The sequence below is a fragment of the Megalobrama amblycephala genome, linkage group LG5, assembly GCF_018812025.1.
Source record: "Megalobrama amblycephala isolate DHTTF-2021 linkage group LG5, ASM1881202v1, whole genome shotgun sequence".
In the NCBI taxonomy this organism is placed as follows: Eukaryota; Metazoa; Chordata; class Actinopteri; order Cypriniformes; family Xenocyprididae; genus Megalobrama; species Megalobrama amblycephala.
The window spans coordinates 4,734,420-4,798,242 of NC_063048.1; the positions used below are offsets into that span (position 1 = coordinate 4,734,420).

Here is a 63,823-nt window from a genome sequence, read left to right on the forward strand (position 1 = left end):
AAAGTTTTTGAGGGGCTCCAGGCGATTGCATCCTCCTCGACCCCTCACCGTTCCCCCCTGGGACCTTTCCTTGGTCCTCAGAGCTCTTAAAGGTCCTCCTTTCGAGCCACTGCATCTAGCGGTCGTTCTGAAACCGAGGGTTGGCTACGTTCCCAAGGTGCTCTCAACCCCGTTCAGAGCACAGGTCATTTCACTCTCTGCGCTTCCCCCTTCGTCGGACGAGCAAGAGTTGGAATCATTATGCCCCATCAGGGCTTTACGCGTCTATATCGAGCGATCACAGCCTTTCCGGCAGTCTGATCAGCTTTTTGTCTGTTTTGGTGGCCGCACCAAAGGGTCTCCGGTCTCAAAGCAGCGTCTTTCACGATGGATTGTCGACGCTATAGCTCTCTGTTACTCCTCTGTGGGCGCAATTTGCCCCATCGGAGTTAGAGCCCATTCCACTAGAGGCATGGCTTCGTCGTGTGCCTGGTCCAGTGGAGTCTCTATCAAAGACATCTGTGAGGCGGCCGGCTGGTCTTCGCCGTCCACTTTTGTCAGGTTCTACCAGTCGGACGTTCCGACCTTGCAAGCCCTGGTCCTTTCAGTGTAAATTTGCGGCCTCTACGTGTTCCGCTTTTTGCACAACCAAGGAGTTCTCTCCTTTGTAGTGTAACAGGGTAAAGGCGGCTTCGGCCTTTCACTTGTCCGTTGGTCCCCCTTATGGCGTCCGGTCAAGTCTTGTCGTTTCCCAGCCGTGGCATGGCGCGGTTGAATTCGTTCCCCCATACGCAGTACGAGTGAAGTATCGAAAGGGAACATACTCGGTTACTAACTTAACCTCGGTTCCCTGAGATATGGAACGAGTACTGCGTTACTTGCCATGAGGCTGTGACTCAGTGTTGTCGCTTCAGTCGATATGGCCTGATGGCGAAACGCTCGCTTATATAGCCCATTACCCCGCCCCTTTCGGCGGGAAAGTTCGCGCGCTTGGTCGCCATAGGCCGCGCAGCTATGCCGCACCGTCATTGGTTCAACAACTTGTCTATGAGTGAACCAATGACGATGCAGTTACACTGCGTTATTGCTTCAGTAGCAGGGAAAAAGGGAGACTTTCCCCCCCATACGCAGTACTCGTTCCGTATCTCAGGGAACCGAGGTTACGTTAGTAACCGAGTACGATATGCAATGTTTGATGTTACATTTTTGCTATGTCACTTCTCACATGCAAAATTTTGATTTGATGTTTAATCTTTAACCACCCACAGCATCCTTAAGTGTAAGCGTAAAGTCACCATGAAATCAAAACATTGTGTTACTGCATTAATTGACCTTGTAAAATTATTTTTCACTTATTTTCTTTTCTTCATTGTCTCTTATTGGCTTCTTTCTCTAAAGAGAAACAAGATGTCAGTGAAGTTAGGCTTATATTTCCCACTGATACAGTACAATGAAATACTGCTGTCATTAATGTTTCATGAGGGATGAAGGAGGTTGACACGACCTGAGAAAATAAAACACTTCATTATTCTTATTAAAAACCATGTTTAGAGATGATGCAATGATTTAAAGTCAAAGAGAGGATGTGTACTTTTTACATTTATTCATTTAGCAGACACTGTTATCCAAATGAGGAAGAGAATTATGATCCCAAAGAGACAAAAACACTAGAAAACCACTGAAAAAAAAGTGTCAAACATATAACAGGGAGGGAAAAGCAATGTGAAATCACTGAGAACGATTTTTTTTCTTCACACGTCAGGCTGTTTAAGATTAACTGATCAGAAAAGGATATCAAAAATAAGATGATCATTTGCTGAACTGAAATATTATGTTTCATTAACGTAGTTCAGGAGGAACAAGTCAAATAACCTACCCAATCATTACGTCATCTTAATGATTACGTCATCTCAACCAGCTGTCAACAATCTGTAATCAACGTATCTACCCAATCAGCATGAGTTCAGGCCTGTATATAATCACAGTCAAAACTCACCCAAAGATCCTCGACAGTTTCCAGAATCCCTCCACCACCCCGTCTCCTCACACTCTCTGGGTTACTTCATATAATCTAAAAGGGGGGGGGGGGGGTACTCTGTGTTCGGGCCGATTACCGAGCTCGGAGCCCTCTCCCCGGACAGCACGCCAAATACGTTTACCAATTTATTTACCTGACTTATTTGTAAGTGTGAACTCGTGAAATCTTTTAAATAAGGTGTCAACATTAGAATAGGCCTAGCTATATATTTTTTACAACAGGCTATGCGTATCTTTTTAACCCAATTGTTGCAAAAATATTAAACATAGAGAAGATTAATTATTGAAATAGTAAGTATAAAGGTCGCTAAAGTCAATATTGATTCATCTGCGAGAGGAAGATCCGTGCATCGCCTGGACGCGGAAGAGTCCATTCAGAGTGAAGGAGAGTTGAGCAGAAAAACCCTTCAGATTTTAAACCTGAGCTCATGTTATCATCGCGTCAGTGCACACACCGAGCAGCTGTTTCATGTGCAGATGTGTGAGCTCTTCTCTCACTGAGAGGGTGTTTTATAGGCAGATGTTTGGGCTCGTCGCTCCTGAGCTTCATTGGTTTCACCTGAACGGCTTCATTTTCATTCGCATCTGAGGGTCACACCGCTGCGCGAGACATTCTCATACCTGCTCTATGAATCTTGGACACTTTCTAACATGTCTACGAAGGCAGAGCAATGTAAGTATCATGGAGCTAGCTGTCATGTCATATATAGCTGTAATGGCATATAATGTAATGTTTTGATAAGGGTGTCTGTGCGCTCAATGGGAGCGGCGTTGTCAAGGCAACAGTCTGAATGTGCGCGAGGGGAAACTGACCCACATATGGCTTTACATGCAGTAACATACGGAGGTGTAAAACACCAGAGCTTCAAGATAACGCGTGTCGGAAAGAGGATAGAAGATTATCATATTGAAGATGAAACAGTTGATGTCTATGATGATGATGATGATGATGATGATGGTAAAGATGATGATGAGCAGTTTGTAGGGGGCGCCATTTGCTTTCCTCCGTCTGTTTGTTGACCAATAGTGAGTCTGTCCATTATAAAACACTGCTGGACATTCAAACACAATGAACCTGAACTCTTTCTGTGATTTGATGTGCTCATGATCCTGGATTTCGACTTTATGTTGGATAATATGTGCTCAAACTGACATTGATCTAATTAAGTGTCAAAGATAAGACTATATCTTGTATTATATAAGCATAATATAGTCTATAATCTTAGCAGACATGAAGAGTAAATACAGGACTTTATGTTTGTGCTTCACTGCTGTACGATCTGTCATGAGATAAAACCATCCTGCAGTAACTCATTATGTAAAAACGAAATAAATATAAAACTTGACTGTAATAAGGTAATTGTATTCTCAAAATGTAACAAAATTCCGAGCATATTAGGTAACTTTTTTACATAAAATAATAGGCTAAGCGGAAGTCCTCATAGTTGGGTAAACTTTTATTGCGGTGAATGAAAGACTTCAATGTTTTGTTTCCATTTGCACAAATAGCAAAAGAAAAACTCAACAACAGTGTATTTATGACATTCAAAAATAGGAAAAAAGTAGTGAGCGATTGATAACGGCAGTCAGAAGAGAGAAAGATGTCAATTTTTCCGTCACTTCTCTATTAGAAACTCAAAGCAGCATTAAAGGGCTAGTTCACCCAAAAATGAAAATAATGTAATTTATAACTCACCCTCATGGCGTTCCACACCCATACGACCTTCGTTTATCTTCGGATCTCAAATTAAGATATTTTTGTTGAAATCCGATGGCTCCGTGAGGCCTCCATAGGGAGCAATGACATTTCCTCTCTCAAGATCCATTAATGTACTGAAAACATATTTAAATCAGTTCATGTGAGTACAGTGGTTCAATATTAATATTATAAAGCAACGAGAATATTTTTGGAGTGCCAATTAAACAAAATAACAACTTATTTAGTGATGGCCGATTTCAAAACACTGCTTCAGGAAGCATCGGAGCGTTATGAATCAGTGTGTCGAATCTGCTGTTCAGAGCGCCAAAGTCACATGATTTCAGCCATTGGCAGTTTGACACGCAATCCGAATCATGATTCGATACGCTGATTCATAACGCTCCGATAACACTGATGTAGAAGCACCAATTCATGATTTTAGGCCTAAACTTGACATAATCTGTAAAATTGTCCCTCAAATCTGATTGGTTGATTTGAATGTTGTTCCAGGATCAACAAAAATGTTGACCCAGGAACATGTTGAACTCAGCAATATCAGGTTTTGCATTGCGGCACAAATATGAAAGCACAGAATTCTCTAGAATGTCATTGTACTGTTTGTGTATCATTAAGATCTGTCTTTACAGAAATGACTGTTCTCATATAAGCTCATTTTAATCATCCAGATGTATGGACAGTGAGTGCGATTTCATGTTCAAGTGTCAAAAGGTGAATAAAGAAAATGTACAGATTGTGCAGATTTTCTGACACTTAAATTGAGATTTGTTTGGTCGTCCATGTGAGACTGTTTACAGCCATCAATGCAAAAAATACTCCTTCATTCTCCTTGATTGCAAAGTGATCTTTTCCTGGTAAGACAGAAAATAACATGATGAAAAAACATCTTTCCCCAGCATGAGAATAAGTGTGTTGATCTCTGTTCACTGTGGTCATTTGTCACCTGACACCCCAAACTGTCTGATGGGGAAAAACAAACTTGACATGGCAGCAAGTTAGAAAATGTTTCAGCTGTGAAAATACAGACTTGAATGTGCTGCTGTTTCAGAAGGATGAACATTTACTAATTTACTGTTCAATCAAAACCAGTGGATTGTTGAATACTACTGAATGTTAATTATGTGTCACTTTGCTCTTTATTTGTTTAGTTGGCTCTAAGATTCGATACTTGCAAGAGTATCACAACCGTGTGCTTCACAATATTTACCCAGTGCCATCGGGAACAGACATTGCAAACACTCTGAAATACTTTTCCCAAACGCTGCTCAGGTAAGTGCACTACACTGGAGATAGGGCAAACACAAACACTGCATTCGTTTAAAGGGTTAGTTCACCCAAAAATGACATTTCTGTCATTAATTACTCACCATCATGTTGTTTCACATCCTTAAGACCTTTGTTCATCTTCAGAACACAAATGAAGATATTTTTGATGAAATCCAAGTGTTTTTTTTTTTTTATCCCCCATAGAAAGCAATGCAATTACCACATTCAAGGTCCAGAAAAGCAGTACGTTTTTTGTTTTTGCTCACAAAAAGTATTCTCGTCACTTCATAACATTAAGTTTGAACCACTGTAGTCACATGGACTATTTTAACAATGTTTTTACTACTTTTCTGGACCTTGAACGATGGTAATAATTACGTTGCTTTCTATGGGGGATAAAAAAAAACTCTTGGATTTCATCAAAAATACCTTAATTTGTGTATGGAAGGTGAATGAAGGTCTTACAGGTTTGGAACGACATGACGGTGAGTAATTAATGACAGAAATTTCATTTTTGGGTGAACTAACCCTTTAATATTATAATGATAGGCAGAACTAGTGTCAGTATTTTATCCAGCACCGAGACATTAGAGCTCTGTATTATAATTCAGTATGCAGGAACATCATGTCAAATGTAATGCAAAGGACACATTATAGATAAACTGTTCAAAAAGACAACAACCGATTTGCCAATTCAAACAAGAAAGTCTTGACTCGAGTGTTGTTTTGTTTGTCTTTAATTTGTGCCTTTTAAATGTCAAAGATTTCAACTATGGAATATTGTCTAGAATTGAAATACAGTTCGTCTCATGAGTTTATGTTATTTAGGCTTGTGTGTAGGAGCACTTTTTCATGTTTATTGTTAACATATCAATGGATTAACTCTTTCCCTGCCAACGTTTTTAAAAAAAAGTGGCGGCCAGTGGCGGCATTTTTGATGATTTTCACAAAACTTTAATGGAATGTTTTGTTGTATGCATATCTGAACATGCAGTATATCAAAAGAAAGAACAGAGCCTCTGATTTTTAACAACAACAACAGCAAAAAAATGTTATTCTAGCTTCATGTAGTGTTTTTTTTAATTAAAAAAGTGGGTAAGTTGCATTAAAAAAAGCAACATTTTGAACAAAAAGATGAGAAAATCGTGTTTTTGTCAGACTGCAACGTGCATAAACAATGCTTTTATAGCTTGTTTCTGCTTCTTCTTAACCTGTGTTTTGATCCAGAAGTTCTGTATTCTTTCAGAATAATGCATAATAGCGCCCCCTACCGTATAACAGTGAAAAAATGGATTGGCGGAAATTTCCGCCAATGGCGGGGAAAGAGTTAACGAAGGAGCATTGCTAACACTTAAAGACGTGATTGATAATGCAGAGAATCCAAGTTTAGCATCTGACAACAATATATGCAGTTGTGTGTCCAGTGTTTGTGTTTTGTGTTTTTATCAGTGTTTGTGTGTTAAAGGATCTTTTTGTCGTTAAGAGTTGACAATGATTGTATATGAAATACTGTCTGTGAGAATGCAGGGATTTATTTGAGTAGTTTTCAGTGGGTTTGAAATGTCACGAACTCTGTTCATGTAGCATTCTGCAGTTGAACCACCTCTCATTCCCAGCCAGACAGGGCCTTTAGCTTCGATAAGACACAGTGTGAGAACTACTACACCATCCTGTTTTATGTAACGCACATCCAACTACGCTCTCCTCTCCCTCCAAGACCATCACAGACCAAATTTTTGCTGAGGTAGAAGTTGACAGGGGACAGCAGACACAAACACCCCCCACATCCCTCCACAAACATGAGACATTGCTTTTGAAACCAGTGTATTCCTTTTCCATTACAGTTTTCCCCAGCTGTAGACTAGTTACATTTCTGTTAGAATTGATATCCATATGCCTGTCGAACCATTATTTCTCTTCCCTGAAATGATACTGAGGCAGTATCATAATGTATTTACATACAGACATTCTTTTTGACGGTGCAATAAACATGTGTTGTGACCAGGGAGCTTTTAGTCTAACCTCACATACATGTTTATTACTGGCTGAAGCATGTTTCTGAAGTGTCATCTCTGTATCGTCCTCAAAACTAATTATTTCGAGATTGCTCTCATCTCTGACAGCCCCTCCATTGCTCAGTATTTCCCCTACGGCTCTTTGGCCTCCTGACCGACCCGCGCCGCTCGTCCTCCGGGGATTGGCCGCTCGGAGGACGCGTTGCGTGCGCGTCAAAGGCGAAGTACGGGGCTGCCACTGAAAACATGCCATTTTTTATATTTTTGCTCCTTGTCACCAGATACGCATGAGATGCAGTGGTCGTTGCATGTTTGGCAAGCACCCGTTTCGTGGCTGCTTGAGTTTCGATCTGAACCAAAACCGAATTTCAAGTGCAAAGGTGATTCTGGCACATCCGAAGCACTACCAAAAGTCTGTGGAGACACTGCATCCTATGTGGGGAATATCTGGCTTTGGTTCTTTTCTACTTACGCTGTCTCTGTAGAGCCATTTCAATGTAATGTGCTGTTTCTTTGTGTCTTTGTTGTCTCTTTTTTTCCCCTGTTCCCCTCCCTCCCCCACCCCTCCCTCGGAGCAGCATCCTGTCCCGTACAGGCAGAAAGGAGAGCCAGGAAGCTTCCAATTTGGCCGTGCCCATGACCATGTGTCTTTTTCCTGTGCCATTCCCACTCACCCCATCTCTAAGACCACAAGTCAGTTCCATCAACCCTACAGTTACTCGATCCCTCCTTTACAGCGTTCTGCGGGACGCCCCGGCCGACCGGGCTGGCGCCCCCCAGCAGAGTCGGGAGGTTCAGCTCTCAGATTACCCCTCACTGGACTATCAGGGGCTCTATGCCACCCTCGTCACCTTGCTTGACCTGGTGCCCCTGCTGCAGCACGGTCAGCACGGTGAGTCCGAGCTCTGCTTCCTTTCCTCAGAAGCTTCATCAGTCTCTGAGCGTATCAAAGAAGTAGGAAAATGATTTCCATTATAACATGAGTTCATCGTAATAAGGATTACAACTAAATGGACGTTGCTTTTGAGCCAAACATATTCGCTCAGCGTTCTAAGAATCTAAGGTGCCTGCTGTTAACTCTTTCCCCAACATTGAAACATTGATGGGATTTTCCGTCAAACCATGTTTCACTGTTTTAACCGAATCTTCCGGATCAAAACACAGGCGAGGAAGAAGCAAAAACAAGCGATAGAAGCATTGCTGATGCACATGTATAATAACACAATCAAGAGTCTTTCCCTGGCATTTAAAGAATTTTCAGACTATCCATGTTTTCACAGTTATACGCTAGCGGGCGCTATTACGCATCTTCTGAAAAAGTGCAGAATCTCCAGATCAAAACACAGGTGAGGAAGAAGCAGAAACAAGTGATAGAAGCAGTAAAAATAATGCAAAGAGCATTTAAATCAAAACTGCATAACATTACCGAATGAAATATCGACCCAGGAAGAGGAAATGACTGTGAAGCTTTGGGGTAGCGATGGACTCAATCTACTCCATCTGGTGTTTTGATCATCGTTCTGAATATGATCCGGACAAAGTCTCGATTTTCTCAGCTTTTTGTTGTTTGTTATGCATACAACAAAATGTTCATGAAAGTTTTGTGAAAATTATCAAAAATGCTGGCACTTTTTTAAAAACTTTTTAAAAATACGAGAGTGGGGAAAGAGTTAAAGGCTGTTTTCGCCCAAAAATCATCATTCTGACATTATTTACTCACCATCATGTCGTTCTTTCTTAAATAAGATATTCTGAGAAATGTCTCAGTTAAAGTCATGGTTTGTCATGTTTGCTTACTGACATTCTTATAAATATCTTTTATGTTCCACAGAAGAAAGAATGTCCTACGAGGGCGAGTAAATGATGACAGAATGATCATTCTTGGATTAAATTCCTTCAGCGTGTTTCTCGGAAAATGAATCAAAAATAAAAAAAAAACCCTGAAAATATCACTCCGGCTGATTAATCAGCTAATATTTGACCATTTTGTAGATTAACAGCAGAAATCGGTTGTTCCATCTTGTCAGTGTTGGGAAGGTTACTTTGGAAATGTAACAGAATATAAGTTCCCCCATTTAAAATGTAATAAGTAGTGTAACTATTTCCATTACTGGTCCCACTTTATATTAAGTGGCCTTAACTACTATGTACTTACATTTAAATTAATAATTTGATAAAATGCACTTATTGTGTACATACATGTTTTTACATTGTACTTATATTTTAAAAACACCTGCATGTAATTACATCTGTAATTAATTTCTGTAATTACATTTATAATTACACTGTTGACCCATCCCTTAACCCTTACCCCTACCCTTAAACCTACCCATACCACCAAAGCTTTCCCTAACCTTACCCGTATCCCACCTCAATAGCAGCAAAAGTGTTTTGCAATACAATATGAACCCAATAAGAACATTGTACTTATTTTTTGATGTTAAGGCCACCTAATATAAAGTGGGACCCAATTACTTTATTATAAGTAGTGTAACTGATTACATTTGATTACTTTTTGATTACTTTTTTAAATTTCTAATTTAACATTTGAAATGTTTTCAACTGTTAATTTTTTTTTTCAAACATTTTAACCAGGCAGGGTTATCCTTACAGTAATGCTCAACACTGATTACTTTCAAAATCCTTCATCACTTGATTTAAGAGTATAATAATTAAATTTTAAAGCGTCTCTTTTTACTTTGAGATTGTTCTGAGGTTAAATACAGATTTAAAATCATGATAAGAAATATTAGATATGATACTATTTTTGAAATCAAATCTTTGCATAGCTGTGACAGGAAACACTGGCATCTAACAATGCCTTGAAAAAAATAAAAAATAAAGCATATACATAAACTCAAAAAGGAAATTAATCAGCTATCGAATAAGCATGTGTCCTATTCTGTGTCCCGTGAAAAATTGGTGTCTCATATTTTAGAGCAGTCAATGCAATTTGGGAAAGAAATCCATTAAACAAATTAATATTATTCAAAATATCCTAGCTTTTTACAGATGTAACCCCTTTGTAATCGTTAACATTTTCATAAGTAACTGTAATTTTATTACACATTTTTTTCTGATTAAAGTACATGTAGCTGATTAAAGTTACATTTATTTTGTAATTAAATTACGTAACTCTGATACATGTAACTAGTTACTCCCCAACACTGCGTATATTGACAATGTCAGTAAAAACCAGCCAGCTTGATCTTTAGTTATTGGCATCATATCTAAACTCAAAATCTACCATTGATTGCTTTCATTTTACAGTCAACACTGTGCTCGAGTCTGAACTTGGCGTTCTTCTATCTCAGTCGTCTGTCAGTCACATTTGACTGGATAACAACTCGTACAGTATGAATAACTAAAAGGTGTGTTTGCCACCTGCTAGTATTTCATTATGCAGAATTTAGATGCATTCTGAAGGAAACAAAGTGTTAAAAGTCATCGTGCATGAATCTCTGTTTGCGCTCGCGGGGGACGTGGTGCTCATTCGTTCATCTGCTTGTCTTTCAGATCTGGGGCAGGCCATATTTTACACCACAACTTGCCTTCTGCCTTTCCTTAGTGATGATATTCTCAGCACTTTACCCTACACCATGATCTCCACTTTAGCCACCTTCCCTCCTTTCCTGCACAAAGACATCATAGAGTACCTGAGCACATCCTTCCTGCCCATGGCCATATGTGAGTATATATGACTGTACAGATGCGAGAGATGTTTCTTCAGAGTCAGTATTTGAGCGATCACACAGTGCTGAATGTATTGTATTTGAGAAGCAGCAAGCAATTGAAATCATGCACTTTGAAGTGAGGAAATGCGTTTTGTGTCGCAGTGGGTTCGACTCGAAGAGAGGGTGGCGTTCCAGCGTATGTCAATCTGTCCGCCTCCTCCATGCTGATGATCGCCATGCAGTACACTTCAAATCCAGGTACAGACTATCACAGTGTAACATTTCAGGACAGAGCGATTTCTGGGCTCTAAATGTTGTGAATGTTCCTCTGCTTGTCTTCAGTGTACCACTGTCAGCTTTTGGAGTGTCTCATGAAATACAAGCAGGAAGTATGGAAGGTATGGATTGGTTCTTCATCTCGTTTTTTGAGATCTCTCCAAAAGCACTTCCCACTGACTCATTGATCGCTGTGTTTTTAAAGGATCTTCTGTACGTCATATCGTACGGCCCATCCCAAGTCAAACCTCCGGCGGTTCAGATGCTCTTCCATTATTGGCCCAACCTCAAGCCTCCAGGTGCCATCAGTGAGTACAGAGGCCTGCAGTACACAGGTGAGACGCTCCTTCACTCCCACAGACCTGTTGAGTTCCTTTCAGTGAAGCCATTCAAAACAAGGCTGTCTCTGTGTTAAGGTTTACATGCTCAAGCAAATTCAGGCAAAGTCATACGCAGGAACTTACCTGTATTGTAAATTATTCAGGTGGTTTTTTTTTCCTGTTGTTCAGTTATCTGAATTTAGGGTGTCATCATTTTATTGTCAACAGTGTTTCATTCAGGGAATGTGACTGACTAACGTTGATTAGGTTTTGATTAAGTTTTACTATTTGACAAATAGATTAGGAACATCTGGTAGAGGTCAAAAGTTTGGAAACATTAATGTTTTTTAATGTTTTTGCAAGAAGTCTCTTCTGCTCAACAAGGCTGCATTTATTTGATCACAAATGCAATAAAAACAGCAATATTGTGAAATATTATGACAAATTAAAATATCTGTTTTCTATGTGAATATGTAGTAAAATGCAATTTATTCCTGTGATCAAAGCTGAATTTTCAGCATCATTACTCCAGTCTTCAGTGTCACATGATCCTTCAGAAATCATTCTAATATGATGATTTGATGCTCAAGAAACATTTCTGATTATTATCAATGTTGAAAACATTAAGAAAGATTTTTTTTTCTTCAATTTTGCAGGGTTTTTTTTTTTTTTGTTTGTTTGGAAATCGTAATACACTGCCATTCAAAAGTTTGGGTTAAGTAAGATTTAAAAAAGAAAGAAAGAAATACTTTAATTCAGCAAAGGCTCGTTAAATAAATGCAGAAATAAATGCATTAAATAATTGGCTGAAAAAAAAAATGCTGTTCTTTTGAACTTTCTATTCATCAGTTTCACCAAACAATCTTGAAGCAGCACAACAGTTTTCAACATTGATAATAATCAGAAATGTTTCTTGAGCATCAAATCATCATATTAGAATGATTTCTGAAGGATCATGTGACACTGAAGACTGGAGTAATGATGCTGAAAATTCAGCTTTGATCACAGGAATAAATTACACTTTACTATGTATTCACATAGAAAACAGTTATTTGAAATTGTAATAATATTTCACTGTTTTTACTGTATTTTTGATCAAATAAATGCAGCCTTGTTTAGCAAAAGAGACACCATAATGTTTCCAAAGTTTTGACCAGGTATACTGTACATCTCATACGCTTCGGTGATACATCCAGCGTTATCTGTTCTCTGCATTTCGGACAAGAGACAGAGACAGTTCTCAGTTCAGTGTACTGTTGACCCGAGAACTGTTGAACCTGGAGTCCGAATTTGTGAATCAGAACGGTTTGTTCCAAAGAAGCGTTTGCAGAAGCAGCCATCACTAGCTCTAGATCACAGTTCTCTGCATTATTTCGAGTCAAATTCTCAGGATGTGTTCGAGAGACCGTTCACTGACTAACAGTTTTGAATAGAGATGCAATTGATTCAGTCTGATTTGGTGAACTGGTTCAAAGATTCCCAGAAAAGAACCATTAACATTTACAAACTGGACATCACTGCACCAGACCTTCTCCTGAAATGAACACATTATTTGTATGTTTTTGTGCTTTCCATCACAGCCTGGAACCCCATTCACTGCCAGCACATCGAGTGCCAGAACTCTATTAATAAGCCGGCTGTGAAGGTACTGTAACTCTTCCCCTCTCAGATTGTTGTAGGTGTTGTTTTTGTCGCTTTAATCTAGTCAAAAATGTGGATTTTGTGGGATTGTGGGTTTTATTAGGGAAGGATTGTGTGAATGAGACTCTGATCGGTGTGATTAAGATGCAGCCTGGGAAAACATGAAGGCTTTAAGACACAACATGAACTAGAAACAATACTCTCAAAATAAAAGCAAACAGTACAGAAATACACCCGGGTACTGAGTGATAGATTTTTCCCTGCAAACATCTGCTCTGTACAGTCACACACAGAAGCAGAGCAGGAAGAGACGAGCTGTATTCAATTACTCAATTACCAGAGCTGATGACCCTGTTCCCGCTCCACACTGCTGTAAACATGATCCTTCGCAGAGATACACACTTCACTGCTGCACAATACACTGTTTACTTTAGAAGATGTTACAAACCAACAGTCTGAAGCTGTTAGAGAGGTAAAAGAATTATTATGATTATTACAAACCCACAGTGATAGTTACAATAATACAGTAATACTTATGGTCACTTCACTCAGCAATGTCTCAATTTACATCACAATAAAAGTGCCCCAAAAAAGACAGAAGATGCTCAAAATAAAACAGATGCAAAATACCATAAACTTAACTCTTGTTGTACTGCTACTTTAACAAATTGTCCATTATTAATGAAAAGAGACACACATACAGTCATGGCCAAAAGTATTGGCAGTGACATACATTTTTTTGTTTTGCAAAGTTTGCTGCTTTAGTGTTTGTAGATTATTTTATAACATGTTTCTATGGTATACTGGAAAACAATGATAAATTGGCAAAAGCATTCAATGTATGCAGAGAGTCAATATTTACAGTGTTGACTCTTCTTCTTCATAGCTTCTGTAATTCTCTCTGTCACGCTATCAGCTTCATGGCCAAATCCTGACGGATGGCGATCCATTCTTGCCTCATTAGTGCTTGAACTGATCACAGATTGTGAACTTCTGCTTGTCCACTTGACAACATGTTCTCTAGGATTAAGATCTGGGAAGATCCTGGCCACGGATCCAAAATTTCAATGTAATGATCTCTGAGCCACTTCATTATTGTGACATGGTGATATGGTGCTCCATCGTGCTGGAAACTGCACAGATCATCACCAAATTGCTCATTGATCGTTGGGAGAACTTGCTCTTGCAGGATGTTTTGATGCCATTCTCTACTCTTGGCAGTGTTTTGGGGCAAAATTTGAGAGACTACCCATATGTGGGGCATTTCCTATAGGCATGACACAGGACTCATGCTAGTGTTCACCTGTTCTTCTCTGGACAATGGACTATATGCATGGAGTGTTCTTTAGAACTTCCGCAATAATATAAGCCAGCTGGAAAACTTCCGGTGAGATGTCAGTTGCTGGTGTATTGAGCATCAGTAGTGTAATACTTAGTTTATAATCTGAATATAGTCACTTAAATAGTCAGGCATAGCATTAATTTAGTTATTCAAACGTAAGAGAGCATAAAAAATAAATAAATAAAGGCGTACCTCAGTGTTCCTCCTCAACTAAATTCAGTTTTGTGTTGGAAAAAAAAATCAAAAATTAAATATTTATTGTGCACCTTAGATTAATTGAATAAAATGTGTGTTTTCACAAGTGTGCTGAAATCATTGATCTTGTGCTGCACTGACTGACAGCTGCTGTGGTTATAAAGTGAGAGAGCGGTGCTCGCATTCTGTGTCATTCCATTCACAAGAAAAGTTATTGTTTTTCAGGAGATTTTGTAAGTACTTCATACTTCACATTGACAAAATGTATTTTTAAACCTAGTTATTTTATAATGTTTAATATTTAGTCAAAACTGAAACGATTAGAGGAAATGGCTGATAATATGCACAAATAAATGCTACTCTGCCGCCACCTGCTGGTTATAAATGGTAATTATTATCTTTTTTATTTTTTATTTTATTTTTATATAATAATTGTTTTCTATCCAAATGTTGAATTTCCTACATTTTGAAACTTTCGGTTTTATAAATGGGGACCATTTCAGAAGGAGGAACAAATAATGTTTTTGGTCATAACGTTTTTAAACGGTCCCAATAGCGACGTCTTTATTGCAATCAATAAAACTGGTTTATTGGTAAATCACGTAAATGTGATAACTGCATTCAAATATGAATACAACATTAAAAAGTCAACCATTGATAGGTTGTCGATGTACAGCGAGTACAGAATGAACAGCTAACAGTTCACCGGAAATGCCCGAGCTGGCTTAACCACAGCCAGGAAGTAACCATGCATATAGTCTATTGATTTTCCACGTGTCTCAAAGAGTCGGAAGGGGGCTTCATCAGAGAAAATAACTTTGCTGTCCAGAATTTCAGTCTGTCCTTGATGCGTTTGTTGTAGAGAAGTGGCTTCCTTGCTGTCCTTCCTGACACCAGGCCGCTGTCCAAAAGTCTTGGCCTCACTGTGCTGCAGATGCTTCACACTGTTGAGCAGATCTGTACTGGTGGTGACACGAACGTAATCAGATTACTTTTTTCAAGTAACTACTAAAGTAACGCATTACTTTAAGATCAGAGTTACTTTTTCAAATAAGAAACACAAGTTACTTTGTTTCTCCATGTATTGACTGACAGCTCTCCTGTCCCCATGTTGAGAGAATCGTGAGTAAGTGCAGAGGTGTTGTGTGTGTGAACATGATCAAGTTCTAGACTAAATGTGAACACATACTCATCTCACTTGCACAAAAACAGATTTAGTGTTTCTCAAAATGAATTAAAAACGGTGAAATGCAAACTCAGAATATTGCGCAAACCTGCAATTAAATGTTAAATTACACAAATATACTTAAATTTATTAATCAATGTCTTTGCTGCTGACTTTCGATGGTCCGATTCAACCACACCAACAAGCGAAAATGACTTTAGATCAGTGGTCTCAAACTCAATTCCTGGAGGGCCACAGCTCTGCACAGTTTAGCTTCAACTCACACCTGCTTGGAAGTTTCTAGTAATGCTAGGGTGACCATATGCGCCATTCTCCCAGGACGCGTCCTGTCCAGGATTTCTAAATTGCCTAAAATGGCTTGAGCCCTTGCCTCTTTAATTGTGAAAGTGCCCCCGGAACGCGATTTAGGAATGCGATTTCTACACAGAGGTCTGTGCAAGCCACTGTTCTTATTGACATTCTTCATGCAATGCATTAAAATGTTGTCGTATTTGCAATGCTTTGACCGTTCTCTGTAGATCCAGCCTTCTTGCAAGCCACGATCGGTTGATTATGTATAATGCATGCTATTGGTCAAATTATTTTTCAGTCGTTACCTTCCGCAAATATGAAAACAAAACCAAAACTGGGACATTTTATGCAACTTAGAAATCCTGGACAGGACGCGTCCTGGGAGAATGGCGCATATGGTCACCCTAAGTAATGCTGAAGACCTTGATTAACTGGATCAGGTGTGTTTGATTAGGGTTGGAGCAAACCTGTGCAGAGCTGTGTCTCGCCAGGAATTGACTTTGAGACCACTGCTTTAGATAAACATCACACTTGTGTTTCATTTTTTTCCCCCCATTCTCCTGCGATCCAGAATGGCAGCACAACTGAAAGGTTTGTTTGAGCAGCGCCCTCTACTGTACAGGTGTAAATATGCATTTCCTTCAGCCTGAGGCTTATTCATTTCACTTATGATATGAAAGGGCGTTTACATTTGCCAAAAAAAGAACTTTTTTTGTTATTAAAAAACAAACAAGCAAGACCAACCCATGTGAGAAAACATAACGCAAAAGTAACATAACACATTACTTTCCATAAAAAGTAACTAAATTATGTAAATAGTTACTTTTTTAGGGAGTAACACGATATGGTAATGCATTACTTTTAAATGTAACTTTCCCCAACACTGGTGACATGATTCCGTCGCTGACAGTCCTGGTGCTTGCTGGACACTCCGGGACATCCTGAAGCTTCTTCACTGCAGTTGATCCTCTCTTCCTGAAGTTCTTGATGATCCAGTAAATGGTTCTTTCAGGTGCAATATTATTTGCAACAATTTCCTTGCCATTTTGATGCAAAACGCATCTTTCTTTGGAGGAAACCATTGCTAACACTAGAACACAATGATTGGAAGCACTTCTTCCTTCCTTTTATAGTGATCAATCTGCTCTTATAATCCTATTAGAATGACTGATTAATGAATGATAGCACTCATTTACACTTTCAAATGTGTTGATGATATGATGCTAGCTGGTCATTTTGTGCCAAGGCCAAAAAAACTGTAAGATATGGGCCAATTTTGGCCAATTAAGCTTTTTGCAATAATTTAAAATGCATCTGATCGCTGTGCACAATAATCTTGAAACAATGTGAATACAACACAAATGAAGCAGCAAACATTGCGAAACAAAATTTATGTCACTGCCAAAACCTTTAGCCATGACTGTATATTGTGAATGGAGAGTGTTTTGCTGTATTGTCCGCTGATGGTGTGATTGTGACTTTCAGATGTGTATTGATCCGACGCTCTCCGTCGCACTGGGTGACAAACCGCCGCCGTTATACATCTGTGAGGAGTGCAGCCAGAGGATCGCTGGGTGAGTGCCATCATTTCAACACTACAGCTCGTGAATATCAAGTATCTGTCTCATCTTAAAGGGGTTATGGCATCTTTTTATAAGGTGCTCTTATAATGCTAGGAATGTTTCTGCATGAAAAACACAATTTAGTAATACATGAATATATTCCCTCAGAAGAATGGGGAACTGGGGAACTTAAAAGCATGTGCAATGATTACAAACCAATACAAAAACAAACAAGAAAATGTAGAAAAAGAAAATACTCCTTAAATGAATTGAGCTTAAAACCTAAGCCATGCATCTTCTGCTCAACAAATCTGATTTTCTTTATTACCCACCTGAGTATATACCAGTCACAGAGCATCCTAGCGCCCCTAGTGGTTTGTAGTAGTATTACACTCAGTACAAGAGAACATAGCAACACGCCTGTTACAATTTGCATTATTTAGCAGATTGAGAAAGAGAAGGTCTGTTTTTCAGCTAATATTAGATTATTAGTATAAGACCTTCAGATAGAGAAGGAAGGAAATGTGAGAATGTCTGTATGAACGTTCCTGAATTTCTTGTGATCTTTCACAGCGATCATGCAGAGTGGCTCGTTGATGTGCTTCTGCCGCAAGGTCAGTGACAGAACTATATCTGCACACACTCACGTAGATAACAGTCAAAATAAACTCCACTCATATCCAACCTTTATGACTTTCTTTCCTCTGTGGAACATAAAAGAAGATATTTTGAAGAATGTTGGTAACCAAACATTTTAACTTTCATTGTTTGGGCACCGAGACATTCTTCAAAATATCTTCTTTTTCACACAGGTAAATGATGACAGAATGATCAGTTGTGTCTAAAGTGAGGATATAACATAGAGTTCTAGTATTTTATAAACCTGAAGCCCAAACCTACATAAAAATACATCATTCTGCATGTTTGTTATGTCAATCTTGGGTAACCCTTTCCAATAATAAGGTCCAGTTTGATCACATTAGTTTCATGAACTATCAAAAACACATTTTTACATCATTTATTAATTTAGGTTGTTAATTTATAATTCATGTTCCTTCATAATGATAAATTTATGCTTGAAATGTTTGCATATGTAGAAAATAGCAGTACCTGAGATTAATAAATGCTGTAACAGGAGAGTTGATGACAAAGCAAACACATTGTCTTGTATTTTAACGATGCCCTCGTGATTTCATCCTAACAGCTGAGATTTCTGCTATATGTCAGAAGAAAGGTAAGAGGAATATGGTTGTGTCGTCATGTGTGTGTGTTTGGTCACGTGTGTCCGTGTCGTCATGGGTCATCACTATCAGCTGATCAGGGCACTAGTGCATCTCATCTCAACTCATTTCCCACATTTCTAAGCAATATACGTACAAACGAAGAGCTGTCGCCGATTTCTTTTCTCCTCTGCAGTGCGTACGTCTCCCTGGCTGATTAGATTGAAATGCCTCCCTTTCATTGTCACTGAAGTGCTGAGGTGAATGCTGAGGAACACACACTCTCTCTCTCTCTCTCTCTCTCTCTCTCTCTCTCTCTCTCTCTCTCTCTCTCTGGCACAGAACTGCAGCTCTCACGTCCGGCGCGCTGTCGTCACCTGCTTCTCAGCAGGCTGCTGTGGTCGCCATGGCAACCGGCCCGTGCGCTACTGCAAGCGTTGCCACGTCAATCACCACAGCAGTGAGGTGGGGGCGTCTGCGGAGACTCATCTGTACCAGACGTCACCGCCGCCCATCAACACGCGCGAGTGCGGCGCGGAGGAGCTGGTGTGCACCGTGGAGGCCGTGATCAGGTGCGGCGCCACCTACTGCAGTCTTTATATGCTCCTCTTACAAAGAGCATTTTCAGTCAAATATTTTCTTTCAGATATACAGCAACAACGCTGATAAATATTTCAGTTTGCTTGAATGTGAATAAGACACATTAGTTTAAGACACATTTTCAGTGCATGTCTTGTCGATATAAATAAGCATAAATCACAGTGATTTGATGAATGTTAACAGTCTGCTGAAAGAGGCCGAAATCCATGCGGAGCTGCGGGAGTTTGAGCTGAACCGCCGGCGTCAGATGGGTCTGTCTTCATCCCATCATTCCCTGGACAACCTGGAGTTTGACAACAAAGAGGACGACCAACATGACCAGAGATTGCTCAGTCAGTTCGGCATCTGGTTCCTGGTGAGAAGCACATGTGTGACGGTCAGATGACATGTTACATAAGCACAATGTCACGCATGTTTCTGAAAACTTCAGACATCACAAACATCAACACCCTCTCTACGCTCTTATAACAGCTAGGCTGGACGATAATATGTAATCATATTTAGTGTGATTAGTACTGAAAAAAAGTCTTTAGAGGCATTTCCAGAGTATCAGTCGGCACAAATTTTATGAATTTTTATTTCTGCTGTTCCATAAGCAAAAAAAGTGAATTTGCATTTTCGAATTGAAAATTGAATTTACCTCAGCATAGCTGAATAACAAGAGTTCAGTACATGAAAATGACATACAGTGAGTCTCAAACTCCATTGTTTCCTCCTTCTTATATAAATCGCATTTGTTTAAAAGACCTCCGAAGAACAGGCGAATCTCAACATAACACCGACTGTTACGTAACAGTCGGGATCATTAATATGTACGCCCCCAATATTTGCATATGCCAGCTCATGATCAAGGCATTAGACAAGGGCAGCCAGTATTAACGTCTGGATCTGTGCACAGCTGAATCATCAGACTAGGTAAGCAAGCAAGAACAACAGCGAAAAATGGCAGATGGAGCAATAATAACTGACATGATCCATGATATCATGATATTTTTAGTGATATTTGTAATTTGTAAATTGCCTTTCTAAATGTTTCATTACCATGTTGCTAATGTACTGTTAAATGTGGTTAAAGTTACCATCGTTTCTTACTGTGTTCACGGAGACAAGACTGTCGTTATTTTCATTTTTTAAACACTTGCAGTCTGTATAATTCATAAACACAACTTCATTCTTTATAAATCTCTCCAACAGTGTGTAATGTTAGCTTTAGCCACAGAGCACTATCAAACTCATTCAGAATCAAATGTAAACATCCAAATAAATACTATAATTACGCGATTAGACAAGCTGCATGACGAACACTTTGTAAAGATCCATTTTGAGGGTTATATTAGCTGTGTGAACTTTGTTTATACAATGTATTATAGAGTTGCGAGCTCAGGGGCAGGGAGCGCGAGTATTTAAAGGGGCTGCAGCCTGAATCGGCGCATTTCTAATTATGCCTCAAAATAGGCAGTTAAAAAAAATAATAAAAAAAAATCTATGGGGCATTTTGAGCTGAAACTTCACAGACACATTCAGGGGACACCTTAGACTTGTATTACATCTTGTAAAAAAACGTTTGATGGCACCTTTAAATCATGTTAACATTAGTTAATGCACTGTGAACTAACATGAACAAACAATGAACAACTGAATTTTAATTAACTAACGAAGATTAGTAAATACAGTAACAAACATATTGCTCATAGTTAGTTCATATTAGTTAATACATTAACTAAAGTTTAACTAATGAACCTTATTGTAAAGTGTTACCATAATATCTTTAGAAAGTATAATGCATTAAAACACATGATAAACAACCAATTTCAGATGTAAGAAGGAATCTGCAAAGATTATAATGCATTTATTAATGCATTAAAGCTTCGGCTCATGAGGGAGGATTGTTCATGATTCTGTGTTCACTGCTCATGCTGGATGTTTTTGTTATGCTGTTTTTTTGTCTCATTAAACTCACATTCACAGCACAGATTAAGATAAAAACAGAGCAAATATGATTTAACTGTGAATGTTGAAAAATGTATATCTGTTAACAAAGTTTAACTGCATTGGCGCAGGTGAGTCTGTGCACGCCCAGCGAGAACACGCCCACCGAGAGCCTGGCGCGGCTGGTCAGCATGGTCTTCCAGTGGTTCCACTCCACCGCCTACATGATGGACGATGAGGTGGGCAGCCTGGTGGAGAAGCTCAAACCTCAGTTTGTCACCAAGTGGCTGAAGACGGTGTGCGATGTGCGCTTTGACGTCATGGTCATGTGCCTTTTGCCCAAACCGGTGGAGTTTGCCAGGGTGAGTGAACTGAGCACCGATATCACTAACATACTGCAATGATTGATGTGCTCTGTGATTTCAGCAGCTGTGTGTGTGTGTAGGTGGGAGGATACTGGGATAAGTCGTGCAGCACGGTGACGCAGCTGAAGGAAGGACTGAATCGGATCCTGTGTCTGATTCCCTATAACGTGATCAGTCAGCCGCTGTGGGAGTGCTTCATGCCCGAGTGGTTGGAGGCCATTCGCACTGAAGTTCCTGACCATCAGCTCAAAGAGTTTCGGGAGGTCCTCAGGTACAGACGCACCTGTCCAACAACATTTACTGTTCCACACCAAACACACTCCTGTTTCCGTAATCACCCTCCATCTGAGCTTCATATCAGTGTGTTTATTCACAGTTGTTTCTCACAAAGTTTCACTGATCTTTTCTGAGATCAGTTTTATCATCTGATCACTTGGTTTTGTTTCTCTTTGCAGTAAGATGTTTGATATTGAGTTGTGTCCGCTGCCCTTTTCCATGGAGGAGATGTTTGGATTCATCAGCTGTAGATTCACTGGATATCCAGCGTCGGTGCAAGAGCAAGCGCTGCTATGGCTTCATGTGAGCACACACACACACACACACACACACTCACGCAGGGCTCCATTTGAGAGCAGTGGCACTGGTGCTGTTTTTATTTTTAATTTATAAAGGTATTCATATAATCATATTACTATTGTTTTGCATTAATAAATGCAGTTACTAATAATATTACATGTTTATTCATTGGAAATTTGACAGTAAAGCACTGAGCTTGAATTGAGATGCAGATAAAATTAACTTAAAATTTGAAGTTTTTGTTTTTCATGAGACTTTTCCTACTTTTCCATATATTACGTAATCAATAAATGCTCCTCTGCCGCCATCTAGTGGTAATAAAAAATGTCTTTAAAATTGGATAATATTTAGAGGTTTTTTTTTTTTATTTATTAAACATTTAAAAAATACACAAAACAAGGTGTCATCACATATGTAGAGCTTTTAAGTGCTGGAAAAATTGTGAAGCACTTTGAAAAGCAGAGAATTCTGTGCTGAATTTGAATGCTTCCCAATAGATCTCACAGTGATATTATTAATTTTGCCTCGAACACAAACGCTTTCTCCCTGTATCTCCCAGCGCTGTGTATTAAGCAGTGTTATGTGATCGAGACCAGCGCTGCACAGCTCAAACGAGTAGCACTGTTTTGTTTAATTTTCGTTTCATTTGCCGTTTGATGTTTCTCATATGAAACAGAAATGACAGCTCTTATCAGTTGTGTAATGTGGTGGTCGTACCAGTGCAACAAAATTTTGTCACATTGGCAGAAAAGGTCCAAAATGTGACCATTTAGTCGCGTCTGGAGCCCTGCACACATACACACACACACAAATGCACACACACACACACACATCACACATCTTTTTTAGTTTATTGTTTATGAATCAGTTGACTGTTGCTGATTTGAGGTTTTACTGTCATTTGGACTCCATACACCTACTGTATGACAGATTTAACATAATTTGTGTCTGTGTTATTCTATGATGATGGTCTTGATTTGAATTGAATTGAGTTTGAATGTGACATCAGATGCCTGTTAGTGTCTCTCACTGGTCTGTAGTGGCGTGTGTAAGCGGGTTCTGCTCACTTGTTCTTCAGGTTCTGTCGGAGCTGGATATCGTGGTTCCTCTGCAGCTGCTCATCAGCATGTTCTCTGATGGTGTGAACTCACTGAAGGAACTGGCCAATCAGAGAAGGGCTCGTGCTGCAGACCTGTCAGGACCCCGGAGGGTGAGAGATGCCACTCCTTAAAGGGACAGTTCAAACATCTGTCATCATGCCCTTCCAAACACATAAGACACGGATTGAACCGCTTGATTCATTTGGATTTATTTTATCTGATTAATGTTTGGGATGAATAGACTTTCAATGGCGGAACAAAAATCATTCAGATTTTATTAAAAATATCTTCAATTGCGTTATGACCATTAGGTTTGGAATGACATGAGCATGTAATGAAGAAATTCATCACTAAGTGAAGACGGTTGTTACAGCAGAAAGCTGATGCAATACGTTTTGCTAAATGAATAGAAAGGCAACCGTTCTCAGATGTGTGTTGTATTGGTTTGTCTGATATTGTGTTTCTTCTTAAGAAGTCCACCCATCTGTACAGCTGTAATGTGGTGTGATTGTGCTTCTCCATAGGTCAGTGTGGTTTCAGACCCCGGCAGACGAGGGCAGCACAATAACTTGAGCCCGTTCCCCAGTCCGTTCCGGAGCCCTTTCCGCAGCCCGCTGCGCTGCAGCCCCTTCAAGAACCTCGGTCACGCCGCCGGGAACTGCGCGCTGGACCTGGACTGTGATGACGACGACATGAACCTGGGCTGCTTCATCCTCATGTTCGACCTGGTCCTCAAACAGGTGAAGTCATTCACACAAGCTCAGACATGACAGACACTGAGGCAGAGGAAGATCTCTGACGTGTGTCGATGTGTGTGTAGATGGAGCTGCAGGATGACGCGCTGACGCCGGGGCTGGAGAGCAGTGTGGGTCGGGACGTGGTTGGCATCATCAACAGCGTGCTTCAGGCTCCGTGGGGCGGCTCGCACACCTGTCAGAAGGACGAGAAGGCTCTGGAGTGCAGCCTGTGCCAGTCCAGCATCCTCTGCTACCAGCTGGCCTGCGATCTGCTGGGGAGACTGACGCCGCGTGAGGAGATTCGACTGGTGGTGAGACACGCACATGCTTGAGCTTCTGTTATTGGCTTTAGACATTAAACCCCCTCCACCTGTTGACCTCTGACTGGATGTCATAACGTCTGCTTCTTCCCAGCTAACAAACATATACTGTAAGAATGTTTCATTAAGTTATGCAAACATTATTTCTGAACTTTCAAAACATCCAGTTTTTATTTATTTATTTTTTAATTCTTGGTTATACAAATGTTAAAAGGACATTCCATTTTATCATTCTTTAAATATTATGGGAATGTTACTTTTGAAAGTTCTCTGAACGTTCTATTACAAGTAGTAACATTTAAAGGTGATTTATTATGCCCCTTTTTGCAAGATGTAATATAAGTTTCAGGTGTTCCCAGAATGTGTCTGTGAAATTTCAGCTCAAAATACTCCATGGATTTTTTTATTTGACCATGTTTTAACTTCCTATTTTTGGGTGGGAGAAAAAATGAGCTCATTTGGTGTGTGTACCTTTAAATGCAAATGAGCTTGTGCTCCCCACCTCCAAGCTCGCAATTCCAATACACTGAGGCATAAACAGTACAGGTGAAGCTCCCAAAGCAAATATAACTCTGGATCATGGATCATTGCTGTTTGTGTATTTTGTGGATGTTTGCTAACATTCGATTCTGAATGAGTTTGATAGTGTGATGCACAGCTAACGTGGCTAAAGCTAAATACTGTTGGAGAGACTCAATAAGAATGAAGATGCGTTTATGAATTATACAGACTGTAAGCGTTTTCGGGTTAAAAATGAAAATAACGACATGGCTCTGGTCTCCGTGAATACAGTAAGAAACAATGGTAACTTTAGCCACATTTAACAGTACATTTGCAACGTGTTAATGAAACACATTCAGAAAGACATATACATAAAATATATGTACGAAATATATATGAAACTGGATCATGAGCAGTTGGTATCGATCCATCTTTGAGAAACTTCTGTGTAAATCCTGTTTTACTGACCCTCATGTGCAAAGCAGTCTGGTGTAAAATGACTTGCACATCCTGGCATATGAATTTATCTGGACACATTTCCTTCATAAATAAAATCACACCACTGCGTCTTTTGTGGCTCAGATGCCATGAGTTTATGGAGACTCATATGTTTACTATTATATCCATTAACAGATCAGTGATAATGTTTACATAGCTGAGACATATCAGGAGCTCAGGGATAGTCATTCTGGAGTGATGCTGACCTGCAGAGTTTGACACAACTCACCTTCCTTCACGTAGCTTTAGTAATCCTGAAGACATTCAAGTGTGTTTGATCGGGATTGTCAGCAGGACAGCTGCACTCCAGGACCAGTGTTACTGGTATACCGTTGTTGCTTGTGAAAACTAAATGGCGGCGCCATGGGTGAAAACGTCTCGGGTTACGAGTGTAACCCCTGTTCCCTGAGTAAGGGAACGAGACGCTACGTCGGATGATGTGATGGGAACCCTCTGTATTTTGTGTTCGTGAAGCACCTCTGTATCCAACCAATGAAAAGACGTGACGTCAGAGGCGGGTGACGTCACGGACCAGGAAGCTATAAAGCACACCTGAACACAAAGCACGCCAGCTTCTGCAAAATGTCTGAAGCAAGCGCACCAGGTATGCAGGAGATACGGCCACGTGACGTAGCGTCTCGTTCCCTTACTCAGGGAACAGGGGTTACACTCGTAACCCGAGACGTTCCCTTTCGTGGGAACTATCGACGCTACGTCAGATGACGTGATGGGAACGCAATCCCAACTACGCCGTGTCTCCGAGTGCCTGGCTGCTATCTTGTAGCACCCTGGCTCCCGGAGTGATGTTAAGATTAAGATTATAAAATTTGATGAAAGTGTGCTGGGATGACCATCCAGCCGCACCACAAATGTTGTCCATAGAGACACCAGATAAGAGAGCTCTGGACGCGGCCATACCTCTCGTGGAGTGAGCACGCACCATTAGAGGACACGGACACCCCACCGTCTCATACGCAAGTGAGATTGCCTCGACCACCCACTTGCTCATCCGCTGCTTAGATGCTGGGCCCCCCCTCTTAGGGGACCCGTAACATACAAACAACTGTTCTGTTATCCTCCACAGGGCAGCTCTGTGGACATACGCATCTAATGCTCTTACAGGGCAAAGCAGATTCTTCCTTTCCTGATCCGAACTCGCAAAAGGAGGCGGGCAGAAAGCCTCAAGTACAATGGGACCTGGGACCCTCGTTGGAACCTTTGGAACATAGCCTGGCCTGGTATGCAGAAAGGCTTTCACCATACCAGGCGCAAACTCAAGACAAGATGGCGCGACTGACAGCGCTTGTAAATCACCAATTCTCTTCAGAGAAGAGACAGCCAGAAGAAAAATAGTTTTGAGTGTCAAGAACTTGTCTGACACCTCCTCTATCGGCTCGAAGGGAGCCTCAGCCAGCCCTTGGAGCACAATAGCGAGGTCCCAGGTCGGGGTCTTTGTGCGCACCACAGGTCTCAACCTGAGTGCACCACGGAGGAAGCGTACTACTAGGGGGTCTCGACCCAGCGAGGAGCCCCCTAAAGGGATATGATGAGCCGAAATAGCGGCCGCATATGCTTTCAGCGTGGAAGGGGTTAAACCTTCCGAAAACTTTTCCTGAAGGAACTGAAGCGTGTCCGAGACTGAAGAATGGACCGGGTCCAAATTACGTTGTCCACACCACATAGAGAACAACTTCCATTTATATAAGTACAACTTCCTCGTGGAGGGAGCTCTGGAGTGAAGGATGGTCTCCACAACCTCGGTTGGGAGACCAGTTCCTATGAGCCTTGCCCCCTCAGGGGCCAGGCCCACAGTTTCCACATTTCTGGGCGGGGATGGAGAATCGTGCCGCCCGCTTGAGACAGGAGATCCTGCCTGAGAGGAAGCTCCAAAGGAGAGCTGTGAAGTAATAACATTATGTCTGAGAACCATATTCTGGTCGGCCAGTAAGGGGCCACCAATATTAGGTCGACCTTCTCCTGGCGAACCTTCTCCAGAACTCCCGGGAGCATTGAGACTGGGGGGAAATGCATACAGACGTAGCCTTGGCCACGTCTGTAGCATGGCATCCAGCCCAAGAGGTGCTGGGTGCTGAAGTGAGTACCACAGAGGGCACTGAGCTGACTCCTCTGTGGCAAATAGATCGACTTGAGCTCGACTGAAAATTTTCCATATCAACTCCACCACCTCGGTGTGGAGTTTCCATTCCCCTGGTCTCACGCCCTGCCTCGACAGGGCGTCCGCTCCCACATTCAACCGCCCGGGGATGTAAGCTGCTCTCAGCGAGTGTGTTTTAGTGCAAGAAACACCGCCATCATCTCCAGCCAATTTATGTGCCAGGAGCACTGATGGTCCTCCCAAAGACCCTGAGCCGAGCGACCACTCATGATCACTCCCCAGCCCGTGAGGGAAGCATCTGTCGTAAGCATTACACGACGACCAGAAGTCCCCAGCACGGGTCCCTGGGTTAGGAACCAAGGCTTCTTCCACATGACCAGAGCACGGAGGCATCGCCGCGTGACTTTGATCATGCGAAAAGGATTTCCCCTTGGGGAATACCCCTTGGTCCTGAGCCACCACTGTAAGGGTCTCATGTGCAGGAGGCCAAAAGTAATGACGTTGGACGCAGCTGCCATCAGACCCAACAGTCTCTGAAACTGTTTTACAGTAAGTGACTGGCCTAATTTCACCCCTTTCACGCCCCCGAGAATGGAACTCACACGAGCAGGGGACAACTGCGCCTGCATCCTGGTGGAATCCCAGATTACACCTAGGTAATTTGCAACCTGACTCGGGACCAGCACACTCTTTTTGGCATTGAGCCTCAGCCCAAGCCTCTTCATGTGCAACAGAACAACATCTCGATGTTGAACTGCCAACTGTTCTGTTTGAGCTAGTATCAACCAATCGTCGATATAGTTCAGCATGCGGATGCCCTGGAGTCTCAGCGGAGCCAGTGCTGCATCCACGCACTTCGTGAACGTGCGGGGTGAGAGAGATAGGCCGAAGGGAAGAACCTTGTATTGGTAAGCTTCGCCCCCGAAAGCAAACCTGAGGAACTTCCTGTGAGAAGGATGGATGGATACATGGAAGTATGCGTCTTTCAGATCTATCGCTACAAACCAGTCCTCGGACCTGATCTGAGGGATGATCTGTCTGAGTGTAAGCATTTTGAACTTCAACTTTCTTACAGATCGATTTAGTACACGTAAATCTATGATCGGACGCAACACATTAGGAACAATTCTTTGGAACAATGAAGTAGCGGCTGTAAAAGCCCGACATTTTGCTGGGAGGGGGAACCCTTTCTATAGCCCCTTTTTGCAAAAGCGTCGTAACCTCTTGTTCCATCACCAGAGACTGCTCTGGGGGTACCACTGTGGAAAGCACCCCTTTGAACTTGGGCGGACGAGAACCGAACTGAATTCTGTAACCCTGTTCTATCATGAGCAGCACCCACTTCGAAATGTTCGGGAGACTTTTCCATTCTTCCAAATATTCTACTAAGGGAACCAGCCTCTCGAGACTGGTCTCTGGTGTTTTTTGAGCACTTGGCCCATCTATCTGACGCGGCGCACCGGCAGAAAAACGAACCACACGCTATGCTCCCCCCTCGGAGGATCGGCGGAGACCGCTGTGTCCTGACGCACACTGGGTGGCAGGGTTGACAGAACGGTCCCCTGAGGGCACCGGGAAGGACCCGATATCCGAATCCTCCCGGAGGGGGCTGCCCTCGAGAGATCCTGCGCTATGGATGTCAGGACCTCTTCTTTGAAGCCTTCCGGGAGATAATGACGGTCCTCAGATCCGTCCTACCCCCGGAAGGTTTCGCCTGTGCCGCCGGAGTGCGGGAGGTGACACTGGCCTTCTGTTGTGCCCTGTGGGCTGAGGAGCTGGCTGTCGGCCGAGGCTGCTCCCGCCCAGCAGCCTCGGGGGGATGAGAGCGGCGGGGAATGATCTTGGAGAATGCCGCTGTTTGTTTCCGTGTCTCCTGAAACCTGTCGACGACCGATGACATTGCATCGCCGAACAGGCCATCAGGAGACAGCGGCGCGTCCATGAGCAGGCTTTTGTCTCTTTCTTTGATATCGGAAAGATTGAGCCAAAGGTGTCTCTCCGTGGCCACCAGGGCTGCCATAGAGCGGCCAATGGATTTGGCCGTCTCCTTGGTGGCCCGGAGAGCTAAATCTGTTGCCTTTCTGATCTCATGCAACGCTTCGAAGGACGCTTCCCCGCTCTCATCAATTTCCCCTAGCAGGTCGGCTTGATATGCCTGCAAGATCGCCATTGTATGAAGGCATGCAGCCGCCTGACCTGCCGCCGAATAAGCCTTGCCCACCAAGCTAGAAGTTGTCTTTAAGGGCTTGGTGGGCAGCGTCGGGGTCTTATGGGACGATGCAGATTCGGGCGAGAGATGGCTCGCAAGCGTCTCCTCGACCCGAGGCATCGCCCCATATCCATGACGTTTCAGTCCAACTATATTGCTGTATAGAGATGTTTGCGGGCTATACAGTCTATACTGGACTGGTCTCTTCCACGACCTCAACACCTCGGTGTGGAGGTTGGGAAAAAACGGTAGACCCCGACGCTGAGGTAGTGACCACACTGGGAGAAACCTCTCATCTAGCTTACTTTTGGTTTTATTTTCAGCTTTTTCTGCGGGCCAGTCAATATTCAGCTTTTCAACTGCCCTGGTCACTGCCTCTAATAGCTCCTCATACGCAGGGGATGAGGATGGCGGTTCCTCCTCGACACTCTCCACATCAGCCTCCTCGGAGGAAGATATGTTGAGCATCGGTGCCTCTCTTCGGGGGGAAGAAACCGCTACGCGTGCTTCCGCCACCAAAGGAGAGACACTGGGTCTAGCGGGTAAGGGAAGCGATAGGGCAGCGCCCGTCTCTTCCCCCTCCGCTAGATCCATCTGTGAACCCCACGAGTGCAGCAGCGGGACCGGACCCGCAAGGAACACTCGCCTCGGCGCCCTCCTCGAAGAGCGCCCGACGAGATCAGATTTTCATGATATGTCCCCTTTAAAAATCGTTAGATGAACGTCCAACTAAAATGTTTAAAAAATAAATTGTTCTTTGAACGATGTACAAATAATGTCTTTGTGCTAACATTTTGACAAGATTATTAATAACTTTAAGTGAATGTTCTGTTAATGTTACTGGAAGAAAGTTTGTTCATAACGTTGATAGAACCTTGACAGAACGTTATCTAAATATCTGAGATGGAGCACTGCTTTTTACATTTCTTTTAGTTCATACTGTACTCAGGGCTAGGGTTATCTGATAAATATATCACACTAGTGTGGAGAAACTCATTTAATTAATGATATTGTTCATGTATCCTGTGAAGTTCCCTACACAGGGCACTTATGGTCGAATGGAACGCACCCTTTGTTTCTAGAGCGACTGACAAAAAACACCTGTGTGCTCTAGTGTAAAACCAGCCAATCAGATTGTGTCTTACAAGTCAGACAGTTTTTTTCTAGTTTTGTGTGAAATATGCATCAGGCGGTCAGGAACAGGCTGGACATCTGAGACTGATCCTGCTAGACCTCACAAAACTTTCTGCATTTTTACATTTCATAGTATAATTTTCCTGAAAGTAAGATAACTGTCCTCGATCCACACAGATGTTTCAGCATGTGGCGTGTGTTTGACAGGAACCCTCCGAGTGTCTGGAGGAGAGTTTGGTTTTCCCTCGAGCTGAATTCAATCTCAAATCCGAGAACGGAGCAGATGAAGGAGACGCTCCCTCAGAAAACCCCGGCAGCCACAATCCCTCTCCTGAGATCCCTCGTATGTGTCACATCCTTCCTTTCATCAAACATTCATACCTTCACAGATCTATTTCTGTTTCTGACCATGAATCTGTTCTGTTCCCTAGCGTTGAAGAACTGTGCGGACAGGAAGTTCTCTTACCTGCAGCTCCCTGTTTCCCTCAAGCTTCTGTACACCGTCCTGCAGGTAAACATCTCACTCGGGTCAGTTGGGCTCCTGCGGCGTCATGTGACTAATGAGTCTGCTTTAACTCTTCTGGTAGGAGATGAGTAAGTTCGAAGAGCCGGACATCCTCTTCAACATGCTGAACTGTCTGAAGATCCTGTGTTTGCACGGGGAATGTCTGTATCACGCCAGAAAAGATCACCCACAATTCCTGGCCTACATACAGGAGAAGATGCTCATTCCCAGGTATCATTTCATCATCTCTCCATGACTTACTGCATGTGCAGTATATGAAACAAACAACACTTCTACATAGTCAAATTAAAATCATATCATGACAGATTATAATCAGGTATCGTTCAATCAATCAATGATTATTTATTAAGCATGTTTAAAAACAACTGAAGTTGACCAAAGTGCTGTACAATAAATATAAGGTGTATAAAACTTTTGTAAGTTACAAATCAACTACATACTGAGGGACCAGGTTATTGAGGGCTTTGAAGACAAATAATAAGATTTTAACTCTTTCCCCGCCAGGTTAAAAAAAAAAGTTGCCTGCATTTTTGATCATTTTCACAAAAATTTCAGAATATTTTGTTGTATGAATATCTGAACATGCAATATATCAAAAGAAAGAACAGATCCTCTTCTTTTAAACAACAACTACAACAAAAAAACTTTTTTTATAAAAAAGCTGAGAAAACCTGCTTCTTCTTCTCCTGTGTTTTGATCTGGAGATTCTGTACTCTTTCAGGAGATGCGTAATAGCGCCCCCACCATAAATCAGTGAAAACATGGATTGTCGGAAAATTCAGTCAATGGCGGGGAAAGAGTTCGCATCAAGGACATTATAACAGGTGTAAGATGCTGATATTTGCGCTTCCCCTTCAGAAGACTGGCAGCTGCATTCAGTACCGACTCTGAGCGAGAGAGCGTGAATCACAGTTTCTGATGTGCTCATGGATAAAAAGGGCTTAAACCCAGATCCTCTTGTATATGAATGACACGTGTGATGTTTGTGTTTCTCTGCAGCTTGTGGTCCATGCTGAGGTCAGAGTTCTGTCAGCTGGCGTCTCTGGTCGTCCCGCAGCTCCTGCACGCACTCTCTCTGTCTCTTGGAGCCGACATCTTCTGGAGGCTGGTGGACAACAGCTTCAACAGTCAGGACTGGAAGATCCGCTTCCAAGCAGGTCTGACTGCACACCGGCTGTGCTCATTTCCTAAAACACTCTGTTGCCAAGGTTACTGCTCACTGTGGGATTAAATGGAGCCTCTTATGGTGATTGACAGAGAGACGCTGTGACCTTGAGCTGAGTCAGACCTGTGCGCTTCACACATCAACAAACACAAACACCACCGGATAAAGAGGATTGGAGGGCCGTTACTGACGTGTTGTTAAAAGGCATTATTACTTAAACATCATCACCATATGGAGAATGTCTGTAAATGCTAAACCTAATGTGTTATTTTCATTATCTGTGTGAATGTTGAAATCACTCACAATCAAAGCTCTATCAACAGTAGATCTGACATTTGCACATTATTAGTAGTGCTTATATTCAGGGATAGTGATTTAAGCAAACATCTGCAGACTGGAAGATCACAGAGGCCCTGTTTCCACCTGGTGTTAAGATGCGTTTCAGTCGATCGGGTCACAAGTATAGACACATTCTTGTTTACACCTGGTGTTTTAATCCGTCTCTTTTGTCCACTTTCAACCACTTCTGTCCTGATTTCTTCGAGCAAAGGGTCTATGGGCGGGTAAATGTGGGAGAAAATTGTACTTGGTGCGTTTTTCGTCTTCAAACCAAACATGGGTCTTCAGCAAGTTTAAATCCTGTCTGGCTAGAGTGCTTCCCATAATGTTTATGGATTAGGTCAGTAGTAGGGGTAGGAATTACAGGGTACCTCATGATACGATACACGATACATGGCTCACGATACCGATAATATCACGATACAGCAATTCTGTGATAATTGATATATTGCTAGACAATCCTACTATGATTTATTCACCAGTGAAAAGGTTAAGTGCAGCTTTTCTCTCTTTATTGAAGTCCAAACGGTTAGAAAACAGCACAAAAAATCAGTCTGTAGGGGAGAGTGGGGTAAGATGAGCCATTTTTTACTTATGTGGTCCTCAAGATAAGGGAAAATGAGGGAGAAGTACAATGAAAGTAAAGTAATTTCAGGATGTTTAGTATCATTTTAAATGATCAGAATACATCTATGACAAAGGGATCTAAAAATATGGATTCTTAGAAAAAAAGTGTTCCTCTGGCTCAATTTACCCCATGTTAGGGGTAAGTTGAGCCGAGTCAGTAGGTGGGTGTAAACTGACCATCTGACTGAATCTGAATCAAACCCATGTGAAATTTTAAAAGATAATGTACCTATTTTAAAATCTAATTTAATAATCCAATTTTCCTTTTACAAATATTTCTTTTTTTAAAGCTAAATTTAACAACATAAAACCAACCAAATGAAGTTGAAATTTCAGTATCTTTAATTGTTTGCATTTCTGAAACAATATGTTGAACACTAAAGTTGTAACTTTCCCATAAACAGACTGAACAGAGAGTTTGTTGAGTAAAATTAAATAAAAACTAAACAAGAACGACTAAATGTCACTGAAACTAATACACATTTTAGTCAAAAGGTTCTTGACATCATAGTTTTTCTGCATTGTTGACCATTATGGTGGGGTAAGTTAAAACTCTGGCTCAATTTACCCCACAGCATTTGGCTCACTTTGCCCCATAGCTGCCATTTCAGGAAAAGCTAGCTAGCTTACCAATTCAGAATAATGTTTAGCTAAATGACTTGCATGGTTTTATATGTTCCTAAATCACCAATATGCATAAATAGTTTTAGACCTGGACAAATTTACTTTGATGAAACATCCATCTGTTATAATTTTAAAGTAAAATTTTACTTTGACAAGCCAAAAACAGTTTTTAAAGGAAATAAGTGACTTCCACTCCTCCCATGTGCTTCTCCTTTTCACAGTCTGGTAAAAATGATGGGTGGTTCTAAAATATATGGTCACATGACAATAAAATGGTACGGTTACCAAGATACAGGGGGTGGGTCAACTTACCCACTGGGTAAACTTACCTTAACCTTACCCTACATTCAATTTAATATTTTAAGTAAATTAAACATTTTATTCTTGTTCTTATTAAAGGCTTAAAGGCTCGACTCGAGTTTGGATCCCGGTTTGAATCTTTAAAAACACACACTTTGAACATCTTAGTAACGCACTGCAACACGCACTGCAACACCCACAGCACCCCAGTCTTCATGACAACATGATGATGTTTGATGTCATCAGGCAGATGTTGGTTGATGTCTTCTGTCTCTTTCAGTGGAGCGAGTGGCAGTGCTGTGCCGTTTTCTGGACATCGGTTCGGTGACGAAGAGCCACCTGCTGAAGTATTCTCTAGCACACGCCTTCTGCTGCTTCCTGGCCAGCGTGGAGGACGTCAACCCGGCCGTGGCCACCCGAGCGCGGCTGCTGCTGGACACCATCAAACGGCCCGCGCTGCAGGTGAGCGGAGAGGCATCGCCATCACAGTCTCACTGAAGTCAGTCAGATGAACAGACGTGTCTGTGTTTGTCTCCACCAGGGTCTGTGTCTGTGCCTGGACTTCCAGTTTGACACGGTGGTCCGGGACCGTCCCGTCATCCTCAGCAAACTGCTGCTGCTGCACTCACTGAAGCGGGAGATTCCCGCTCTGAGCTGGGAGTTCTTCGTCAACCGCTTCGAGACGCTGTCGCTGGAGGCGCAGCTGCACCTGGACTGCAATAAAGAGTTTCCTTTTCCTACAAGTGAGTGTGCTGAAACAATCTACTCATGTCAAGCATCCATAGAGTGTGTGTAAATCATACAGAAATGCTGATCATGTGTTGATTTACTGTGTAAGCCATCACTGCGGTGAGGACCAACGTGGCCAACCTGAGCGACGCCGCCATGTGGAAGATCAGACGTGCTCGCTTCGCCCGAAACCGGCAGAAGAGCGTCCGCTCGTTACGAGACAGCGTCAAGGGTCCGTCTGAATCCAAACGGGCTTTCTCACTCCCGGAGACGCTGAGCAACAAAACTGCGTGAGTGCTGAACTGGCTGTTGCTGTAGCTGAATGTATGAATTCACAAGAACTTCCCATCAGTGTCTGTCACACACTCTGAGCTGATTGCCGATAGCCTTTACAGTATAACAGTGAAATGATACTTTTGCTCAAATATTTGTCTGTGAATTCACCAAAGCTGTTTCTCTTTTATTGGATTCAGCTCTAAGACTCATAAGACAGGAGCAGTCAGCACCCATACTGGGAAATATGCTGGAGAAAGTGCTGGCAGGTAAAGCATGTTATACACAGCACACACCGCTGACAGTCATTCATGGCTTACTTACACAATGAAAACATTCATTGCTGATGCTCCAGCAGTGTGTCAAGTAATGTACCTGTCTACAGTGAATGTTACTTGAAAGTCGAGACGTTCACAAAACACTCACACTCCCAATGCACTGCAGTGGATGAACGTAAAACACAGTGTTTTGTTTTTTTTGACACTTCACCGAATTACATGCTTTGTGGTTTTCCTTGAGAAATTTGTCGTATAATACCTGATTCTAATCTTCAACCATCAGTCTCTCCTCATCCATGTTTGATGTTTAATATGTCCAGTGAGACATGGATCGCGGAAGGGCTAGAGGGGTGTGGTTTGCAGAACTTCGTACACTGGATGAGAAGTTCCACATCTTTAAAATATAAATACATTTCAGAATCATCCATTATAATGCATTATAATTGTCCCAGATCCTTGTTAATGTAGGCTACATAAAGATTGTACATTTTAATTAGTAAATGAAGAGTTCCACTGCAAAAACCTTTAAGTCCATCTGACATTTTTCATTTTAAATAAGCATTTTTTAATCAGGCTGCTGTGTTTTTCACTTTAATGGCAATTAAATGGTTATTAGTCAGGTATTGAAATGCCTTATTTACAAAAATGTCACTTTAGTCAATTCATTGGTATTTAAAGGTGCCCTAGAATGCTTTTTCACAAGATGTAATATAAGTCTAAGGTGTCCCCTGAATGTGTCTGCGAAGTTAATTTTTTTAACTGCCTATTTTGGGACATCATTAAATATGTGCAGATTCAGCGTGCTTCCCCTTTAAATGCTCATGCTCCCTGCCCCCAAGCTCGCGGCTCTATAATACATTGCATAAACAAAGTTCACACAGCTAATATAACCCTCAAAATGGATCTTTACAAAGTGTTCGTCATGCAGCATGTCTAATCGCGTAAGTATGGTATTTATTTGGATGTTTACATTTGATTCTGAATGAGTTTGAGGCTGTGCTCCATGGCTAAAGCTAACATTACACACTGTTGGAGAGATTTATAAAGAATGAAGTTGTGTTTATGAATTATACAGACTGCAAGTGTTTAAAAATGAAAATAACGACATGGCTCTGGTCTCCGTGAATACAGTAAGAAACGATGGTAACTTTAACCACATTTAACAGTACATTAGCAACATGCTAACGAAACATTTAGAAAGGCAGTTTACAAATATCACTAAAAATATCATGATATTATGGATCATGTCAGTTATTATTGCTCCATCTGCCATTTTTCGCTGTTGTGCTTGCTTGCTTACCTAGTCTGATGATTCAGCTGTGCACAGATCCAGACGTTAATACTGGCTGCCCTTGTCTAATGCCTTGAACATGAGCTGGCATATGCAAATATTGGGGGCGTACATATTAATGATCCCGACTGTTACGTCACAGTTGGTGTTATGTTGAGATTCGCCTGTTCTTCAGAGGTCTTTTAAACAAATGAGATTTATATAAGGAGGAAACAATGGAGTTTGAGACTCACTGTATGTCATTTCCATGTACTGAACTCTTGTTATTCAACTATGCCGAGGTAAATTCAATTTTCAATTCTATGGCACCTTTAACAAATTTGACTGTCTTTTGCTGCAAGTCCATACTGTGTGTGGTTTTTTTTTCCCCCGCAAAAATATCTAAGTCCACCTGTTTGGAAAACAAGACATATTAAAACATCTGTTTCTGTTAGTTGTAGTAGTAAATCCTGTCATTGCCACTGTAACGATGGACAAAACATGATGAGAACTTGCAGCTCTGCAATTGAAAGGCAGCTCATACGCACACCGTCATTCATCTTGAAATCATATGATTCAATTTGCATCTTCTGGTTGGTTCTTAGGTGGACTTAAAGGCTTTTGCTGACCAAGGGAAGTGGTGTTTAGCAGTTTCTGCCAATGAACTGGTATTTCTGAATGGGCTGACACTGGGATTTAGCTGATTTGAAGCAAAAGAATTTTATGAACGTGTACTATGTGCGGAGAGCATTAATTCGATTTCATTATCTCATTTTTGACGGAGATGGCATTTAGCGGCTTTTGCATCTGAACTCTTCAAATATAAAGTTAAGAAGCCAGATATATTATATATTCTTTTAAGCTTAATTTATGACTCTGAATAATGGTTTTTTTTTTTTTTTTTTTTTTTTTTTTTTAAATCACTGTTCCTCCATGATTCTGAAAACAAAACATTAGACAACCAAACAATATAATATGTAATTTACTTAAGGTTCTGACAAAATGTTCCCCTGACAGCAACATAGTGTCGGCCCAGATCCGGCCCGGCATCTAATCCGTGTGTAATCCACATGTACCAGATGTGGGCCGGATCTGCACTATGTTGCTGTCAGGGTCTATTTAGTGTTGTAAACGAGTCTGTTTTGAAATGTCTAAAATGTTATAAATGGGTCTAAATGAAAGCAATTCATTATGTAAAATTTGTTTTAAATGAATGAATGAAGACTTGTTTCATCAAGAGTTTTTATATTAACCTCTTATCAAACACATTTTAACAGTCACTGGTCGTCACCTACTGGCATAACCGTGTAATAGAGACAGTCTTTATAACATTAGTACATTAGTAACTAGTTTCAAAGGTCATGTACTCAACATCTGCCGCAACATCGGTGTTTAATCCATAAACTTTTATCCCAATATTTGACTTCCGCGATCCATGCACTGAGATGTCAGTGTGTGGCGCAATGCTGCTGACAAAGAAACCAGGCTACCAACTAAGTGTAGTGTCGCTCAAAACTTCATGTGGTATTTGGACAACATCGGTAGAGCATGTCCTGTATATTTATCATCATGTATAGTGTCTGCAGAAGACAGTAAACGCGTGCTGTTGCCATGCAGGTGAGAGCTCTCCTCCGGAGGAAGACTCCGTCATCAAAGATCTGCTGCCGGAGGACGCCGGTATAGACCACCAGACCGTCCACCAGCTCATCATGGTGCTCATGAAGTTCATGGCCAAAGACAAAAGCAGTGCTGAGGCAGACATTGGCAGCGCCAAAGCCTTCAACACAGTCAAGCGGCATCTGTACGTCCTGCTGGGATACGATCAGCAGATGGGATGCTTCATGATCACCCCTCAGAAAATGCGTTCCTCCACCTGCTTCAATGCCTTCATCGCAGGAATCGCTCAGGTGAGTTCAGCTTTCTGCTCGCCTCTTTCTGTGGAGCGTGACGGGGTTTCAGACTGCTTGTGTTTGGTCTCTTCAGGTTATGGACTACAACATTGGTTTGGGGAAGCAGCTGCTGCCGCTGGTGGTGCAGGTGCTGAAGTACTGCACGTGTCCACAGCTGAGGCCCAACTTCCAGGAGCCGCCGCGCTGTTCGCTGTGGGCCCTCAAACCACACATACGACAGATGTGGCTCAAAGCCCTGCTCGTCATCCTCTACAAGGTATTCAACCTAACTACAGCTGGTGGGCCTGTTGGGCAACCCTGTTAAAAGACACAAGATAAACGATGAAGATGCCTGATTTGGGGCTGCACAATTAATCGAATTTCTAATTGCGATTACGATTATGGATGCCATGATTTCGTAATCGTTCAAAAGCACAATTACAGCAAAAAATATCCACTTGCCTGTACATTATTCTGCGTGTTTAAGGGGTGTGTTTAGAGCATGTAACGTTATGAGTCTACTTCAGAGTGTAAAAGGTCTGACCCATTTCAGAAGGAGCTACCAGTGATGTAAGCGTACGCTGATTGGTCAAACGCAACACACCAGCACCCACCATTTTTAAAAAGTTCACAGCCTATATATTTACTGCGTCAATATATTGATGCATCTCGAATTCGTGGATCAATTATGATATTTTCCAAATGCATCGCAAATTGATTCTGAGCTTAGTTTTTAACAGCAGATGGCGCTCTAGGCTATTTTTTTAACTGCATTTTCAAATGCTCATGAAGAAGAGCACTCGTGCATTCGGCTGAGTCTGAGAATGTACTTTCACTTCAGGATGCTTTTATGACACATGATTAATGTAAAGTAATTCAAGTAATTCACTTCAACCTTTTCGAACTTTATGTATGATTATTTTATAGAAGGTTCAAGTGGTGTGTGTAAGGAACTGGAAGCAAGCAGAGTATGGCTGTTTCTAAAGAAAGCAGTGCCATCTGCTGTTGAAAACTTAAGCCCAGAATCGATTTGAGAGAGAATCACGGTACATACAAAAATATTGAAATCGATCCAGAATCATTTCTCGATTCGCGATGCATCAATGTATTGTTCCAGCCCTAATATTTACTCCTCAAACTAACTCTACAAACATGGAAAACAGTGATAGATGGACCTCTTAACCTTACGCTAAGGAGAAAATCCAGTGCGGCTTTGAGCAGATCAAGAGAAACATGATTATGTATTTCTGCTCAGCTAACGACATTGGGCATCAACCACACGGCAAAAGCTACTGTCTACTTTCTTTGTATTACAGTTCTATCTAAAAACATATTGGACAGGACAGTAAAACAGATCGTAAACTAATGAAGACGGAAATGCGTCGGAAACTAAACTAGGAATGCGAGCACTGTTTGGTCAGGCTCTGGCTGAGCTATTCTCAGCGCTGTCAAAATAAAAGTCACAACAAGCGCAGTTTACGTCACTTCAGAGTTCCTATTGGCGGTGCAAATGCACCCAGGAAAACAGCTCGAGGGGAACATTACTTCTCGAGGAACCAACCTGGTAGCTAGTTCCTATAACTACACCGCGTTCCAAATTATTATGCAAGTGACATATCAGTAAGATTTCAGTACAATAAACATTCAGATTTCAGTTTTTCTAAGAAAATGTTTGTTTGTTTGTTTATTTATCCATGTCTTTTTAGATAACTGGTATCAATCTCAGACAAAATAATTTGCCAGATCTATGGAAACCCTACTTAGAGGTTGTTCCACATGATTAATTATTATTACATGGTGCGAAAGCCCCTATTATTATTACATGCATATGTTTACTTTTTTTTTTTTATTTAAAGAAGAAACCAAACCAATGTATAGTTGATATTTGAGGCTTAATGCTATATAAAAGCAGTAAAAAATAAAAAATATGGCATGCAGTTGCTTCTAACAATAGTATAAAGCTATTCAAAACATCATTCAATGTAATTGTGATAATTGTAATTGATAATCGCAATTACAATTTCAAGGGAATAATCGACAATTATGATTTTTGTCATAATCGTGCAGCCCTAGCCTGATTTGTCTGTTACGCCCTCATCTCATCGGCTGCTTCATATTTACGTATCTCTGTGTTCATGTCATCATGATCTAAACACTCCTGAATTACACAGCATATACCATAGTATTTGAGTCCTAATGCCTAAAAACTTACTGAAAAAACACTTTTTAGAAAAACCACATTAAAAAAAAAAACAGTATATCAAACTTGATTTGCACATATCCTAAACGAAAGATTTTTTTGTTTTATATAAATATGTTTATATGAGAATATACCAACATATGTGAAATATGCAAATACACTAGTATTTGGGAATGAGCAGATTCACCATTTTTTTTCCAACAAAGTCAGAAAAAAGGAAAACAAATAACAGAAAACCAAAATCCCACATGTAGGTTTGTAAGTCCGAACGAGACCTTTCATATTAAATAGAATGACCACTATTATTTGGTATTATTTTGTATTATTGAAGGAGAGACAACAAAGGGTCCCACTTTATATTAAGTGGCCTCAACTACTATGTACTTACATAAAAAAATAAGTACAATGTACTTATTGGGTTCATATTGAATTGCAAAACACCTTTGCTGCTATTGAGGTGGGATACGGGTAAGGTTAGGGAAAGCTCTGGTGGTATGGGTAGGTTTAAGGGTGGAGGTAAGGGTTAAGGGATGGGTCAACAGTGTAATTATAAATGTAATTACAGAAAATAATTGCAGATGTAATTACATGCAGGTGTTTTTAAAATATAAGTACAATGTAGAAACATGTATGTACACAATAAGTGCATTGTATCAAATGATTAATTTAAATGTAAGTACATAGTAGTTAAGGCCACTTAATATAAAGTGGGTCCCAACAAAGACATTGATCTGTTCATAGTTTGTGATGAAAAGTGGCAGAGCAGGTCAAATCTGTGAACTCAAAATCACAGTGTTATATTTCATGTGTTTCAGCTGGTGTGGCAGGAGTCTGTACAATCCTAGTGATGCCACTCACTACACAATACACATCAACTTAAAATAAACCACAGTTATATGTAATAGAAGTTAATGGAAGAAATATGAATTTATCATTGAAGCAGAACAGCATTCTTTTCAGTGGATTAAATTTTAATCACATCATTTACTTTCTAAATTGATTTTACTGTGATGAATCACAGGTACTTGAATAACATTATTCCAGTTTTCTAAATGGGAGAGGCGATTAATGCTGGTTAATGACGCTCCTGCAGATACACACAACAACATGACATCAACTCAAAATTAGTCATTTGTTTTGGTCACATTCAGGATCAGGTTTCCTCACATGACAAGGTCTAGAAACTTACTAGAAACAATATGCCGAATACCATCAAACAACTGTCTGTTGGTTTCTCTTCAAACAAAATATAAGTGGTTTAATATCTCTCCTGTGAAAAGAACATATTTTTTTATTTACTTAAAAGCATTAACATAGTAGGAAGGTTGTGTTTTCATTTCGTGTTTTTACCTAGTAAGTAAGTAACTGTGGTCTTCTTCAGTCTCAGCATCGTCTTCGCTGTGTTTCAGTATCCGTACAGAGATATGGACATGAGTAAAGAGGTGGTGCTCCATCTGATCCACATCACCATCAACACGCTGAACGCTCAGTACCACAGCTGCAGGTCGCATGTGTCCGCCGGCCCGCTGTACAGCGACAACTCCAACATCAGCCGCTACAGCGAGAAGGAGAAAGGTACGAAGGGCATGGCAAACTCAGATCTGAGCGGCTTCCTGTCATCCTGCTGCATTAATGCCCTGTGTTTTCCTGTGCAGAGGAGGACAGCGTGTTCGACGAGTCCGACATCCATGACACTCCAACGGGAGCCGGCAGTAAGGAGTCGCAGACCTTCTTCGCTCGTCTCAAGAGGATCGGCGGCAGCAAGTCTGTCAAGTATCAGCCTGTGGAGCTCAGCGCTCAAAGAAGTGAGTGTCGGCACTAGGCATGTGACGTATCAAACTTTCATATTCATTATTCATATTTTCAGTACGCATTAAATGTAAAAATGTTTAAGTATAAACAAATGTTTGTTATGATATATATTATGGATGGGCATTTTTGTCAGTTTTTCATTTGATCACCTGATCAAAAATGAGTACTCGGGGCGGGGCATGTCCGTCATGGCGATAATGAAAATATTTAAATTATAACACTGTTACGAAAATAAATGTTGACAAATGAATATATGAAAATATGACTAGAAAAATAACACTGCTAGATTGTAAAGAGTTGAGAAAGAAAACGCATGTGTAACAGTATATTGGATCCATTTGCACTTAAAGTGACAGCAGCCTAATATTTCTGCTGCCGTCTGTGTTATTAAAGGATTAGTTCACTTTCAAATAAAATTTTCCTGAAAATTTACTCACCCCCATGTCATCCAAGATGTTAATGTCTTTCTTTCTTCAGTCGAAAAGAAATTAAGGTTTTTGAGGAAAACATTCCAGGATTTTTCTCCTTATAGTGGACTTCACTGGACCCCAAACGGTTGAAGGTCAAAATTACAGTTTCAGTGCAGCTTCAAAGGGCTTTAAACTATACCAGACGAGGAATAAGAGTCTAATCTAGCGACAAGATCAGTCATTTTCTAAAAAAATTTAAATGTACAGTACAGTCCAAAAGTTTGGAACCACTAAGATTTTTAATGTTTTTAAAAAGAAGTTTCGTCTGCTCACCAAGGCTACATTTATTTAATTAAAAATACAGTAAAAAACAGTAATATTGTGAAATATTATTACAATTTAAAATAACTGTTTTCTATTTGAATATATTTCACAAAGTAATTTATTCCTGTGATGCAAAGCTGAATTTTCAGCATCATTACTCCAGTCTTCAGTGTCACATGATCCTTCAGAAATCATTCTAATATGCTGATCTGCTGCTCAAGAAACATTTAATGTGTTAAAAACATTAAAAATCTTAGTGGTTCCAAACTTTTGGACTGTACTGTATATGCTCTATAAACACAAAATATTGCCTTCCAAGTGTTTCCGCCAAAACCGCACTTTCGTATTCTTCAAAAAGCTTACGCTGTATGTCCTACGCCTTCCCTATTCTACTTATGGAACAAACGCAGCGCTAGTTCTATTTTTTCCGGCGGAAGCACGTGCAAGGCAATAATTTGTGTCTACATAATGCATATACAGTTGTATTCTTTTCGAAAATGACTGATGGTTTCTCTAGATAAGACTCTTATTCCTCGTCTGGTATCATTTAAAGCTCTTTGAAGCTGCACTGAAACTGACATTTTGACCTTCAACCGTTTGGAGGCCATTGTAGTTCACTATATGGAGAAAAATCCTGGAATGTTTTCATCAAAAACCTTAATTTTTGACTGAAGAAAGAAAGACATGAACATCTTGGATGACATGGAGGTGAGTAAATTATCAGGAAAAGTTTATTTGAAAGTGAACTAATCCTTTATTGTTAATCAAACAACAACAGACAAAGAGAAAATCATTCACTGCTCTTGACTGAATAACTTTTATAACGTTACTAAGGATTAATCTATATTAATTTATACAGTGAAGGCTATATAGTGTTTTTATACATTTAATTATTCAATTTATGTAGTTTCTTATTTCTAAGTTTGCTGCGCTATTGCTTGTAATTAGTTTCTTTGTTCTTATTTTAGTGAGCTTGAGAGTTTTTTTTTTTTTTACTTAGGCTAGTATTAATTTTTGTAATATTGAAATTGGTAGCAAGAATTATGAAATTTCAATGGTATAAAACAATTTTGATATCACAAAAACCTTGTTAAAGCAAAAATAACTATATTGTGATATATATCATTATCATGAACTACAGTTACTCATATTGTGATTTTGGCCATATCACCCAACCCTATCCAGATTAGTGTAGAAGCAGCCCGAGAGTTAATGTGCATTTTCATTCAGCGTGTCTCCTTCACTCACTCGTGCTTCTCTTCCGTGTTCATCGCGATATATCGTACTACCGTATACCAGCACATCTCTAGCCTGGACAGATCCATGTGTGCTCACGACGCTTTCATCATCTTCTGCTCTCCTGCTCTTCAGGTGAGATCGAGCTGGCCGAATATAAGGAGGGTGGTGCGCTGCAGGACACGCTGCTGTACTCGGGCCGAGAGGACAGCAGCAGCAGGAAGAAGAGACTGCAGGCCATGCACAAGCAGAAGTCTCTGGACATCGGCAACACCGACTCCATCCTCTTCAATTTGGACGAGCACCGGCGCAAGTCCTGCATTGACCGCTGCGACCTGCAGGGTCCACCGGCCCTACAGCCCTCCTCGTCCTCCTCTACAGGCAGACAGCAGCACAGAGCGCAGCACCATGGGAAAGACTCCTCCAACGGCCACTCCATCATGGACCGGAGAGGCTCCAGCGCTCAGAACGACAGCATCAGGCCCATCATCCCAGAGGTACGACTGAGCTGTATGGAGACGTTTGAAGATAAACCCGCCGGCCTGGACTCGCCGCTGACCGTCCCCGGTGGACTGGCGCTGGACAAGGACGATCCAGATCTCATAGATCTCTCCTCAGACTGCACGTCCATCCCTGAGAAGCGCTCCATTCTCTCACTCTCCGACAGCGACTCGCTGGTGTTCGAGCCGCTGCCTCCTCTGCGCATTGTCGAGAGCAACGAGGACTTGTTTGAGGCGCTCAGACTCAAACCTGAGGCCGCACACTCGTCTCCCGTCGTCCAGGTCAGCATAGAGGACTGCAGCAAGGACCAGCAGCGTGAGAAGCCTGAACCGACGTCTCTGGAGCTCCCAGACTCCACGGCTCATCAGGAGAGCACCATGACTCTGAAACAGAAGAGGGATCTCTTCAGAAAGACGTCGCACATGCCAAACGCATCTTTGGATGATTCTTGCACGCAGGATAACAGTGGGACGAGTCCCTCGAACCGGTCTGTCTTGCGTCACATCCCCGTGGATGCGCACGAGTCTCTAGAAGGACCAGGAGATGAGGACAACGACGAGACTGATGAGAGAGACAGCGAGCCCAAACCTGACGACGAGAGCGACGAAGCCGAATTCAAGATTCAGATCGTGCCACGCCAGCGCAAAGAGAGGAAGATTGCCGTCAGCGCCATCCAGAGGGAATATCTGGACATCTCCTTCAACACTCTGGACAAGATGAGAGAACCGGCCGCAGAGTCAGGTCAGTTGGCTCACAGATAATATACAGCATCTTTTTGATTTGTATTTATGTTGTTTTCATTTAATAACAAGTATCTCACAATATATGTGAATGTGCATAAGAAGTAGAATAACAGTGAGACTAACTATCATGGATTTAAAGGCATTCATCTAGATAATGCACAGTGCACATTCATAATGCACATTCAGACTACTAGTTATTGTCCTAACAGTGTTGGGAAATTGCCATTGTTGAAGTGGCTGCACACAGAGTTCAGAGACTGAAGGTTTTGACATTCAGACATGTTGTTTACAGATGAGAAATCTCTTACAAACCTTGAGAAGCCCAGAGAATCGGCCTCTGCTCCGGCTCTGGAGGCTGCCGTCCCCGAAACCAGCCATCGCTCCTCAGTATCCAGTAAATCACTTACACACTCACTTTCATATGAATAGCGGCCCACTGCTTCATGATCCTTCATTTGTGCTGTTAGATTGAGAGATTTGAACAGATTCAGATGTGTGGAAAAAGCAACGTGCAGCTTTAGTCTACAGCGCTTTATACAATACAGAGTGTTTCAAAGCAGCTTCACTGTAATAAACAGGAAAATAACTGAATCAAATATAGCTGCGATGCATATAGCAATGTTTGGGGTTCAAGTGCTTTAAGGCCTTTACGTTTAAAAAGATATTGTTTCTTTTAGCAAGCCTGTAAACATCTCGATCATAGATGGAAAAGACCATTTGCAGGCAATACAGGCAATTTACCATAGGAAATATATGGTTTTTAAAGATTTTTAAAAGTTATAGTGCCACCTTTAATCCGATCTCCATAAAATTTTGCATGCTTGTTTAGAATCATATGTCACATAAGCTCACCTACTTTTTCGTTTAGGAGTTAGACTTTTACATGTACTTGGCCTTGTCTATTTTCTAAATGACACTGCTCAATTATTGCTATCCAAAGGGTAAAGTTCAATTTTTTTTTAATAATTATTGATATAGAGAGTCCAGAGAATTGTACTGCATTGATTTTATTGAGGTTGAACAAAAAACCTAGGACTAGTTCGCCAAAGTTGTTTGTTTGTTTTTTTATTTAAATGAATATTTAAAGTCCGCATGAACCGGAAGTTGCAAACGACTTTTCTCCAGTGTTGTGACGTATTTCCAAGTGAAACGGAATATCGAATAGAGGGCAGAGTTTACTTTAGCGCTCCTCCTCTCCATCTCTCGCTCATAGCAGACTAATGGTTGCAGAGTAGTGATTTACGCGTTTTCAACCCAAGCTGTCAAACTGACGTCATCAGAGAAGGAACGCCATTCCAGACCGGAAGTAACTTTTCAGATTTTGATTAAAAATTACCACAACAAACAATTTTTTTCTGTGTATTAACTAGCACGGATTAATTGTTCACCACAAGACTAGTAATATGAGTTAACAAAGTAAATAGGGTCGATTTTGATTTCATGACGACTTTAATGAACAATTTGATTGACAGTGGTTCTTGAGGCAAAGTTGTTTAGTATGATCTAATAAATGATATGAATATTGTGTGTATGTGTGAAACACCGCATGATTACAGAGGCATAATACGCAAAGGCGCCCCCTGGTGGCTGATTTCTTTCGAATTTCTCCCTGGCCTCTAGTGACTTTTGTTCCGATTGGCCTCCGTTAACCTTGTCTGATAGCTGCACAAACTTCATTGGCCGATGGTGGACATGTTTTTTGAGATACTTCAATGTCCTCATAAACAATCATGGACAAAGACACTGCATACCAATTTTCAAATTAACCAGACTAATGCTGGGTACACACTACAAGATAATCGGGCTGATTTTGGGCCGATTTCTCCCCTCCCGACAATCCTAGTTAACGTCCCAATTATCTTGATGGTTCTACAGATTATTTTATCAGATTTTTCTGTGGTGTGAGGTGTTAAGAGTGACTGAATCTGCTCAGAAGAACGTCGGAGGCGCCCCAATCACGAATCGTAAATATTCAACATGATCAGAAATCCTGATGTGTGGGGGGAACATTTTGAAAATCTTTAGTGTTTACCCAGCATAAGGGTGAAGAAGTTATAGCCATTTTCATGTTTTTTTCCTGTTATAGCACCACCAAGTGGCCGGTCACCGTGTCTTTTTCACATGACCACAGAATAAGCTCTTACGTAGGTGTGCTGAGTTTGGTGAAAATGTCTCATTCGTTCATGAGTTATGGACATTTTAATAAAAATGGCTCCGCCCACTTCTAACATTTTGGCGCCTCTTATCGACCGTGAATCGAAATTTCAACTTTTTTTTGATCTTTATTGACAATCAGCCTACAAAGTATCTTGCTGAACTGGTTTGGTTCTGATCGAGTGAAACACCTAGGACTAGTTCGCTAAAGCATGTTTTTCAAAAAATCCAAAATACTTGAAAATTTCGCCAGAATGAAATTACTTGGTGACATTGTAGACAGTGTGAGTACTAGCAGACCTCAAAGTTTCAAGTCTCTGCGGCTCACAGTTTGGTCTGCCAGATCACTATTAGAGGAGAATGCTGAACCTTGGAAATTTTAACAATTACAATAGAGTTTTAGCACAACGCGCTTGAACCCCTACTGATGCAAACTTCATCAAATATGAGACACATTCAGATTCTGCTGTAAAGCAGCTCTACAGAAGACAGTAGTGTCATTATTCAGCTCAGTTCAGTTTAAATCGATAATATTAGTGAATATGAAGACCCATGATGGTGTGTTTCCTGTTCCAGCTCAGTATCGTCAGGTGAAGCGAGGCTCTCTGGGTGCCGTGACTATGAGTCAGTTAATGAAGCGGCAGCTCGAGCATCAGTCCAGCGCGCCGCAGAACATCAGCACCTGGGACACGGGTCGGTCTTCATCATCATACACTCACTGTCATGAGAAATCACTCAACCTCCCGCTCTGATGTACAGTGTCCCAACATGCTTTACATTTACTCTCACAGGTCCTACAAAGACGAGTCTGCTGTCGGCTCCGAGCACCGTCAGCATGTTTGTTCCAGCTCCAGAAGACTTCAGTGACGAGCAGCCCACCACGATGGCTGACAGGTGGGGAGTGAGCGTCAGGGTTTTAGTGTGAAGACTTGCAGTATACCTCAACTGTGTGTGAATTGGATCAGGTGCCGGGACTGCGGGCTGTCCTGGAGGAGTATGACGAGGAGACTCTGGCTCTGGCGGTGGTGGTTCTGTCCATGTTCATCCATCTGAGTCCGGATCTGGCCGCTCCACTGCTGCTGGAGATCATGCAGTCTGTGGGCAGGTACGGTCACATCAGAGCCACCTGCAGACACTTATTCACCAGGATCTCTATGGATTTCTTTCAGTTTTCTGCTTTAATCCTGCAGGTTGGCCTCTAACTCCAATTTCACAGGTCAGGCTGAAAGGTGAGTTACTCTTTTTGCACACTGTAATTTATTTTTTATTTGTTATATGGCACACTGTGTTCATTTTGAGTGTGATTCGTTAGGAATGCTTTGCGTTTTGGAGAGTTCACTATAATGTTCAATATGCATTTTTATTCAATGTTTGATGTTTTACATTATTTTATAATTTAGTATAATTACATTGAATAATTTACAGCTTTTTACTATTGCTAGGATACATTTCTCAATAATTAGGTCACTTTTTCAAAACAGTTCACACAGTTCTCCTAACCATCTTTCAGCTTCACAGCAGTTAATTTCACATTTAAAATGCACTAAACTACCAAAACACTTAATTAATGTCTCAAATGAAGTCATTCTTCACAACACTAGCAAAGCTTTCACCCAACAAACATACTTTGTCACTCGTAAAACAATGACCTAAAAACACAAAAAACAGGAGCATTACACGTTTGATTTTTAAAAATGTCTTTACAAAACAAGAATAACACACTCTACTGTGCATAATTCACTGCAGTTTGTTACATGGTCCATGCTTGCATTACAGTGTAATCAAATTTTATTTATGTAGCACGTTTAAACATAGCAGAGCTATCCAACGTGCTGAACAGAGTAAAGAAACATAAAATAAAAACAGAGTAAAGCCAAACAAAACAGACAATAAAACAGGAGTATGATAGTATTAAAATGCCAATGAGTAGAGATATGTTTAAAAATGGTTTCAAATTTTCAAATTTATTTAAAAAGGACAATGGAAGGTGCAAGGCGGATGTCCAGAGGCACTTGGTTCCATAGACGGGGGGCGGCAATGGGAAAAGCTCATTGTTTTATTTTAATTTTATATTTTAGAAAACTGAAAAGGGGAAATAGTCTGGGAAAAAAAATATTTTTCCATGCTGTACTAAAATAGCCTTTTTATCGGATCATGTCATCCAAAGCACTACTGCACGTACGTCAAGAAGCTCTTCCAGTTAGCAGATATTTTAATAAATGTTATAATCATAAAAAATATACGAAGTAATATCTACGAAGAAAGCTGATATATAGGCTATAATAGACAACGGCCTTCTCAAGTAATTGTACGAACTTCCAGGTAAAGCCATGCCCACTTCCGGTTTTATCCGTATACAGATGCAGATTAATTTTGAGATTGTTACAGATACAGATACAGATATTGGCTCCGCTGCACACCACTAACCAGAAGCATTCCAACAAAGGTTGAATGGAAATGCCAGCTTTCAACAAGAGGTACAGCTGTGTATCACTGGCATAAAAAATAAGTTAAGCAGACCCAAAACAGAGCCCTGAGGTACTCCACTAATAATAGGAGAAGAAGATGAAGAGAACTTACAGAAAAAGACCTGTCTTTAAGATACTAACTAAACCACCGTAAGGCCGTAATGCCAAATAAGCCAGTGCAAAATTATTCCTAAGTTTCCCCTTTTGAATGGAGGGTGATGATGCTGAAAGGCTGACACTTGTGAAGGTGTTTAGTTAATTATCTAATTGCTTTGATAGCATTTGATTTTTTTTTAGATTCAGAATATAGTTTAATATGGTGTTACTGTAGAAATGTAGCTAATGTCTGTCTTATTCAGTTTTGTATTATGTTCAGTTTTTAACTGAACAGTTTTGAAAAGAGTATTTACACATGGAAATTGACCTGTAGGTTCGTAGAGTTGTGCTGGTGTTTGTGTCTAAGTGAGAAATTAATTCATGTAATTTGACAGATGTCATCATCGAATGCATTTTGTGCCAAAGCAATGATAAATGATCCACAGTTTATCCCACATAGACTGAAGCTGTGATCACTGTGTGAAGAGTTCTGAAAAAAGTGACACGAGTATTGAGAAATGTGATTGTAAAAATCTGTAAATGAAGAGGCATTGGGGGCCGAAAGAGCCAGCTCAAGTGATCCAGCTCCCTAAAAAGAGCCGGTGTTCCCATGACTGGTCTGTGTGTGCAGCATGCTGATTCCCGGGAACGTCGCTGGCGTGGCCAAGCAGTTCCTCCGCTGCGTCCTCCATCAACTCGCTCCCAACGGCATCCTGCCACAGCTGTTCCAGAGCAACATTAAAGGTCTGAGAAACACCTCAGTCACACACACACCAGGCAAACACTCGTATCTCACTGGCATTGCTCTCTCTGGCTCTCAGATGGAAGCTTCCTGCGGACACTGGCCACGTCTCTGATTGATTTCAATGAGCTGAGCTCTGTGGCAGCGCTGAGTCAGCTGCTCGAGGTACTGACACACGAAACAGACACTCTGTGACTGTATTTACAGCCTTTTAATTACTTTCCTGCTTACAGAAGGGATTTGTTTTCCACAATTAGTGCTTAATTTTCCAGGAAACAGCCTTGCACTTGTTATTTTGACACTGTTTTATACTAATAGCATGTGCATAAACTGTAAATGTTGGATTGTGGATGTTGGGTAACTATAAACCACAGATGTTGTAAAGCTCATGGTGTCATCGTAGGGGCTGAACAATAAGAAGTCTCTGCCAGCAGGAGGCGCTATACTGCACTGTCTGGACAACATCGCCACCTTCATGGAGACTCTTCCCATGGACTCGCCCAGCAACCTGTGGACCACCATCTGCAACCAGTTCCAGACGTTTCTAACCAAACTACCTGCTGTTCTGCCACTCAAGGTCCGGTTCGGTCTTCCTGTGCTGCAGAAATACACACAGTGCTCTCATGTTAACACTTTCTCTTGTTTCCTTTATGAAGTGTCCGCTGGACTCAAGCCTGAGAATAATCATCTGTTTGCTGAAGATTCCAGTCACAAATGCAACAAGAGTAAGCTCGCACATTTCTATGGCTCTGTATTTAAGGTTCCTGTCAGATGATATGAAAATTACGTATCAAATGACTGTTTGCATGATCAGATGTGTGTGTTATGGTCATAAAGCTCCTCACTGCTTCTCTCGTGTCTTCTCTGACAGAGTCTACTGGAGCCCTTCTCCAAGCTGCTGAGTTTTGTTCTCCAGTACGGTGTGTTCAGTCTGTCGTATCTCGTAGAGATCTGTGGTTTATGCTACAAAACCTTCAGCAAGGTAAACAAGCCTTTATGTCAGTGTTTATTCCAGCAGAGAGAATCTGGTGGTCGCAACACAAGTTTTCACACACTTTTCCTTAAAAAATTCAAAAAATATTTTTTTGTTATTTCAAAGGGTTACTAATGACACATCCTTTGGATATTTTCATGTCTGGTAAAAATTGGGGATTAAACGGAATAATTATTGATCCTTTCATCATCATCAATGTAATTTTTTTGTTGGTGTTTCTGAATCAGTAGCAATAGGAGCAAGAAGAAGAGTATATTTCAGAATTCCTTTAAAAAGAATCCTATTAATTCTCTTTTTATTCTTTCTCTTGAAAATAACGTCTACATGCTGTGACTGAAGCAGTGCTTTGTATGGAAAAGCCAGAAGACAAAACCTTGATCATCATTGATATTAATGTGTTTTTAAAGCAGAGGTTCCTGGAACTAAACTCCACCAAAAACATTTGAGCAAAGCTTAAAGGATTAGTCCACTTTCAAATAAAATTTTCCTGATAATTTACTCACCCCCATGTCATCCAAGATGTTCATGTCTTTCTTTCTTCAGTCAAAAAGAAATTAAGGTTTTTGATGAAAACATTCCAGGATTTTTCTCCTTATAGTGGACTTCAATGGCCTCCAAATGGTTGAAGGTCAAAATTACAGTTTCAGTGCAGCTTCAAAGAGCTTTAAACGATACCAGACGAGGAATAAGAGTCTTAACAAAAGTTTGGGATCGGTAAGATTTTTAATGTTTTTAAAAAAAGTGTTGTCTGCTCACCAAGACTGTATTTTTTTAATTAAAAATACAGTAAAAACAGGAATATTGTGATATATTATTACCATTTAAAATAACTGTTTTCTATTTGAATATATTTTACAAAGTAATTTATTCCTGTGATGGCAAAGTTTTTCAGCATCATTACTCCAGTCTTCAGTGTCACATGATCCTTCAGAAATCATTCTGATATGATGATTTGCTGCTCAAGAAACATTTCTGATTATTATCAATGTTGAAAACAGTTGTATACTCAGGATTTAATCAGGATTCCTTGATGAATAGAAAGTTCAAAAGAACAGCATTTATCTGAAATACAAAGCTTCTGTAGCATTATACACTACCGTTCAAAAGTTTGGGGTCAGTAAGAATTTTTATTTTAATTTTTTTGAAAAGAAATTAAAGAAATGAATACTTTTATTCAGCAAGGATGCATTAAATCAATACAAAAAAGTGGCAGTAAAGACATTTATAATGTTACAAAAGATTAGATTTCAGATAAACACTGTTCTTTTGAACTTTCTATTCATCAAAGAATCCTGAAAAAAAAATATTGTACTCAAATATTTTGTACAATTGTACATAATAAATGTTTCTTGAGCAGCAAATCAGCATATTAGAATGATTTCTGAAGGATCATGTGACACTGAAGACTGGAGTAATGATGCTGAAAATTCAGCTTTGCCATCACAGGAATAAGTTACATTTTAAACTGTATTAAAATAGAAAACAGTTATTTTAAATTGTAATAATATTTCACAATATTCCTGTTTTTACTGTATTTTTAATTTAAATAAATAAGCCTTGGTGAGCAAACGAAACTTCTTTTAAAAACATTAAAAATCTTACCGATCCCAAACTTTTGAGCGGTAATGTATATGCTTTATATAAACAAACGATCACCTTCTAAGTGCCTCTGCCAAAACCGCATTTCTGTATTCTCCAAAAAGCTTACGCTGTATGTCCTACACCTTCCCTATTCTACTAATGGAAAAAACAGAACTGGTGCTGCATTCGTTCCATATCTACATTCAGAAGTGTGTCTATATCTTGGCAAACACATGTTTCAATGACATCTGCTTTCTTCCTCTTTCATGCAGGAAAGGGACAAGTTCTATATGTCGCGTATCGTCGTTCTGGAGCTGCTTCAGGCTCTGAAGTTCAAGTCCTCAATTCCTGATACCAACCTACTGCTGCTGGTGCAGGTACTACATGTGAAATCAGCTTGATTCAATACAGATTCACAGTAATAAACAGGTCAATGACAGTGTTAATGTTGTAAAGTTCATTGAGTATTGATTAAGCAGCTCTACAGAGGACAAGTGTCATTATTCAGATCAGTTCACTTCAGTTTGTGATTAAATTTAATATGTGTATCTCTGTCTCACAATAAGGGACATTAGATCAAACAACCATGAAGCCATTTGGGTGCATATCTAGTTTTCTATTGCTAGTACTACTAATATGACAGCTTCACATATCCTCTTCAACATACAAAAATGTTTTTTTTAAAGATCAGTGGTTGGTTTGGAGTCACATGCTGCTGTGTGCAAACAGCTGTGAGCAGGATCAAACTGCAGGAAATGTCTCATGTGATCAGTCTGAGAGTCACTAACGCTTGTCTCGTATCTTCTGCTGTCCTCAGTTTGTGTGTTCAGACATCGGGACGAGGCTGGCTGAGTCCACTATCCTCCAGAAACACATGATCACCGCTCTGCCCGGGGTGAGACTCATCATTCATTAGTGTGATCTGTGTATTAGTGGTGACTGTAGACGTCACAGATGTCTGTGCCCTCAGTGTACCACGGCGGCCATGGAGTGTTTGAGGCAGTATCTGAGCGAGCTGCTGGACTTCATCGCAGACATGCACACGCTGACTAAACTAAAGGTACTTGTCACACACATCTAAACATCAGAGCACTGTCATGCTTCATGTATCTTTGTGCATTGGCTGTCATGTTCATGCAAGGAAACTTCAGCACACGTCTGTCTCAGTGCTGGACGGGCGTTCCGCTAGCAACACTAAAACCATGGATTCGATTCTCAGGGAATACATGAAATTTGTATAATGATGATTTTATATGGATAATGTTTTCAGAACACATACTCACCTGCGGGCATTTTTTACTTTTCTTGTATCAATGCAGTGACGTGAGCCAATCATAACAGTGGCCGTTTACTGACAAGCCCTAAAGGAGCCGCGCCTTAAAAACTGGTTATTTCAGACAGAATGACGGTTGAAAATAATTGTATTTTCACATATATATGTTTTTTTTATTTGTTTTTTTGAGCAAAAAACTTTATTAAAGTGACAGTGACGTGACATGTAGCCAAGTATGGTGTCCCATACTTGAATAGAATTTGTGCTTTGCATTTAACCCATCCTAAGTGTGCACACACACACACACACACCGTGAACACACACTCGCAGCAGTTGGCAAACATGTTTTGCTGCAGCGCCCGGGAAGTGATTGGGGGTTAGGTGCATTGCTTAAGGGCACCTCAGTTGTGGGTAATGAGAGTGGAAGAGAGCTCTGTTCATTCACTCCTACCTACATTTCCTGCCGGTACTGAGACACGACCTTTGGGTTACAAGACTGAGACTCTAACCATTAGACCACAACTGTCCTTTAAAGGGGTCATGAACTGCGTTGTTTTATTGTTTTATAATGTTTCCTGTGGTGCACTTATAATGTTAGTATGCTTTCTAAATCAGAAATTGTCATAATTTAGAAATAAAACGCATTTTTTCACCCTGATTTTAGCCCTCTGTTTTGAACGCTCTGTTTTAAGGGGCGTGTCCGCTGTGAGACTTCAGTGTAAACACCCACTGCTGTGATTGGCTGACATCTTTCCATATGAAATAGCTTAGTATTACTCTCTCTTTTAGCACTTTTTTACTATTACAGCTCTCAGCATTAATTAATCGTGAAATGTGTTGCATTACATTTAGATCTATGGCATTATATTTAGATTGTGGCATGAAAGGTTGCAGTGATGAACATTGTAGCCGATCACAGACATGTTGTTGAGCTCATGAAAGCAGTGATTTGTTGAATAAAACAGGAGTTTTGGCGCGAGTCCAGAACTCAGTCAATCGCTGGAGCTGTCAATCAAACGGCGAGTTTATGCCCTGTTTGATTGACAGCTCCAGTGATTGTAAAGGGAGCGTTCTTTGATCGCTTTCTATATATAATTTAATCACGTTTAAATAACAGATTATTTTCATCCTATTAAGAGAAACAACGTGATATCAGATCAGGCATTAGAATTAACCCAGTTACTGACATGTTGTTGCATTACTGTCGAGTCCATATCGTAAAAGTCTGTTTGCAAAGCCTGCACTGAAATGCGATTGATTTACCAAAGAATCCACAGTGAAATATACCGAATACAAATAAATAAAGCTCAACTGAGACATTCACATTGATTGAAAATAAATAACCTTTCCTGCATTAGGATCCTTTGAAATATGGTTATGTATTTTAGTCCTGTATCGCTCTTCTCTCCTCCTCATCTCACTAACACACCAGTGGGCGGGGCTAACACTGCAATGATGAAGTAGGCGTTGATTTCTTCTGTGGAGGCGGAGTTTCACCTATCTATAGACACATTCCAGGATCAGTCGTTCTCTGGGTCTGATGTCAATGAAAGCTTTTATTGGACTAACAAGGAAGATTTCAGTTCTGAAACTTACAGGATATTCTTATAGTACGATGAAAGCTGATTTCCAGACGCTTGTCAGTTCTTCAGAACACAAGTTGTGCGGATCGGAAGTTGATTTTGCCTGGAGGGAGTCGAGTCGATACAGCTGTTAACATGTAATCACAGACCGAACCCCTGCACAGACGAGGTTTTGACTGGAAATCTGCTGAAAATCGGCCTATGAGAAGCTTTATGTCACTTGGGATAAAAGTGTGTGTCAAATGCATGAATGTAAAATGCTGAAAGCGTAATGTATGTGTATCTCAGAGCCACATGAAGGCCTGCTGTCAGCCGCTGCACGAGGACACGTTCGGCGGGAATCTGAAGGTCGGTCTGGCTCAGATCGCAGCAATGGAGATCAGCAAAGGCAACCACAGAGACAACAAAGCAGTGATTCGCTACCTGCCTTGGCTTTACCACCCACCGTCTGCTATGCAACAGGGGTAAAATCATCACGTGTGTGTTTGCATCAGCTCCCAGTGATGAGCATCTCTTTTACAATGTGCTTCTGTTTCCTCAGACCCAAAGAGTTCATTGAATGCGTGTCGCACATTCGGCAGCTGTCCTGGCTGCTGCTGGGCTCTCTTACCCACAGTGCTTTGCACCAGGGCTCCTCATGCTGTATGCCCATTCCACTGGATGCTGGATCTCATATTGCAGACCATCTGATCGTCATCCTGATAGGATTCCCAGAACAATCCAAGGTAGGATAGCGGAGCCGTTCTGCTCGGACGAGCTCCAGAGACGCGACTCTGATGATGCTCTTCTGTGTGTCTGCAGACGTCAGTGCTGCACATGTGTTCGCTGTTCCACGCCTTCATGTTCGCCCAGCTGTGGACCATCTACTGCGAGCAGGCCGCAGCCGTTCCGTCCAATCAGAACCAGAACCAGAACGAGTTCTGCTCGGTCGCCATCCTGACCGGTCTGGAGTTCTGGAGCCGCGTGACTCCCAGCATCCTCCAGCTCATGGCCCACAACAAAGTGGTACGAGCTTCTTTGAACTCTGCGTTGATTCGGGCTGAATCTGATTCTCTCTCTTTGCAGTATTCATTTGGTTGAAGCTGTCCTGACAGCAACATAGTGTGGCTCAGATTCGGCCCACATCCGGTACATGTGGATTACACACGGACCAGATGTGGGCCGGATTCTGGCCGACACTATGTTGCTGTCAGGGAGTTTTTTTTGTCATTTTAACATGTAACGGATTACATTAGATCAAGCATATGGGTTTGATATGACACAATTAGATATAAAATGACTCCTATTTGTAAATAATTCAGACAGATCAGTGATGCGGCAGGTCTTTATACTGTGCTCGTGTGTTTCAGATGGTAGAGATGGTGTGTTTGCATGTCATCAGCCTAATGGAGGCCTTGCAGGAGTGCAACTCAACCATCTTTGTGAAAGTAAGTGGGATTTATTACCATAAATGTTTAAACAAAAGTGTGAATTTGGACTGTAGTGCTCAAAGCAGCATTTTTCAGCAGTGTTTATTGTATTTAATGTCTTCTTCATTCTGTTTAGCTAATTCCCATGTGGCTGCCAATGATCCAGTCAAATTTAAATGTAAGTGTTCAACATATTGATTTTCAGTTTAGGCATTCTTGCTTCTTGCTTTCAAAATCTCCCTCTCTGTCGACAGCATCTGTCCGCGGGTCTCCAGCTGCGTCTGCAAGCCATTCAGAACCGGGTGAACCACCAGTGTCTCCAGAACCCTGGATCCGGATCATTTCCTCTCACTCTGCGCAAGTGGCTTCAGTGCACTCAGTTTAAAATGGCCCAAGTGGAGATCCAGTCGTCTGAGGCCGCGTCCCAGTTTTACCCCATGTGATCGAGTGTGTGATTCATCATACAAGCTTCAGCTCACGGTTCACTAATCGCAATGGTCTTCCTAGTGTGTGTGTGACTGCATACAGCTCTTTATCAAATACATTAAAGAATCATGTATAGAGAAGAATGTTAGCCTGTGACAAACAGGAAAAGATTTTTTGCATTATCAATAGTATGCATATTTCAAAAAACCAAAATAAACAATTCAAGAGTTTTTCTTAAAAACATTGGCTTGAATGTTGTCTTTGTGTTAAACTGAAACACAGGTATTCTTTTATTTGATTAAATGCTTCAAACCATCAGGAGAAAGTAGACAGAAAAGAAAAAAGGGAGAAAATCAAATCAACAGAGGGAGACAAATGGAGATACGAGGAACAGGCAAAGCAGAGAAAAACACAGAGACACACTAGAGATTACATATTCCATTAGATTACTTGAGGTGAGTAATGTTATCTAAATACTAAGATATACATGCCAATTCACATCAAGTTTCTACTGTTTAAAATTTACATCATTTGTTTTCAAACTGAAACAGGATTTGTCACAGATTTGAGACGCCAAGTTCTCTTCTGGATTATTTGTAGCATAATATGTTGAACTGCAAGACATGCCTACATCTGCTTTCAGCTTTGTTTTGGATGAAACGAGTGTAAAAGCATTACTTAAAGGTGCAGTATGTAATATTTCTGTCCGCTAGAGGTCGCTAGAGGCTTATTCAAAACAAAGGCGTAGCTCGATGACGCCAAGTTTGAGCGTGAAATCTTGGGACGTGGTCTTCATCTCAGCGGACGGTGGAAAAGAATAGGGATAGGACTTGGGAAGAAATCATGTTCATGGATGATGAAGCAGATATAAATATAAATATATCAAAACAGTTGTTCCCTTGTCTATTAAAACACCTGATTTACAAATAGTTGGAAACATTTGGGATGTAGTAAGTACTCAAGTGAACAAAATATAAAACACGGGCCTATTGTTTTTTGGATATTTTACTGCAAAAATATTACATATTGCACCTTTAAGCAGTCATCTGTCACTAGTTTGGACATTTCGTTGATGCGATGATGAGATCTACAGCAGTCAGGAGGCTTTTTGATTGATTTGCAATAGAGTGTCCCAGGGATGACGCATTTTTGTAGGCAAAACCCGGAAGCGAGTTAGCATTTTAGGACTTCCGGATCCAACGCCGTAAAGTCTATGTGTTTTTTGAATGGGTTTTTGCTAAAATATGCCTGAAATAAGGTCTGTGGTAAACAAAGCCTCTAAATACTTTCACGTTTTGATCTCTGACATAAAACACACCAGTTATAACCCACTTGTGATTTTTTAAACTTTTACTGTGTCTTAAAATCGGCGGTTGCTAACAAATTGCTAAAAGGGACTACTTCCTTTGGCGGGAACTTTAGACGTCATCATTAAAAACAGGACATTTGGACAGCATTTCTCATGAAAAAGTGGATAAGTATTCATACACAGCGCAGACCATAATCAGAGAGCATGTTTTTAAATAAAGTTGTTTTTTAAATACAGTTTGAGGAAGCTTGGTGGTGACGACGTTGATCCGCGACCATGGTGTGCTGTAGTCCGTTTATACCCTACTGTTAGCCTTTTATATCTGACGACTTTATTTAGGCTTCAAAATCTATAAATGTTGTGTTCACTTGTAAAGATTATCTTGACAGACAAAAAGTGTAAGTGTCATAACCCTTTGTTAAACACAGAGCTTATTTTCTGCGATTTTCCAAAAGTCTATGGGAAAAATGCATAGGCTTTCAACTGAGGGAACCCATGCGCCGCTAACTTCCAGGTTGGCCTACAAAAACGCGTCATCCCTGGGGCACTCTATTCTTCACGTCAAAACATTCAAGCTGAATTTGTAATTTATTGACTTATAATTATTGTAACATTAAGAATGAGCAAGCTTAACAAGAACAAACCTAACAAGATAACAAGGTAAAGAGACACACCAGCGACTAATCAACATGTATACATGTATACAACATGGCACTCGAGACAGGAAATAACATAAAAGTCCACAAACACACACACAGGGAATATGTAACAATTATTGACATTTAACAAAAGAGTTTAGTAATGAAAATAAATATGATTGGAACTAGTTTTGAAGAAATTTATGTTGATGATCATCAACGATGATGATTAAAGTGATCATATATGACAAATTTTATATAGCAAAAATGAACTAAAGAAAAAATCTGAAACATTTAAAACAAAATGTGAAGAATAAGAAATTGTCTTGGGGTTACATTAGTAACCCTGGTTCCCTGAGAAGGGGACACGTCCTTGCAGAGGGGAGAGACTGGAAGAAAGGGGTGAAAGCTTGGGCATCGCCTCACTCAATCGCTCTCTTCTTTATTCCTTTTCTCCACACTCACAGTCCTCAGATCTGTGTGCAGTTTCCACCTGTGATGGCGCCTCCACTCCTGGCAGCCACATGTGACTTCTGCTCCTCTCTCCAGGAACTTGTTACTCCTTAAATATATCATTTTTATGACATAATTCATGACAGATAAGTCTGTTCATCTTACTGGAGCTGCCAGTTAAGTTTCAAATGATTATTAATCAGCAAGCACAAACTATACAAAGGCGGCAGCCCTTCCAGCGCACTCAGTGTCTGAATTCACTCTCGCATTTTTAGTCACTCCCTCAGGGTATAGGGGGTGATTTCGGATTCAGCCTAGTAGTCCTGGAGACCTTGATCAGCTTGTTCAGGTGTGTTTGATCAGGTTTGGAGCTAAACTCTGCAGGAAAGAGGACCTTGAGGACCAGAGTTGAGAACCCAGGCATAGACCGTAATCTACAGCGATGCTGTCGTCTCTTCTGCAGTAATTCAAGGTAAATATTCTTTATTGTGTCATTCTGCTTGGCTGCTGTAGTTGTTGTGTTGGGCACCAGCAGCGACACCATCAAGAGGCTTCACTGTTCGTTCAGTGTGGAAACCTAATGGACCCATAACTACATGTTTTGTCCATGTTTCAAAGGAGACAGCATGATGCTCAGTGGGATGAGGAGATCATAGTGTATACTGTATGGAAAATGATCCCAAAGAAGTAGCCCATGACACACATTTAGCCACAAGTTTGAGTAAAGGTTAACTCAGTAATAGTCTGTGATCACTTATGCCACAGTTTGTATGTAAAAACAGTGAATTTTACGAAGCTGGACAAAATTCTTCTGAAGACAAACACACACAAAACTTACATACTCTGATGTCACCCATGGCAAAAGCCTCCATACTCAGTCAAATCAGATCTCATCAATGAAGGACTATCCTGCTGTTTGTGTATGAGTGCGTGCGTGTGCGCGCGTATGTTTGCGCATGAGTGTGTGTGTGTGTGTGTGATCCACACCCACAGCTCAGAGGCAGCATCTGGCTGAGACCTTCTGCCATATTCGTTTGAACTTGGAGCCTTTCAAATACCTCCTCATTAAAAGTTGCTTATATAATCTATATAATCAGTGCATTACAGGTAGAGACTCAGAGCAGCTCTGTGTGATGAGAGCTGATCTGATGAGCTGGACGTCTGACCATCAGAGAGAAAGAAACACTGGTACATATTTGTGAAAGTCAGCATAACCTCGCCAAAAAAGGCTGCTGTGTCTGTGATGCGTGATTCATAAATGACTTCGGGTGACAAAGTCTCAAATTGGCCACATAGGAGGTGGAGGTAAACCCTGTGCCCAATTTAATTTATTTAATAATGACACCAATAACTACAGTTCCAAATCATTTACTTTTTGATGCAACAAGCTTTGCACTCCTGTTTGGGGATGTTCTGCCCTTCACTGCAGATCCTCTCAATCTCTGTCAGGTTGGATGGGGACCATCGGTGGACAGACTTCAGTCTTCAGACTTCAAGTCTGGACTCTGGCTGTGTCACTCGAGCCCCTGAGATCTTTTGTGTTGTCTTGGCTATCATTGTCCTGTTGGAAGGTGAACCTTTGGCCTTGTCTGAGTCCAGTTTTCATTATGAATATCTTTTCTGCATTCAGCTTTCCATCTACCCAGACCAGCCACTGAAAAACACCCCTCAACATGATTGACTGATGGGAGTATTGTGATGGGGTATTGTGCAGGTGATGAGCGGTGCCTGGTTTCCTCCAGCTGTTAAAAATAAAACATCCACCCGCCCCCCACACAAACCTGTGATTTTCTCTGATTTAGATATCCACACCAATCGTCACATTATAATTATTCTAATTCTTAGTGTTAATCATGATGACATAGATGTTACACTGAAGTAGCCTGCTTTTAAATGAACATTTACTTAAGTTAAAGTTCTTCTTTGGCTAAATTATATGTCCTTAATAGCCTAAAAACACAGGCTTCCTTCAAACATAAATTGAAATGTCACTGTTTCCATCACTGTAACTTCCAAAACACACACACAAGAAACTAAACACGTTCATCTCAAGCAAAGGCTCTATATAGGCTAATTTATTAGTTAATTGTCATTTACATACAGCGCTTCACAGCCGTTACACATCACATACACAGCACTGATTGGTTATATACGCAGTGTCTGTGAATATAACCGTGATCCGTGCATCACTAACGGACACCTCTCTCCTTTTTCAGTTTCACAAATTTAAAAAAAAAAATCATATGCAAATACCCTAAATTAAATAAGCATTGCATTAAAACAAAAAAGTTTCTGTATATTTGTATTTTAAAAGTGAATTCACAGTTAAAGGCTTAATTGCATATGCCATCAAATCATTTTTAAACAAAATATTCCCAACACTGGAACCTAAATATGTAAATCCAAATCTAACAATGTCAGAGGCTCTTGTGCTTCTGAAGGTCAACTGAGAGGTCGACAGGAAGCAGCAGCAAGCATGTGTTGTGGATATTGTCATGGCAACAAGCTGAGTAGCTGATAGACATTCTAGAATGGAAGTTTCGACAAATGAAACGACAGTGTCACGTCAGCAGATGAGCAGCACGAGATACGAGATAGAAACACATTGAAGAACAGCTGAAACCTGGACATATTTTTATTTTTAG

General features: G+C 40.9%; 1 protein-coding gene across 1 annotated transcript; it reads left to right on the plus strand.

Moving 5' to 3' along the window:
* The first annotated feature begins 2,097 nt into the window (after positions 1 to 2,097).
* On the plus strand, positions 2,098 to 59,019 carry LOC125268301 (protein unc-79 homolog). Its single transcript, XM_048190377.1, is given in 53 exon segments — positions 2,098 to 2,689; positions 4,882 to 5,002; positions 7,593 to 7,906; positions 10,531 to 10,701; positions 10,851 to 10,946; positions 11,031 to 11,086; positions 11,170 to 11,299; positions 12,865 to 12,929; positions 17,425 to 17,513; positions 18,075 to 18,115; positions 18,706 to 18,732; positions 19,062 to 19,293; positions 19,505 to 19,676; positions 21,382 to 21,612; positions 21,696 to 21,886; positions 22,071 to 22,194; positions 23,270 to 23,401; positions 23,816 to 24,031; positions 24,112 to 24,339; positions 31,014 to 31,149; positions 31,238 to 31,317; positions 31,394 to 31,542; positions 32,332 to 32,489; positions 34,668 to 34,849; positions 34,929 to 35,130; positions 35,226 to 35,404; positions 35,503 to 35,510; positions 35,597 to 35,658; positions 38,555 to 38,844; positions 38,921 to 39,103; positions 42,436 to 42,601; positions 42,682 to 42,831; positions 44,944 to 46,050; positions 46,345 to 46,446; positions 48,783 to 48,899; positions 48,998 to 49,100; positions 49,172 to 49,185; positions 49,188 to 49,311; positions 49,397 to 49,435; positions 51,402 to 51,514; positions 51,592 to 51,677; positions 51,916 to 52,089; positions 52,169 to 52,237; positions 52,384 to 52,494; positions 54,360 to 54,464; positions 54,905 to 54,982; positions 55,058 to 55,147; positions 57,232 to 57,407; positions 57,485 to 57,668; positions 57,745 to 57,948; positions 58,293 to 58,370; positions 58,489 to 58,530; positions 58,607 to 59,019. Coding segments are annotated over 53 exon segments (7,908 nt in total). The 5' UTR covers positions 2,098 to 2,667; the 3' UTR covers positions 58,796 to 59,019.
* Positions 59,020 to 63,823: the final 4,804 nt, after the last annotated feature.